Raw genomic sequence first — 70,536 nt, forward strand, 5'->3', positions numbered from 1 at the left:
GTTAGACGCGACTGCAAAGGGCTGGCCTGGATGCCCAAGGGCAGTTGCGGCTGTGATACTAAATATACAGGAAGCCCGAAAATTCACCCTGGGCCAGAAAATGACTGTTTTTGTGTCCCATGCAGTGTCGGCAGTATTGGAAGCAAAGGGTGGACACTGGCTATCTCCACAAAGATTCCTGCAATATCAAGCTGTAATAGTGGAACAGGATGATGTGGAAATCGTGGTTACTAACATTGTCAACCCAGCTTCTTTTCTCAGTGGAAACACAGGAGAACCAGTGCATCATGACTGCTTGGAAACTATTGAAGCGACATACGCAAGTCGCCCAGACTTAAAGGATAGCCCCATAGAAAACGGAGAAAACTGGTTCACAGACGGGAGCAGCTATGTCCTGAATGGCAATCGACACGCAGGATACGCCATCACCACCAGTCAAGAGGTAATAGAGTCAGGACCTTTGCCCATGAACACCTCTGCACAAAAGGCAGAAATAATTGCCCTAACTCGAGCCCTGGAGTTGGCTCAGAGCAAAACTGTAAACATTTACACAGACACAAAATATGCCTTTGGAGTTGTACACGCACATGGAGCAATGTGGAAAGAAAGACGTTTATTGAACTCCCAAGGAAAGAATATCAAACATGCAGAAGAACTTCTGAAGTTACTAGAAGCTGTCCAACTCCCTGAGAAAGTGGCAATTATGCATATTAAGGCACACCAGAAAGTGAGCTCAGATTTGGAAAAAGGGAATGAACTGGCGGACAGAGAGGCAAAACAAGTAGCCAAAACAAAAATAAAAGTAGCAGGGGCTTTAATCCCCGATAGGCATATTTCCCTACAAGATAAACCAAAATACACTAGGGAAGATCAGAAACTTATTTCAGACTTAGAAGGATCATATAATAAAGAGGGATGGGCTTATACCCCACAGGGAAAGTTAATTGTCCCCTCATATTTACTGTGGCACTTAATACGGGAAGAACATAGGAAGAGACATTGGGGAATGGAGGCTCTGTATAAACATCTGATAAAAGATATTGTAGCTAGAAACTTATATACCACAGTGAGACAGGTGACTCAACAGTGTGACCTTTGCCTCCAGACTAATCCAAAGAATACTCCCAAATTAGAAATGGGCCAGATTGGAAAGGGTAATGGGCCTGGACAACAATGGCAGGTTGATTTCACAGAACTTCCAAGAAAAGGGGGGTACCGATATTTGCTGGTATTAACTGATACCTTTTCAGGTTGGCCAGAAGCGTTCCCAACCAGAACTGCCAAGGCTCGGGAGGTAACTAAAATACTAATACAAGAAATAATACCGCGTTTTGGGGTTCCAGCAACCATATCCTCTGACAGAGGACCACACTTTGTTTCAAAAATAGTGCAACAAACCAGCCACCATTTAGTTATAGATTGGCAACTTCACACCCCATATCGCCCTCAGTCGAGTGGCCAAGTGGAGAAAATGAACCACTTAATCAAACAGCAAATTGTAAAGTTGGGACAAGAAGCAAACTTGCCATGGCCTCAGTCTCTCCCTTTAGCCCTTTTGCGTATAGGGACAAGACCGAGGGCGAGGGAAGGACTGAGCCCTTTTGAAATTCTGTATGGACGCCCCTATGGAATACAAAAGGGGACATCAATGCAAATTGGGGATGAAATTATGACTTCCTATATGGTGGCATTGAGCAAGCAGCTCAATAAAATTGGAAAACATGTAATTGGGACCCGAGGAAGGGGTCTGGATGGGCCTGTACATGATATCCAACCTGGAGATTATGTATATGTAAAGCCTCTTGCAGAAAAAACCTTGAAACCACAGTGGGAAGGACCATACCAAGTACTCCTCACCTCCTTCACAGCAGTCAAAATTAAAGAACAGAATGCCTGGATTCATCATACCCGTGTGAAGAAGTCGCCACAAAAGCTTTGGACATCAGAAATTCAAGGGCCGTTAAAGCTCAAGCTAAAAAGATAGGATGTGGGTTAAATTGAATATGATTCTGATAATTTCACAGGTGATAGACACAGCGGCCTGGCGAGAGAACTGGTATGTTCAGGCGATTCAAACCATCACCAAAATTTTAAATAAGACAGATTGTTGGATCTGTACCCAAATGCCAAGACATTCTGGTTATGAGATACCATTAATAGGCATCCCACTGCCAGTTCCCCTGACGAACCGCCAAGACGGCTCCTTTTGGGGAAATACAATCTGGAGCACAGACCCTCAGGTTAAGTGGGGACGAGAATTAAAAATCACTGTCGAAGAGACCAGCACACTGGGGAATAACTGCCTGGTAAGTTCGGGAAAAGGACTGTTCGTGGGAGAACACCCAAATTGTAACAGAAGTCATACATTAAATATGACAGGTAGAGATTTGGGATTTTAAAAATTGAACTATACCGGTCTCCCGACCCCACGAGGGACAGGGTGGTATTGGTTGTGCAGCACAATGGCTCGTAAAGTCTTGCCCATAGGATGGCGAGGAGCATGCACTCTGGGAGGTCTGGTCCCCAATATTACTATCATTGATGGGTCAACACGACCCCCCATAAGGAAAAAACAGAACATCGTAAATAACCCCCTCATAAACAGACCAACGAGTTTCCACAGTTTTGCGCGATGGTTCATTCCGTTTTTAGGGGTTAGTGAGTTGGAAAAGGCAATAATAAACATCTCAGCTATAATAGAAACAGTGGAAAACAGGACAGTTGATGCTCTCCTGGCACTTCAGAAGGAAGTTACTGACTTATCAAAAATAGTGTCACAGAATCGTATGGCTTTAGATTTGCTATTAGCCTTCCAAGGGGGGGTATGCACTGTGATCAATGTAGATTGTTGCATGTATGCAGATCAAAGCGGGCGAATTACAGAGGACCTCCAAGAAATTAGGAAACAAGTAAATATTCTACATAAAGTGACACAAGATAACACTTCTTGGGGCTTTTCTGAATTATGGGAGAAATTGACATCCTGGTTGCCCAATCTAACATGGTTAAAACAATTATTTGTAATGATCATTGTGATTGTCTTTCTACTTTTAATTATTGGTATAGCTATCCGTTGTGGATTTTGGTGGCTTAAGGGAACTGGAAATTCCTATAGTGAATGGAAGAGAAATCAACTGCGACAAAAATTAGAATCTAATCAATACTTCGAGTCTGAGTAAAAGAATTTACTAATTTCTTTGAAAAGGGGGGACTGAGAGAGAAGGGGTTAAGAGACAGAGTAAAGTTTAACGATTATTATGATAGTCTGCTTAGCTGTTTAGGGTAATGATAGTCTGCTTGGCCGTTTAGGGTAAAGTTTTAACGATTATAATAGTCTGCTTAGCTGTTTGCCAGATCTTACATGGTTTGTTTGGGTGTTGTGATAAGGTATACGGGAGTAAAGAGCCTTATGACCTTATAAGTCCAGCTTTATGACCATATAAGTCAAAAGAACAATTACAACCTTGCAAGAACAAGCTAAAGCCAGTTCTGCGGTTTGGACAAAAACCAGGACGCTACTGAGCCTGCGCCAGATGTGGGGGTAACTAGCAAGACTCGCCTGCCTTCATCCTCAGGACCCCTGACGACCACCACCAGGGGACACTGCGCAAACTCAGTCGAGAAAAAAATACGGAAATAGCTCGCAGAACTAATTTTAATACGAAGCGGGGATAGGTAATGCATATGTATAGGCGCATTACAACACATTATGAATATGTAATGAGATGCCTTATAAAAACAGAGCAAGTTTTCGTGTCAGGCGCACACGGTTTTGGCAGGACTAACCCACCCACCCCCACCCCACCCCCCGTGCTGCCCAGCGCTGAATAAACATACCTACTTTACAATCTTACAGGTTGTGGAGTCTGCTTTCCGCGCGTCAGTCTCAGAACAAATCTGAATACTTAAGGAATTAAAACAGATGAGTCGGCCAAAGGAAAGTTTAAACATACTTACTTTAACAATGCCAAGGTGTTATTACTAAAGTGCAAGCACTTTGACAGCGGGTATCTTACGAGTGCTGTGCAAAGTGACACAGAAAAGCCTCAAGAAAAATCTACTAGAGTTTGGGTCAATACACTAAATCCCAGCACAATGGTTCAAGGGTAAGGGCACTTTAAAACAGAGTGTGTCCTGAATCACGTTAGGAAGAAGACAAAGAACATATCCTGCTGGGAAGATCATTCATGATTAGGAAAACTCGATCAGGCTACTATAAATTTGTCCCGGGTTAGAAAAGGCCAAGAATCTTTCAAAGGACACTACAAAAAAATAACATTTAAGACAAAAGGCAGTGTAGCAGCAAACGGAATTAAAAGGAGTCCTAGAAAGTAAATCTTTCAGTAATAAGCAAGCAAGGCTAATAACAATCTAGGGCATAGAAAAGATTAGCTCAGCACCAGGATGCACAGCAGACAGGAGAGCAAATTAGTTCCCTCTTACCAAAATGTAAATGGAGGGGGGGGGGGGGGGGGGGAGGAATTCAGTACTTAGTGTTTCTCTTTATTTTTCCTGCATCTAATTTTTAACTGTTAAGAGAAATAACACAAAAGCTTTATTTTTGCTAATGCCAGGCAACCAGAATCTGGAATTTAAATTAATCCTTTACACACTGCCATCTGGGGATCATTTCTACCAGATCCAACAAGGATACAAGGGATAGGACAAGAGGAAATGGCCTCAGGTTGCCCCAGGGGAGGTTTAGATTGGACATTAGGAAAAAATTCTTCACTGAAAGGGTTGTCAAGGACTGGAACCAGCTGCCCAGGGAAGTTTCAGGGTGGCCTCACCATCCCTGGAGGCATTTCAAAGATGTGTAGATGTGGTGCTCAAGGACACAGTTTAGTGATGGACTTGGCAGTGTCAGGTTAATGGCTGGACTCAATGATCTTAAAGGACTTTTCCAACCTAAATGATTCTATGATTCTATGCTGTTCAAAACGACCTACAGTCTTCCTTCAAAAAAGAGGGGGTATACTGCTGTTTCAATTGTACTGGGTATCGGGTAATCCAGCCTCACAGCACTCTTTAAATTAAAGTTTACAAGCACCGAGATATTCCCCAGTGACTGCACTTTAGCTAGTTTGATATTAAGCTATACATTTTTCTTACCGTGATTAGCAGCATCTCTCAAGCTATGTTTGAACATATTCTTAGGTGAATGGGAGATACTACCAGCTTTTCATTAGACAGAACACATGAGTATTTTAAAAAGCCAAGCTCTAACAGAATACACAGCACAAGCATGTGTTTCTGCCAAGATATTTTCTATTAAGCAAATCAAATGCATATGTTCGTTCTCTCCCTCTTCTGTCCATACTTAAAATCCAGGCAAATTTGCAGAACAGCGCAAAGAGCAAGGTGTTAGAACTTACAGAGAAGTCCCACAACCGCTCTCGCACACGCAAAGCTACGTGCTTACCTTTGCACTCCCATTTGTTACACAACACACTTTGGTGCCTGGGAATTTGATTGATTTAGATTCGCCCTGACAGAAGGAAGCCTTTTTTTTTAACCGTTTGACCTTGTTTCACTTCTAACTGGAAGATCAGTCCGGCCAGGAAGGAGAGGTGAAACCTCACGACAGCTAGAGGGTGAATAATCTCTCTTCAAACTCTCAAACTCTGCGTATGAAGTTTCCTTTACAATTTGTACTCCACCGGGCTATTAAAGATGTACGAAAAGCACAGCAAGAAATCAAGCCACCCGTCAGTACAGAAGGTGCCAGCAGCTCCTCCTCGTTTCGCGAAAATCCAGCCCTCACACTGAGGCTGCGGGACCAAATCCTGTGCAGCTGGAAGCGGCAGCGAGCCCTGGCCCCGGGGAAGGGCAGCTCAGCACCCTGCAAAGACGAGGCGCATCGCTCCGCTCCCCGTCACCCCGGGATGCCACACAGCCCCGACGCTGGGCAGCGGCGGCAGCACGGGCTCGCTGACGGTAACGGCGACCCTCCTGCCTCCCCCGAACGCGTAACGAGAGGCGAAAGCACCGTCCGGGCTGGTGGGCAAAGCACCTGGAGCCGCATCTCCCACCCCGGCAGGCCCGCCACCCGCCAGGCCGCCACCCCCCTCGCACCCAGACGGGGGGCGAGCCCCGGGAAGGGACATGTCGCACCGGGACGTCGCGCAGCCCCGCCGAGCGCCGAGGCTGGCCGGGGCTGGCAGCGACCGTCTCCTCGGGACCTGATGCTGCCGTCGAACGGCCGGATCCCATCGCCCGCCGTGCAACGGATCGAGCACCCGCACGGCCGAGGGACCAGGCACGCGTCTCTGCGGGGATGGGAGCTGGGGGGCAAACCCACAAAGCTAGCACAGCTCGTCGCGACAGGAAAATACTTTATACACCTGGAAAAACCGTTTACGATGACCTTTAGTCACACTTAATCCTCACTGGGTCTTACGAGCCTCGTCCCCATTTAAAGGCACAGCGGTCTTAACTTTCACTCAAGTGTTCATGCACGGTTCAAGTCATTTCTGTTTGGTCCCATTAACCAACTGGTTCTCCTTGACCTTACCTTATGCCCCAGCTTGACCCATGGCGTCTGTTCCCCCTCCCGAGGCCGTGTGCTGCCAAGCGCCTGCAACACGCTCTGTCCTCCGGACCCTCTCCTGTGCTTCGCTGCAGACACATCTTTTCTCTACGTCGCCACTTAAGGCGCAGAGCTGCCTTCTGCTGACCACCGATGTGCAAGCCGTCGGTCCGCAGCGCCTCCCGGGGCGCCGGGGGCTGCCTGCGGCGCGGCGCGGCGCGGCGCGGGGCCGGGGGCGGCTCTGCGGGGGCTGCCTGCGGCTGAGGCGGAGCCGCGAGTGCGGAGCCGCAGCGCAGCCCCCGGGCTCGCCCCCTGCGGAGGGCTGCCCGCTCCCTTCCCTGCGCGCTCCCCGGCGCTCGCCGCCTCGCTCCGGCCTCTCCCGGAAAAGGGGTCCGGTCTCCGGCTGGCAAACGCCTGCCCCGAGCCGGGCACGGCCAGCGCCGCCGTCGCAGGAGCGTGCCGGGGCGAGGGGCGGCGGCGAAACGTCTCGAACCTCGGCAGCGACAGCCCCGACCGCGCGGAGACCCGGCAGCGATCCCGGGCCCCCCGCGGGAGGCGGCTCCGGCTGACCGGCACCTTCACGCCGCACTCGCGGCCTCTGCCGCGGCCGTTCCCGTCCTCCGCAACCGCTCGGGGGGCGCCCGTCACCCGCAGCTCCCCCGGCTCGTCCGCGCCGCTCCCGCAGCCGCCCCCGGGCAGGGCGGGGGGGGACGGCGGAGCCCTCCCCGGCTGCCGTGCGGGGTCTGCGGCCCGGGCACAGCGGCCCCGCCGGCGCACCCCGCAGCGAGCGCACCGCGGCGCGGGGGGGCGGGGGGCGACCACCGGGTTCCAGCCGCCGGCTGTCCCCGAGGGAGGGGCGGGCGGGGTCGCTCCAGCCCGCGGCACCACCTGCCAGACCGCCCGCCGGCCGGGAGGGGTGGCCCCCCGCCCCGGGTGGCCCCCCGCCCCCCGAGCCGCCCCCCTCTCGCAGCCCGGGCTGCTGCCGAGCTCCTCTGCCGAGAGCCCGAGGGAGATCGCTGCCCCCCGGGCCCCGCTGCCCACCCGGGGCTGGAAAAGCGCAGCCCCCTGCAGCGTGCTTACAGGCACCGGGGGCTGGGGGCTGCCTCTGCCTGCCTGTGTGGGTATGCACACCACATAACCTAGCGCTGACCCGAACTGCATGCACACGTGTGTGCGGTGGGCATGCCCGCTCGGCACGCGTGTGCCCACTGGAACACACTTCCTTGGCCGCAGCCGGGGCGGGGGCTGCAGCAGCCTCCCCTCTCTCCTGGGCTGGTACTGTAATAAGTAACTAAAGGTAATTTGCTGATCGACCAAGGCAAGCAAGAGGAACGAACCCGTCGTGGTGGTCTTAAGAACTTCCTGTTTAACAAGAAGAGACATGTCCACAATGTGATCTTGCTACACCAAACATGGGAATGTCCTGTCTGACAAGAAACCACCACAACAGAAGCAGCAGAGGGGCTACTGAGGGTGTCAGAAGTGACCTCGGGGAAGACAAAAAGAGCTGCTCAGCTTGCTTGAATTTGCGCGCTGTTGGTGGAGCAGGAGACTCCCCGGACGCCCAGCGCTGTTTTGCTTACTTGTCGCTTGCTTTAATAAATCACATTTTCTAATTGGCCAGTCTCTGTCATTTCATTGGACAGCTAAACTATAACAATTTTGGTGCCGTGACTCGGATAAGGGCAATCTGGCCTGAGGTCCGTGGCAGGGGAGGCGCCCCGCTGGATAAGCAGCCCTTGTCGGGGTGCTTCTACGCCAAATCCTTTACCGACGAACCTCAAATGTGACAGTGAGCAAATAAAACCGGTTACCCCGTAATCTTTGTGCACGAAGCCTGAGTGAAGACGCAGGACGCGTGAGTATAGGCCGGTTAACCGTTCGGTTGGGGTTGGGTATCCTGAAGCGTGCTCGTGTGAGACGCCCAGGGAGGGCGAAGTGAGTGCGGACCCTCAGCAGTGCGGTTTCCAGACCCCGCGAGGGGCTGCGCCACGAACCAGGGGAAGCGAGTGCGTGAGTGAAAGAAGGCGCCTCGGAAGACGGGACAGAGGAAAAGCAAAGCCCTGTGATCCCATGGGTGGTTCTGGGGTCCAGATTAGGCTCCCACAGATACCACCGGAGAGTCCGCTAGGACTAACGATAAAATTTTGGGATGCGTACCCTTCTAGGCAGGGTAAGAGTAAAGTAAGATTGATACACTACTGTATGGAAGTTTGGGGTGGGAAACAAATTAGGGGTGACCACCTCTACTGACCGGTCTTCGGGGCATCTGAAGACTGGATATCCCAGGCTTTGAATATATATGTGAATTCAAAAGACCCCTTTTGCCTGGAGGAAAGTGAGTATGCTTCCTTATGGGTAGGGTCTGAAACTAGGGCCCTCGTGTTCCCGTTAAAAGAAAACAAGGGGGGGAAAAGAAGAAGAATAGAAGTGAGGATGAGATCCCTACCTCTCCCCCTCCGTATACACCTCCACCGCCCTCCTCCCCCCCAGCTCTTACCACCTCCCTCACTCCCCTCCCGCTGCTATCTAGACCCTGTGAATGTGTTAAAGTATTGGGGTGAGTTTGTACAAAGCCCCGTATCCCCTCGAAGGTGCGGCTGAGTCACGCTGGACGCATGGCAGGGTGTTTGCTGTTTGCCTGCGAAGGCTGATATGTAATAACACAGACTTAAAGCAACAAGTAGCAGATTTGCATTCAGGGTAAGAAAGAGTTAAAATAGAAGTGCTGCTGCAGAGGCAGGCTTGTGTAACCTGCAGAGCAGGAAGAGCATCTCCTGCCCCGAATCCTCCTGATGGTGGGGAGGAGGGGGTTGCTGTTGCTGACGATTGAGCAGAAGGACCTGACAATGTCACCCCGATTGCTGCAGCATTTGCAGCACAACAGGACCGGTAACGGCCCCTCTAGGGCAGGCAGTGGGTCTGAGGAGAGTAAAGGTGAGTCTCTGATGGGGAAATTTAGATGTTTGAAAGTCAGTTGTGAATAGGACTGGATAAAGGTTCGAGTTGATTTTTACTAAGGTAATCGTGATGTAGAAAAGTTGGTGAATACAAAACCAACTTATTTGGTGTTAAACTTAAGTGAAAAGAATTTGTTACAGTTGTGGGAGCTGCTGGCCACCAGGAAAATATTCTGAAACCTTTAAAGTACAAACTAAGAAAACAAATAAGAATGCCAAATTCACCAAAATCTTTTTTGGGAAGAGATTTATTAGAACATCTAGACGTTTAAAGAAGAGGAAATGAAACCAAAAGTTAAAAATGATCAATTAACTAAGATGTTGAGCTTATCTTTATGATATGGAGAAATAGTGTGAAATGGGGACGCTTAACACCGACTGTGATTGTATATGTCTACTCAGAAATGTGGGTATGGTGACTAGTCATGGGTGCGGTGTCTGATCACATAGGCACACAGCTCTGAGGAGACAACTACAGTTTTTGAGGAGACGCCTGCCCTTCTTCCTCTAACAAAGGGGAGACGGGGAGACGGCTGCCCTTCTTCCTCTAACAAAAGGGGCTATTTAAAAGAGAATGAGAGAAGATGAGAGACATTCAAATGCTATCTAGAGGAAGGGAGTGCTAAGTCTCCTTGCTGGAGAAGATTGGATGGTCACAAGGACATGAATCACCTTTCCTTGCTGAAGAAGATTAGATGGTCACAAGAACATGAATCACCTACAAACCTGCAAGACCACCACATTCCAGGAAACGGACTGATAAGCTAATTAACATACGAAGCGGGGTTTAGGTAACAAATATGTATAGGCGCTAATTGAATATTCATTTGTTTCATTGTATAAATGTGGGATGGTTCGTCACTTCGGGTATGCACGCTTGTGGAGGAGCGATCCCCCGTGCATCTGCGCGCAATAAACATACCTACTTTATAACTTTCGAGTTATAGAGTCTAATTCCGCACGTCATTTAATTCAACAGAAAAGTGGAAGAGAGGACCTCCCTGAAGTAAAAGAAATCTTTAACCAGGTATATCTGAAAGTAAATTCCAAGTAAAGGGAAAAATGCTTTCCCTGTTACAGTAAAAATGATAAACAGGAGGCCTGCCTAGTTCAGGTAAAACAATATCCCTTGGTCAGCAAGGCTGTGGGGAATATTGCATAAAAACTAAAATAAAATACTGATATGGAGAAATAGTGTGAAATGGGGACGCTTAACACCGACTGTGATTGTATATGTCTACTCAGAAATGTGGGTATGGTGACTAGTCATGGGTGCGGTGTCTGGTCACATAGGCACACAGCTCTGAGGAGACAACTACAGTTTTTGAGGAGACGCCTGCCCTTCTTCCTCTAACAAAGGGGAGACGGGGAGACGGCTGCCCTTCTTCCTCTAACAAAAGGGGCTATTTAAAAGAGAATGAGAGAAGATGAGAGACATTCCAATGCTATCTAGAGGGAGGGAGTGCTAAGAAGATTGGATGGTCACAAGAACATGAATCACCTACAAACCTGCAAGACCACCACATTCCAGGAAACGGACTGATAAGCTAATTAACATGGACTGATAAGCTAATTAACATACGAAGCGGGGTTTAGGTAACAAATATGTATAGGCGCTAATTGAATATTCATTTGTTTCATTGTATAAATGTGGGATGGTTCGTCACTTCGGGTATGCACGCTTGTGGAGGAGCGATCCCCCGTGCATCTGCGCGCAATAAACATACCTACTTTATAACTTTCGAGTTATAGAGTCTAATTCCGCACGTCAGTTTTGGCGAGCCAGGCAGGAGGATTTCTGCTCGGCTGAGGGACCAGCTGCGGAGCGGACGCTCCTAGGCGCGCCCCGGGAGATTTCCTCGGAGGAGCCTCCTCTTCTCAGCTGTTCACCCGGAGCAGAAGAGAACCCCTGGATCCGCGGATAAAACGGTATGTTTAGTAACGGGGCGGCTGGTGAGACGCACGGAGACGTCCGCACGCAGCGTAGTCCCCAGGAGGAAAGGTACCTTGGGAGGGGGTTTGCTGACCAAGGGGTGGCCGCTAGCGATCTTGAGGGCAGATCGAGCAAACCCGAGGTTACTGCCATTCCTAAAAGCCCGGAGGCCTCGTGACGGAAAGCGGGGGGTGGGACGGAATAAGGCGGAATCTCACAGGAACAAGAGGGACCTCTTAGCAAAAGTAAAAGGGAAACTTTTGCGTAGGAAAAAGGGGGAAGCTAAAAACTTCCATTGGGTTGTCTTAAGAATTGGGGAATTCCTAGAATGTAACAACTGAAATAGCGCTCTGTGTCTTGTTTGTTCTGTGTGTTGTCTTGTTACATGTTCAAAACTTGGAGTTATGAAATGTATGTTGAAAAATAATAATATTCTGGTAATTCGTGGCAAATAGCGGAAAACTTAACACTCTGCTTAAGACCAGGAAAAATGTGGTTTTTTGTTTGTGGTTTGTTTTTTGGCAATTGTTCATTGAAATGCATACTTTGTGAACTGTCAGTGTTCCTAAAAGTTGTACATAAGTGCATGGTACCGTATAACATACTGCTTGTGTGACTGAGGGCTGCCCGGAGAGTGTGAATGGTGTGATTGAGATGCGCATTTTGATTTTCCGTGTATAGCTTAATTATTTTGACTGAGTGTGAGTGCAAGAGTGCTTGAGACACGCGTTTGAGTGCAATACGAGTAAGGAGCTCTATCCGCGTTTCCGACCTTGGGTGGCTAAGGTGGCCGGAGAAAAACAAAGTAATTAAAATTGTAAAATGGGAAATGGAAGGAGTAAGCCCTGTGGAAAATCGCCCTTGGGTTGTATATTAAAACATTGGAGTGATATCGTAGGACATGGTGGTACCGAAAATAGAAGGAATGGATTAAATATTGTAATCAGTGGTGGCCTTTGTATAAATTGGAGAGTGATGCGAAATGGCCTCAGGAAGGAGGAACGTTAGATTATAACACTCTCCTGCAATTAATGTTGTTTCTGAGGAGAGAGGGAAAATGGGACAAAGTATCATATGCAGACATGTTCTTCGTCCTCCAGGACAAACCCGAGTGGCAAAAGGACTGTGGATCCTATGGTACTAACACTAGAAAGAGTGCGGGATTAACATCACCTGATCTTTGACTATGGCTCTAGAAAAGGATGGGAAAAAACCCTAAGACCTAAACTAGAAAGATGTTCTTGTTGAAATTTTTGTGTTTAAAAGCTCAGGTTGCGGTTCCTTCTGTGGAGCAACCAGAATGAAACACGTTGTAAGATATAAAAACTTGTACTAATGTATGTAAAACCTGAGGGGGGTGGAGAATCAAAGACCTTGTGAAAGTGTTAAAGTATTGGGGTGAGTCTGTACAAACCCCCGTACCCCCTCGAAGGTGCGACTGAGTCATGCTGGATGCACGGCAGGGTGTTTGCTATTTGCCTGCAAAGGCTGATATGTAATAACACAGACTTAAAGCAACAAGTAGCAGATTTGCATTCAGGGTAAGAAAGAGTTAAAACAGAAGTGCTGCTGCAGAGGCAGGCCTGTGTAACCTGCAGAGCAGGAACAGCATCTCCTGCCCCGAATCCTCCTGATGGTGGGGAGGAGGGGTTGCTGTTGCTGACAATTGAGCAGAAGGACCTGACAATGTCACCCCAATTGCTGCAGCATTTGCAGTACAACAGGACCCATAACTGCCCTACTGAATATGAAACCAACTTATTTGTTGAACTTCAGTAAAAAATAATTATTTGTTACAGTTGTGGGAGCTGCTGGCCACCAGGAAAACATCCTGAAACCTTTAAAGTACAAACTAAGAAAACAAACAAGAATGCCAAATTCCCCAAAGGCCCTTCTTGGTAGGGACTTATTAGAACAATTGGAGGCAACAATCAAATTTAAAAAAAAGGGGAAATTACTCTGGAAGTAAATGATCACCAATACATACAGGTTATGAGCCTATCTTTGGCCAGTATTCCTATAAAAAGGGAAATTGATACCAGAATTATTGATCAGGTATATCCCGGAGTATGGGCAATTGACATGCCGGGACGTGCCAAGAATGCATCACCTGTTATAGTAAAATTAAAGGAAGGACAGGGTGCGATAAGAATTAAACAATACCCACTGAAAAGGGAAGATAGGGAAGGAATTCGTCCAAATATAGAGCGATTCATAGAATTAAAACTACTAAAAGAATGTGAGTCAGAATTTAACACACCTATCCTCCCAGTTAAAAAACCTGATGGGTCTTATAGGATAGTTCAAGATTTAAGGGCCATTAACAAAATAACAGAGGATCTGTATCCTGTAGTAGCTAACCCCTATACCTTACTAACCACCCTGACACCTGGCCTAGCTTGGTTCACAGTTTTAGACTTAAAAGATGCCTTCTTTTGCCTCCCTCTCCACGAAGCCAGCCAAAGAATTTTTGCTTTTGAATGGGAAAATCCCAGAAGCGGTCGAAAGACCCAGCTCACATGGACGGTGTTGCCACAGGGGTTTAAAATAGCCCCACAATTTTTGGAAACCAATTAGCAAAGGATTTGGAGTTATGGGAACCACCGTCAGGAGAAGGGAAAGTGTTACAATATGTAGACGATCTTCTTATTGCAACCAGAACCGAAGAATCTTGTATTATTTGGACTGTGAGCCTGCTGAACTTTCTGGGACTACAAGGATATCGGGTTTCTAAGAAGAAGGCACAGGTGGTGTTACAACAAGTCACATACCTAGGGTACGAGATCAGTGCCGGACAACGGGTCCTAGGGAAGGCCCGAAAAGAAGCCATATGCCAAGCCCCCCGACCACGAACTGTAAAGGAACTGCAGACATTTCTAGGAATGACAGGATGGTGCAGGCTTTGGATATGTAATTATGGCTTGCTTGTTAAACCATTATATTCCCTGATAGCAGCTAATCAGAAGGATCTTCAGTGGGATGCTGAATCAGACAGAGCTTTCCATGAACTGAAGAAAGCCTTAATGTCGGCACCAGCACTAGGACTTCCTGATGTGAGTAAGCCATTTTTCCTATTTTCCCATGAGAAACAGGGAATGGCATTAGGAATACTGGCACAAGATTTGGGACCATACAGACGGGCAGTGGCATACTTCTCTAAACAGCTGGATGCCACTGCAAAAGGGTGGCCTGGTTGCCTGAGAGCAGTAGCAGCTGTCATCCTAAACATCCAGGAGGCCCGGAAGTTTACCTTGGGCCAGAAAATGACTGTCTTAGTATCCCACACAGTGTCTGCAGTCCTTGAAACAAAAGGGGGGCATTGGCTCTCCCCACAGAGATTCCTAAAATACCAGGCCATAATGGTGGAACAAGATGATGTTGAGATCGTGACTACAAACATCGTCAATCCGGCCTCATTTCTTAATGGGAATGTTGGCGAATCAGTCGATCATGACTGTCTAGAAACAATCGAAGCCACTTATTCTAATAGGACAGATCTCAAGGATGTTCCTATTAATGGAGCTGAACATTGGTTCACAGATGGGAGCAGCTATATGCTGAATAGAAAGCGACATTCTGGATATGCTGTTACAACCTCTGAAGAAGTGATAGAATCGGGACCGCTACCAGCTGACACTTCGACACAGAAGGCTGAAATCATAACCCTTACTCGAGCTCTGGAGAGAGCTCAGGGAAAACCTATAAATATTTGGACTGATTCTAAATATGCCTTTGGAGTGGTACATGCTCATGGAGCAATATGGAAAGAAAGGGGACTGTTAAACTCCCAAGGAAAAATCATCAAACATGCGGAAGAAATTTTGAAACTCCTAAATGCGGTCCAGCTTCCTGAAAGGGTGGCAATTATGCACATCAAGGCACACCAGAAAGTGAGCACAGAATAAGAAAGAGGAAATGAACTGGCGGACAGGGAAGCAAAACAGGCAGCCAGAAAAGCAATCAAGGTAGAGGGTGCGCTAATACCCGATGGACAAATATCTCTAGAAGGTAAACCAGACTATACTAAAGAAGATCGCAAACTGATTTCTGACCTAGAGGGATCATATAATGAGGAAGGGTGGGCTGTAATCTCACATGGGAGAATAGTGATTCCTTCCTACATGGTATGGTCAGTAGTTTGGGAAGAACATAGAAAAAGGCACTGGGGGGCAGAAGCTCTATATAAGGATCTCACTAAAAACATAATAGCACGAAATTTGTATACTACTATTAGACAAGTAACCCAACAATGTGATCTTTGTCTCCAGACTAACTAACAGATACCTTTTCAGGTTGGCCAGAAGCCTTCCCGTGCAGAACTGCTAAAGCCCGGGAAGTGACCAAAATACTGCTCCAAGAGATAATACCTAGGTTTGGAATCCCAGCAGTAATGTCCTCGGATAGAGGACCACATTTTGTGTCCAGAATAATGCAACAGATCAGCCACCATCTAGGAATAGATTGGCAATTACATACCCCATACCGACCACAATCGAGTGGCCAGGTGGAAAAGATGAATCATCTAATCAGACAACAGATTGTCAAGCTAGGTCAAGAAACAAATCTAACTTGGCCCCAATATTTGCCATTAGCTCTTACACGAATTCGAACTAGACCAAGAGCAAAAGAGGGGCTTAGCCCATTTGAAATTTTATATGGACGACCCTATGGGGTACAAAAGGGGACGTCTTCACAGATTGGTGAAGAAACAATGACTTCCTATATGGTGGCACTAAACAAACAATTAATAAGAATTGAGAAGCATGTGATGGGAACACGCAGTAGGGGTCTGGATGGACCTGTTCACGATATACGACCAGGGGACTATGTATACGTTAAGTGTTTTGCAGATAAAACCCTGGAACCACAGTGGACCGGACCTTTTCAAGTCCTACTCACCACCTACACCGCAATCAAGGTTGAGGGACAGAATTCTTGGATTCACCATACCCGGATCAAGAAAGCCCCTGCAACTTCGTGGAGAGTAACCCCAGATAAAAAAGAACTGAAACTCAAATTTACTCGGACAAATGGGAACAATGTGGGTGGCAAGTAAGTGAACCTGAGCGGTTGTGGATCCACTATATGGGAAGGGCACCACAACAAACAATACAGAACAGAAGAGTCTGGGACTAAGCCAGTGGCCAGTCTTTCCCAACTTGTTATCGGTAAGCCCCAACTCAAACAAAGATATTTTTGATCAAAACAGATTTTATACGTTTAGATTCTTAAAATGATCAATAGTGGGTTTAAACCATTTGTGGTTTTTTTGTACCCTCTCTCTCGCCTACAACCAAGAGCCTGATAACTGGCCTTGGAATCATGCCCAGAAAAAACACACTGGAATAATGGGAAAGGTGGACTCAAAGACGAAACTAGCTATGGTGTTTTTTTCTGAAAATGAGGTGTACCAAAGGAATCAATGGGATCGGGAGGATGTACACAAAGTCGACCGATTATGGGGAAAATTAGGAGATAGGATAAAAGTAGGGTGTCAAACATATAATGAAAAAGATAACACCAAGATTTCAGGAGACACCCTGATTAATGTCAGAAAGGTAGATAAGGAATTTACCCTTCTAAATACAGCCATGTTCTTTAATTCACGGGAATGTTGGCACAATTTTACCTTAACCGAGCCCATCTTTATAATATGCCTAGGAAAATATCCTTTTGAGCATAGAACATGGGCCAGCAAGATAGGCGACAAGTGGCAAACAGTAGATTTAGAATCTTGTATTATGCGAGAACAGCAGGGCTTCCTCTGTGAAAGCAATACTATAATGTCCCAGGATACTTGTTTAGATACAGATCAGAAAATATGTCATTTCGAGGCCCAACCAAACGCAAACTTGAAAACAGTAATTATATATGCAAGGAAGGAATGTGCGTGTTTGAGAACTAAGTGTAACACAATAACTGTAGATGGGGAGGTAAAGGAGACTGCACAATATTCAAATTATTGTATTTGTAATTTTACTACTATCACAGGATGCAATTTTAGTTACTCAGCCCCAGTAGTGTCTCATCAATTCTTAAAATCCAACTTTACCCTATCACAGATGATAATTCCTACTAAATATAAGTAGTATAAAAGAACTATTAAAACATGCAGATTTACAACGTATACTGAAAGAAACCAAAGAAAAGGGACATGAAACTCTTCTTATGATCCATCATGATGTAGAGGGGATCAAGAAAGTTTTAAAAAAGGTAGAACAAGATGGAAACCATAATTGGTGAGATACTCTTTTTGGCTGGTCACCTTCTGCAACAGGAATTCTTAACACTATGGTACACCCCATTGTGATCTTATTGATCAGTTGAGGAATTTCCTTAATACTAACCATTATGTTATATTTGTGGGTTTGGAGAATGTTTAAAAGGGTAACACTTATGTATGATGCTTTATATCATTCCGGAAGACTGCTTAAGTAAAAGAATTTACTTAATTTAATAAAAAGGGGGGATTGATATGGAGAAATAGTGTGAAATGGGGACGCTTAACACCGACTGTGATTGTATATGTCTATTCAGAAATGTGGGTATGGTGACTAGTCATGGGTGCGGTGTCTGGTCACATAGGCACACAGCTCTGAGGAGACAACTACAGTTTTTGAGGAGACGCCTGCCCTTCTTCCTCTAACAAAGGGGAGACGGGGAGACGGCTGCCCTTCTTCCTCTAACAAAAGGGGCTATTTAAAAGAGAATGAGAGAAGATGAGAGACATTCCAATGCTATCTAGAGGGAGGGAGTGCTAAGAAGATTGGATGGTCACAAGAACATGAATCACCTACAAACCTGCAAGACCACCACATTCCAGGAAACGGACTGATAAGCTAATTAACATGGACTGATAAGCTAATTAACATACGAAGCGGGGTTTAGGTAACAAATATGTATAGGCGCTAATTGAATATTCATTTGTTTCATTGTATAAATGTGGGATGGTTCGTCACTTCGGGTATGCACGCTTGTGGAGGAGCGATCCCCCGTGCATCTGCGCGCAATAAACATACCTACTTTATAACTTTCGAGTTATAGAGTCTAATTCCGCACGTCAATACACTCTGTAGTAGTTCTACTAATGTAAATCTGTGTTTTACCATGACTGTGACTTGTTATGGGATGCGCAGATGAAACTCTGCATTGACAACAAAGTACAAGGAATAAGGTTGGTCAAGTGCCTCCTACCACAATCAAGGGCAAGACTGGGTTGGCCTCTGTGTTTGCCACCAAGAAGGATCTTGAGCTCTGCTGCTGGCTGCAACCCAGTAGGCGTTGAGCGGTGGGGACATATGCCATGCCAGACCTTGATGTGAGGAATGGCCCCCTCTGTTATAAGAGGGTCGTCCAGGAAGGAAGAACATAAGATGGCCCATTAAGGCACTGATTTGGAAATTGGAAACCGCCTGGCCGACCATGAAGCCATACAAGTAGCAGAAGAGGTAGGAAAGAAGGAATTATCCTTAATACCAGATGGTAAAATCCAAACTGTAAGTACAGATCAGGAGCCAAATTATTCTAAAGAAAACTTACAGGTCATTCAGGACATGAATGATAAAATAAATAAGTGGACTTATTTGAGGGATGGTCGTATAGTGGTACCATCCAATTTAATATGGACCACAGCCGTAATAGAACATAATAGGATGCATTGGGGAGCTGATAATTTATATAAAAGTCTAAATCAGAAATTGATAGGGCAGAACTTGTATACTGTAATAAAACAGGTGACTCAGCGATGTGAAATGTGTTTGAAAATTAGCCAGGGCAACAATGGCAAGTTGATTTTTCCAGACTCCCAAGAATTGAGGGGGTACCAATATTTATTAAATGAATGGACACCCCAACGTATCATACAGTATTATAAACCTGCAACTTGGAATCCTAATGAACTTATTAACGGTGCTCGAGAACCTATCTACAACCTGAATCATATCATTCGTCTACAGGCTGTCTTGGAAATTATTACTAATCAAACAGCTAAAGCTTTTGACGTGAAATGCAACTTATCAACACAGGATGGTTCTCGATTACCTGCTAGCCGAAGAAAGAGGTGTTTGTGGTAAAGTAAATGTTTCCAATTGTTGTTTGAAAAGTGATGACAATGGTGAGGTAGTTAAACAAATCATATCAGAGACAGGGAAGTTAGCCCATGTTCCCGTCGGAACTTGGAAAGACGAATATTGACTTGTTTTCCTGGCTTCTCGGGAGCCCCTGGGTAAAACGAATCCTATTTTATTTGTTATGTGGATTAGCCACCTTATTGTTTTTGCCATGTGCTGTTCCATGTTTTATAAGATTAATTCAACACGTTATAACTAACATGCAATTTGCTATTATGGTTTCACCCGATGGCGTTAAACAAATGCGAGTAGTATGACAAAATGTACACACAAAATAACATTTTAATAGCCAACAAGAATTTGGAAACAATTGACTCTTAACAATTCAGATAACAATGTAAGCTGAGTAAAAAAAAAAAATAGAATAGCAACAAAAACAAGCGCCAGGAACGCAAAGACGAGGATATGGAAACGCCTTTTATACTTTTTCACCTCCGCCATAAGTTCTTGACGTGAGACAACAGAAAAACGCACCCTCTGCCTAAACAGCAACAGGAAAAAAAAAAATATATATATATAAAATTTTGATCTTCTTTCTGATGAACCATATAGGTTAAACGTTTTGAGAACACTCACCTTACAGAATGTTCAGAGGGCGAAATGTCCACTCTAGACCCTTCTTCTCTGGCAGGTGACGTGGTGGTCTGGTGGTAAGAAAACCTTACATTGAAAACAGGGACCTGTCATTTGGCCATAGTGCCATAAATGTTACCATTAACAGACTTACCGGAGTGGTAAGCTCGGGAAATGGGTTTGGGACTTCATCTGGGCACGCAGTAGCCATTGTTGATCACGCGAATGGTCCGTGTATACCTTTGAACATGCGCATGCGCGATTTTAAAGCCCCACAGAATGTGTTGGAAAAATCTGGAAAGACCGCGCATGCGAAATCCCTATAGTCTAGCCATGATAGTGACGCATGTTAAAAAAAAAAAAAAAAAGGGAATGTGTTAAGAAAAAGTTTTATTTTTAAGTTTTGGTTTTGTATGTTATTATTATATGTATTACCCAACTATGCCTATTGTAATTGTGACGTATTACCTTGTGAGTGTTATGATAAATGTTGGGATTGTGGAAAAAGGTTTACTTGCAGTGCCGAGAATGAAAGTAGCGTCTAATAAACAATAGGATAAAAAGAAAAAGGGGGGATTGTGAGAAACTATGGACTAGGGTATTGTTTATTAAGATTTTTGTTAAGCTCAATAGGATAAAAAGAAAAAGGGGGGATTGTGAGAAACTATGGACTAGGGTATTGTTTATTAAGATTTATGTTAAGCTCAATGTAAAGTTTAGGCAACAAAATATATGAAAACGCTTATGCAAACAGCTACCAGACACTGCTTGTGAAAGATAAGATAACCGCCAGATGTCCAGGAACCGACAGAAACAAGACAGACAACCCCACATAAGGATATATGAGTGAAGGGTCAATACCTCCACTACTTCATGAACACGGGTAAAGATGTATAAAAAGGGACTGTTTGAACCGCTCAGGGCGGCAGTTGGTGGAGCGCAGACTCCCCTGCCGTCCAGCGCTGTTTTTGCTCATATTCTACTTGCTATAATTAATAAAATTTTAATTGGATTATGATCCGTTGTGGTCTCAATTTATAACAACGGGGGGGCTGCCGGGGTCTCCTGCGCCCAGCCTGCTGTGCTCCACAGGGGGCTGGGCGCTGGGTGCCCCATGGCGGGGCTGGGGGCTGTAATCCCCCGGTGCCTGGCCTGGGGCTGGCTCCTTGTGCTCCCGCTGGTGCCCGGGGGTCTCGAAAGGAGGGCTGGCGTTGCTCCTTGTTGGTGCCAATTAACAACAATTAAACACCAGGCCAGGGCGTTAAAGCCCCGCTTTGTGCCAGGGCACGTGCTGGGGGCGGCCGGGGGCACCGCAGCCGCTCTCAGCCCCTCGTGCGGGGGGTGCAGCGCTGGGGGCACCCCCAGCTCCGGGGGCCCGGCGGGGACTACACATCCCATCGTCCCGCGGCGGGGAGGGGCCGGGCCGGGCCGTGCCGTGCCGGGTGAGCCGCGGCCTTCCGGGGGCGGGTGTCCGGCGTGCTACCGGTGCGGGCTGGGGGGCTGCGGGCTCGGGGGGCTGGGGGTGAGGGGGCTGCGGGTTCGGGGGGCTGCGGGCTCGGCCCTGGGGGGCTGCGGGCTCGGGGTCTGGCGGGCGCTGGCGCGGGGCGCCGGGGTCAGGGGGCAGCGGGCGCCATGGCAACGGGATGCGCAGAGGCGGAGCCGGGGAGCGGTTGAGCGGTAAGTGGGGGGCTCCGCGCCTCCGGGCCGCGCACCCCTCGCCTCCAGCAGCGCTTTGCTTGTCCCAGGTCCCCGCGGGTGCCCCGGACCCAAGGGGGGGTGGGTGGGGGGGGTTTCCCTCCCTCTGCCCCTGGCTGCTCCGCAGGCTCTGGGCTAAGCGGGACCCCCCGGGCTGTGCTGGGGTCGGGGGCGGCCGGAACCTTCACCCTCCCTGGTTCCCTGGGGGGGGTGTGATGTCCCCCTCGGGCTGCAGGAGCACGAAGCCGGTTTGGGGAGCGGGGGGGGGGTGTTTTTCAGACTCAAATGGAGCCTTGTTGAGAGGGGCTCGGGGGGTGGGTGCGGCGTGGAGCCAGCCTGGCAGGCTGCAGCCCCCCGAGCCGGAGAGGGACATCTCTGTGGGAGAGGTGCCTCCGGCCGTGGTGGCACATCGGGGAACCCTCCTCTCCCTTCAGGCAGGAGGTGGGTGTGGATGTGACCAGTGGTGCCGGGTCCCCCTGCAACGTGGAAGAAGAATCCGTAAACGGACGCTGATGGTGAGCGTGGCCCTGCGGTGCGGGGCTGAGGCGGGGCTGGGAAATCCGGATCTGATGCTCTGGCAGCTCTGCCTGGAGGCAGAAGTGATCCCAAGGGCTGGAGGGTCCTGCCCAGCTGGCAGTCGGGAGGGGCTGTGCTCACCCGTGTCTCTGAAGTTGGAAATACCTTTGTAGTTCTGCATTTCACGTGTCATTTCCCAAACAGCACGGGCAGGAGGAGGGCCTCGCTGCTGTTTATGGGATGCTCTGGAGAAACCTGCCTCTGGCTTTAGTGTGTTTTGAGAAAGTCCAGGACAGACTTGCTTCATTTTCTAATGAGGGAATTTTTCTTTCTCCCCAGGCTACAAAACCCAAGAAAAGTTTAAGAGGTACGTACATATGCTGCAGGCTTTCCTTTTGCTGTCCGTAGGTGCTTCGATCTGCTGGGAATGCCTGGGGCAGGGGGGGGGGGACACACTCTCAGGTGGCAGTCCTGGCTACTGAAATGTTTCATGATCCTTGTCTGAAAGCTGCAGATGGTTGAGTGCATCATCATGTCGTTCCTGAACCAGAAATTTTCACCTGCCTCTCACATCAAGCGGATTTGTTTATTGAGGTCCCACATTCCTTTCTTGTGGGCTTTCCCAAATTCAGGGGAGAATATAAGCATTTGTTTCAGTTCTTCCCATCACCTTATCCCTGTTTGGAGGGATACTGTTTGGAGGCCTCTTGCAGCCCCTGATACTGAAGCAGTGCTTTTGGGGTTGCCCAGGGACTCGAGATCCTGCGGGGTGAGAGCTCACAGGTTAAGTGCTGCTTGTGGCCAGTGACTAACTGAATACAAAGCAGCTGGTTCATTTGATAAAGATACCCCATTTCTGGCTAAGTGAAGCTAAATTTTTTATCCACAAAATACTGATCAGGTCCTGGCAGTTCTCTCTAGACTGACAAGGAAGGCCTGACGCTGATGATGCTTAAGACCAAAACTTTATTCTAGCAGATTTCCAAAGAGCAAGCCATACTGAAACTGGGAGCTTTCCTATGCCTGCTTGGTGAGCTCACCTGCCTCAACAGCTTAATTTGTCTCATTTCAGGCTCCATCGATGATGTGCTTGGTGACCTCCTGGGCTATGATGGTAAAACGAACCTTCTTCTCAGCTGAAAGGGCAGCGTCCTTCTATTCTTACTCCCCTCCTGGGAGCAGGAGGTGCTGGTGCAACAGCCATTGATCTGCAAGGGGGCTCCAGCTGTGAGGAGGGGATGGAGCAGGGAGCAGGGCTTCTCGGAGTCAGAGGCCATTGAATAGGCTGGACATCAGCTTTTGGGGAGGCAAAGTGAAGTTCACCTCTGATTAAAAGCCTCTGTGGCCCCGGGGTAGACAGCAGATCCCCCTTTGGAGTGCCTAGGTCAGGAATATGCCCGTGTCCATCATCCTCATCTCTCCCTGTCTTGTTTCCAGATGAAACCTCTGTTAAATCTGCCAAAGCTTCCCAGCCGGCTGTGGGCAGCAGTAGGAGAGCCCAGGACACTGGCTTGCAGGCCAGAAAGAAGTGAGTGCCTTTCAGACACAGCCTCTCCTGTGAGAGATCTCACTTGAAGATCTCTTTGTCCTCCCCAAATCCTTCTGATCTGCCCCATCCTTGGCTTTTCCACCTCCCTCCCTGCCCCAACAGTGATTGCCTGGGAAGGCGAGTTATCTTCTGCGATGCCTTTGGGAACTGGGAGCCCAGAGCCCGAAGCTTTCCAGCAAGAGTTGGGTGTCCCCCAGCCTTGTACATCTTCTGTAAATCTGCTTTGTAACAGTTGCTTAAATAGAGCAGTCCCAGCACTGCCGTCCTTTATCCCAGTGCTATTTTAGCCTCATTTTCTGCGTTGTACGATGCGGCTGGTGTGGCAGCCCTGTGTGGTCTCCTCTGCCTCCCGCTGCCTGGCCTGGCTTGGCTGTCCCTGGACACACTGGCCGAGCTCACGTGTGGTGCTGCTAACCCCCGGGCTTGTGTCATAGGTCCATTTTAGAAGATGATTTCTTCGACAGACTCCCTGCGAAGGACATAAATTCTGCAGAGGTGAGTCCAAGGTTCAGGAAAGAGCCTGGGAGTCCCGAGGGCTGGGGCTGAGCCGGGCCAAGGTTGCGGCGGTATCACCCCGGCCAGGTCAGCAGTGGCGTGCCAGCGATGAGCTGTGATGTCTGGCTGAAGAGGTAACCCCTCTCCAGCATCCCAGTGGGGTGGGGAAGACAGGACAGGGCGGGGGTGGTGGTGGAAGAAGGGCTTCCTGGTGCCTTGGGTGAGATGGAGCAAAGCTGGGGGGCACGTGCTGCTGCAGCCCAGCCTTCCTGCGTGCACTTTGGGTAAAGTGTTGTAGGAAGGACCTTCACCCAGAGCAACGGCCTTGGGTTTTCCTGATGCTTCTCCTAGAGGCAGCAGGATCTCAGCAAAGGAATTGGGGCACAGGGGGTTTCCAGAGAGGAGGACACCAGGAGGAGTTGGGCATGTATTCTTCTATCTCATAAAACGGATATCAAGGGATATGGGGTAAGGGGTGAGGAGTTTCCAAAAATCTCTTCCCCTCAGATGTCTCCCCTCCCTGGCATGCAGGGATCCAGTGTCTCCGACACAGACCCACAAGCTGTGCTGCAGACCCTGAAGGCAAGTCCTTAAATCCCCTCCATCTCCATCCATCCCCTCCATCTCCATCCATCCCCTCCATCTCCATCCATCCCCTCCATCTCTGCCCCAGCGCGCTGCCATGGCCTCCAGCACCAGCCTCCGAAGGGAGAAGCAGCTCTCACCCTGCTCCCCATCCTTGTCCTCTTGCTTTCCAGGATATGGACGACATGGAAGCTGATCTCCTGGGAATCCCGAAACCCAGTTCTGGGCCAGGGAAGGCAACTGTGAAAGGTCCTGGGAAATGTGACTTCTTGGGAGGAGGAGTAAAAAACACAGGGAAGCTGGTAGCTCCTGAGGAAGGTAAAAAGGAGATTCTGCTATTCTTTTCACACCCTGATTGTAAACGAGCAGGGATATTTTCCTATCCTTATCTGGGATACGGAGCAAAAAGTGGATTTGTTCCCTAAAATGCTTTTCCTGGTTGCTTTTTGCAGGAGTGTTATTCTGGCCATGTGTTATCCCTTAGGAGATCCCTGGACGTCACTCACACCAGCAGCCGCTGCCACCTCCCACCAAACACCACTCGGCTGTTCCCTGGGGCGGTGCAAAGTGTTTCTGGTGGGGAGCCCCCTGCTCTGGGGGCAAGGAGAGCCAGAGGAGCTGCATTTCAGATCTGCCAGCCCCTAAAGTGCCCTGATCTTCCCCTGGCCCTTTTCTCCTCTGCTTGCAAGGAGACCCCTCCGGAGAGATGTGCACCTGGCAGGGCTGTGGGGGGGTCTGTCCATCACAGCGGGTGCTTTTAGGGGGCTGCCACCCAAAAAGCGACCCTTAGCTAGGGTGGGACCGGGGCATTTCTGCAGTACCTTGTCTCTGAGAGCCGTGGCCTCTCTTTCTAGGAGAGAAAGTGCCTGCGATGGAAAAGAAGGCGCTCTCATCCCCTGCCGCTCCCCGACACAACAAGAAATTTAACTTTGAAGGTGGGATCTCACTTCACGCGGCTGCGGGGGGGCACTGGGGGCTCTGCCCGTGCTCTTTGCCTCCTCGGTTAGCTGGAGGCTTGACTGGTTAATAAGATACGGAGTCCTTCACCCCTATGATGCTAGTGCAAATGTAATCCTTCAGAGGTGACCAAAGGGAAAAAAACCTCTGCATTCGAGGCCCTCCCCAGGACAGGACTGGGGGGTGATTCCTGGGGGCATTTGCATTTTTATATGTGCTTTGGTTTTTAATGATTGTAACGCTTGGGAGCCCCTGTGTCAGAGGAGATTCTGTCCAGCTTCTGAACAGGGGAGTGGTTTCCTGGCACAGCTGAAATCTGGTTCTCAAAGCCTGTGCTTTAACAAAGATCAGGATCTGTTAAAATCTGTTAAAAAAAAAAAACAAAACCAAAAACCCTAATGGGCTTTAGGTGATTTAGGTGGCCTTTCTCCCCTTTTTCTTTGCCTAAGCTGTGTTCAGGCATTAAAGCACCCAAATTTTTGAGTTATTTTCTTCTGGGAGGATGAAAACGTGGAAAAACTGAACGGAAATCTAAGTCTTTGAGTGTTTGAAGTTCAGGGAGACTCAAGGGTATCCCAGGTCCCTGCAGGACCCGCGCTCATGGCTTTGGGCAGATACACTCTGCTGTCCCCACGTGCACGTTGTGGGGAACAGTGGCTGGCGTAGTGCAGAGCTCTTCTTCTAAATAATGTTGCGTTTGTTTGTTTGTTTTGTTATTCTCTTTTCCTGTACCTGCTGGGTAATTCCCAGATTTAGATGATCCTTTGGCAGGACTTTTGTCTGATGAGGAGCAGGATGCTCCCAAGAAACCAGCTCCAACAGGTGCTAAAAGCAGCTCTGAGGAAAAACCAGAACAGAGCAAAGAGAAAGGTAAGTGGGGTTGCTCAGTGCATCCTCTTTGTATTACATAAATCAGCAGCATGGATTAGTCTGTGTGAGATCCAAAATGATTACATTGAAAGCCACCTAGTCCTACCTCTTATTAGCCAGTAACGTAATTTATAGAGCAGCTTGGTAACAGGGTTAATTGTGCCACAGCTCACCAAGTGCTTGATACTTGCAGTGCGCCGCAGATTATGGAGCTGAGCTTTCCTTTCCAGGAATGGAGGCTCTGATCTTACCTTTGACCTCATCCAGCCCGTTCTGCACGCATTGCCAAATGAGAACAAATTTTCTGGGTCAGGATTTGCGTGTCTGAGAGCAGCACCAGTCTGTGCCACACCACAACTGGGGCACCTCTGGGTGGGATCCAGCTGTGGCTGTGTTACAGGCACTTGTCCCTCTTGTTCCTGCAGCAGGGATGCTAATGGGTCTGAGGGTCCCCTAAAATCACCTTTCACCCTGATAAATCTACTCTGGATGCAAGTAGCAGCTGGTGGGTTAGGGCAAGGTCTAAGGTGTGTTGGTAGAGAGGGACTTTAGGCAAAAGGGGACAGGAATTATCTGACTGGAAACTTTCAAAGCTAAAGAAGCTCCTGGCGTTATCCAGAGCTGGAAACCCCAGTGTCAGTGGCACCCAGCAGTGTCCCAGCAGTGGATGCATGGCTGCAGACCAGGCAGTAGTGCATTGCCGCTCTGTTACTTGCTGTGAGATCTGTTCGCTGATCTTAAAAATTACTTTTTAAATGGTCCTGAGAGATAAGAGCAGGCAGGGATGCTTTGATCTCCTGTTTAAAAAAAAAAAAAGCCCTGATCAAACCTTTACCATGTGTGATCCCATCCACAGAGCCACCTCCACCCCAGACGCCCCTGCACACCGTGGCCCCGGTCCAGAGGAGGGCTGAGCTCACTTTTGAAGATACTGATGACGACCTGATGCATGCGCTGGGACTTGGCAGTGGCTCAAAAGGAGCTGAGAAGCAGGGAAAGAAGGCAGAAAAGTAAGGGCAATGAAGAGGCAGTGAGAGTAAAGCAGGGGATGGCTTGTGCGTTGGGATGGTGCCAGCATGCTGTGGGGGTGGGATGCTGGAGCTTCTGCCTGTGGGTCCCAGAAAGGGGCAAGAGCAGCTTCGTTTCACAGAGAAGAGCCAGAGCACCCTGGCAAGGCTGTGTGACAAGAAACAGCCCTGCCTCCCAGGGAAACCTATCTGCCACTGTGTCACCAACAGAGAGGTGCTCCGGCCAGCCCGCTCCAAGCTGGATGAGTTGCTGGGACAAAATTCCGTGGCCAAAATCCTGGAACAGCCAGGCACAGGAGAGCGCAGAGAGTTCAAACTGGATAAGAAGTACCAAAAGCAGCCAGGTGAGCGTGGCCAGGGATGCTGGGAAGGTCTGCAGAGGTGATGGCGTTGGCTTGGGAGGGCGAGATTGATTTCTAATGTCCTTGAAGGGGAAATACCCTTTCTGTAGTGGTCAGCAGGGTGGCTAATGGGCTCCCAGTCAGCTCTGGGGCAAAGGTGACTGATGCAAAAGTGTTGTACCCTGCCTTCGAGGCAGCCTGGGGGCATTTGCACAGCAGCTGTAACTCAGTTGCCTTTGGACATGGACTGATTCTCAGCAAAGCAACTTTTCCCAGCCACGTGGAGGAGACACGTTGCTTGCAGGTTTCCAGGGAAGATGTTTCCAGCTGTGTCTTCCCAGAGGCAGCAATCGCAGTGGGAATTGCAGGGGAGGAGGAGGAGGGCTGGTGTCTTTGCAAACAGCCGCTCCTCTAGGCGCTGACTCAAAGCTGCTTGTCTGAACAGAGAAGGAAGACGGCTGGGACAAGGAGGATTTTGTCTTTGGAGCGTACCAGCCGACGGTGGCCTCCATGCCCAAGGGCCAGCCGGCGAGGAGGCAGCCTGTGAGGTATTGTGCTCTGCGTGTGGAGCTCCAGCCAGCAGCCACGCTGCCCCCGCGGCAGAGCGGGCAGGGTCCCCGGGCAGGGTCCCCGGGCAGGGTCCCCGGGGTCCTCTCACAGGCACGTATGTGACTGCTTCTCCTTGCAGCAGGTTTCCAGCCGAGAACAGCGGCGAACCAAAACCAGAACCCCACTCCAAATCTCCTCCTTCAGCCAGGCACAGCCCTGTGCGGAGCAGCCGGACTCGAGGTGACTGGCTGGGCTTGAAAGATGAGGATTTTATGGATGCGAAGCCAACATCTGCAGCAAAAGCCAATCCTGCAGTGAGCTACCCCAGCCCTGGCACAGCCCAGCAGCCCGGCCCCACCAGCCAGCTCCCGGCTGCAGAGGCAGCGCTGGCTAAACCTGACCCGCTGGAGGAAGACAACTGGCTGAGCGCTGCCTTGTCTCGCAAGAAAGCCCAAGCACAGGCGAAGGCTCAGGAGCAAAGTGCCAAGCCCTTGGAGTCCCCAGAAGGAGGGCTGGATCCCCACGCTCCTGTCAGGTAAAAGCACAGCTGGTGGCCACAGGGCTCCCATCATGCAGCTGCTCCAACAGGACGTCTCAGAAATCCTCTGCTCGGATTTAAGAAATCCATTTTAAGTGCTCTCTTGCCTCGGGTTGGGTTAATAACGCAGAGGTTTCTCCCACTGGTGCAGCCTGCAGGGCCATCGCACCTCTGGGCTCTCCTTCTAGTCATGGCTGAGATTGCACGTGCTGCCCCAGGTCCTGTGGGATTGTCCTGGATCAGCATACCCCCACGAGCTCCACGCATGCTCCTCATTCCTGCCTTCTTTCCCCTTCGTTCCTCCTAGTTCCAGGAAAACCACCTCCTCCAGCTGAGTTGGCACAGACAGGTTCAGGCTTGTGCCATTGGGATGGGACTCAGAAGTGAATTGCAGAGAAGCAGCCGCGTGTGTCGTGGGCAGGGGCATGTTGCCCAGGGGAAGGGGGTGGATGCAGCAAGGAGGAACTGGTGTTCCTCCAGAGATGGAGGTTCTGAGGTGTCTTTGCTCCCTCTGAAGCCAACAGGTTGAATCCTGCCGCAGCTGAGTGGGATAGGTTTTCACCTGCAAGGCAGGAACTGGTGTTGAGGGAAAGGATCTTGTCTTTCCTTGCCTCCTGGGCTCTCCCCCATGGGGTGTTTTTTGCTTGCAGCCAGCCAGCCAGCCCCACAGGAGCACCGCAGCAGGCAGCTGTCCCGCAGGACCAGGCAGCGAGTGCAGATGGCTCCAGGTGAGGCCTCCTTCACCTTTCAGACACCTCCACAAGGGAGAATTCCTGTGGGAAGCGGCTGCATGTGTAGGTGGGGGAGCGGGGAGGGCTGGTAGCCAGCCGTGACCACTTTGGTCTGGGACCTGTGTAACCGGGAAGGAAGGCAGCGCTGAAGGATCGTCGGGCCCTTGCCTGTTCGATCGCAGTGCGACAGCCAAGCTTTAAACTTGCAAAAATGCCAAGCGGGATAATGTCTGCGTGCCTCTCCCTGCGCTGTGACACTGCTGTGCGTCACTTGTGTCTCTGTGCCCACGCAGGCAGCCGGTCCCCTGGCTCAGCACCACGAAACAAGCCTCGGTTCAACCATCGGATCCTGCGAAGGGGCATCCCTCCAGAAATGCCGGTGCCTTGGGTGCGTTTCCTGTGGTTGTACGGTTCGGGCAGCAGAGATTTGTACAGTTTGGTATGCGGAGAAGGGTCTCCCTGCCCTGAAAAAAAACCAAAACCAACCCCCCAAAAAAAGGCAGGAACCACAGCACTTCCCTTGGCCACATGAATGCTGCCCAGGCTTTGACCAGCCATTGTCGGAGCAGGTTGCTGAGCTGCAGGATCCCACCATCCCCATGTCAGCTGGTGTGCTGGGGCACACTGAGCTCCGCAGTGCTGCCTTTGGGGTTTTGGAAGGCTGTGAGGGACTCGCTTTGCCGGAGCAATGGGTGTGCATAAGTTCACGCTGCCCCATCTGTCTTCCCTTTGCTGCCCCCACACTTGTCCCACCAGTGCTATGTGCTGGAAAGACCCCCTTCTGCTCTGGGCTGTGGCTGTGCGCCGGTTCAGAGGCCGCTGAAAGTGGCTTAGGGGACCCAGTCTCCTCCCTAGGTGATGGAGATGGAGGAGGAGCTGTGCTTTGTCCCTTGATTTACTCTGCAGAGCAGAGTCCCACCGTTGTGTGTGGAGTGGGGATGCAGACACGGACAAGCCTGTCTGACCCTCTGCCCTCATTGCCAGCTCCCAGAGCGGAGCGCGACCCTCATCGCTGTGCCCAGGAGACCCAGGCCCTCATCCTGCTGGGAGGGAATGGTTCCCATTGCTATATTCAAATCATGGACTTGTCCAATTTTCAGCCTCTACAGGCTCATTCCCAGGAAAGCAGGAGGCACCAGGCCCTGCCCCGCTCACTCAGGTAGGTGTGCTGGGTCCGTGCCCCGAGCGGTGCAGGATCAGGGCAGCGATCGCAAGCCCTCCGCTGCCGACTCGCCGCCATCCCACTCTGTCCGTGCTCCCTCGGCCTGAGGAAGGATGTGCCCCACTTTGCATCTCTGGGAAGCCGTGTCCATGGAGGCAAAGAGTTTGGAGCTCCCCGAGGTGCCACAAGTTGCGTTTATCAGGCCAAAGCATGGGTGCTATGGATGCTTTGTAAATCATGTGTGTTTATAGCCCTGCATGGCCTGAGCAGCATTTACACAGTTCCCCAGGCATATATACATATTATATTAACTAGACAACAGAGGCTCCAGGTGATAAAGGACTTTTTCTTCAGTTGATTTTCCCCAGTATAGTGTTGAAGATGCTCTGAGATTATTTCTAGACAACTGAAGGAGAATTGAAGCCTTTCACAGAGAAGGCAGCTCTTGCTTGGTCTTTGAAGCCTCTCCTTCTCATCCAGCTGGGCTCCTCGCCCTGCCCTGGTGGTGGGACACATGTTGTCTCCCAGAGGGCTTGTGGTCTCAGCCTTGATTCTGCCCCCAGAGAAGGAAGAGCGCAGCATGCTTGTGTCTGGGGTGGGGGCTGCCGAGTGTCACCTGGGGAGAAGGGACCCACGCCAGCACGGGGATTGGGCTGGGGAGGGGGTGGGGGTGGTACTGCAGTAGGCTGGAGATGGATCGCCGTTTCCAGGCTAGGAGGAGATGTTCTCCCCAGGGCTTTACCTCCCTGAGAGCATCCCTGTGTCTCCGCAGGTTCCTGCACCCAGGGCACATGTCCAGGCTGCCCCGCAGCTGCAGGTAAGGCAGGTGCCTTCTTTTGGAGGCTGATGGCCGCACCACAAAGCCACTGATCCTGAAGGGCCTCGATCTTCTCTCTCCATCCTTGTAGGCAGAGTTCTCAGCCCCGGGCTTGCAGCATGAGACGAGGCAGGGGGCTCCCGCAGCCCAGCTCCATGAGGATGCATCAGGCTGCCAGGCAGCGCTGCTGAGCGCCCAGGCCCGTGTGGCAGAGCTGGAGAGCCAGGTGAGCCCCATTGCCTGCTGAATGGGGGACCACGGGTGACCCAGAGGGAGGAGAAGGAGCCATATCCTGTCCCAATAGCATCAGGGTGACAGGGGAGAGAGGTGAAACCTCCCTGTCCAGAGACGCCTATGGCCACCAAGTGCTGCTGTGGGAGTTCTGTCCCCAGGGCAGCACAAGGACTTTCTCTCCGGGTGCCTGGCAGGTCCGAATGCTGGAGCTGGAGCGGACACAGCACAAACTGTTGCTGGAAAATCTCCAGCAGCGGCACCAGGAGGAACTGAATCTCCTTGAGAGCACCCACAGGTACCAGCCTCTCACCTGTGCTTCCCTCCTCGCCTACAGCTCTGTCTCTCCTGGGGTGGGAGTGCTGGGATGCTTCCCAAATCTGCCCCTGGGGCAGGTGGGCGCAGAGCCATGTCGATGTGGACGTGGTGGGGGCAGAGAGCAGCCCCACAGGTGAGCCAACATGGGAGTCCACTCTCACCACCACTGTCCCCTGGGTGACAAGGAGGAGGGGCTGGTCCCATTGCCAGCGCACCCCCAACCAGGCAGCACAGTGGGCAGTAGCAGGAGGGTTCAAGGCTCAGGTCTGCGTGTTTCGCCATGCACACAGCAACACTGATCTGCTCGCAAACCCCTGTGTGCGCTCTGCGGGGGGGGGGGGGGGGAGTGCTGGGTACTGCTGTGGAAGCAACACTTCTTCCTGGCTGTGACCTCTCGGGGCAGGAACCAGGTGAAGGTGGTGGAGGACACCTATGGGCAGCGGGAGGAGAGGCTGCGGCTGGAGAAGGAGCAGCTGATGGCTCAGCTCCTGCTGCAGAGCCAGGATGCGGAGCGGGCACGGGCAGAGCTGCTGGCGCAGCACCAGCAGCGCCTGGCCACGCTGGAGCAGCAGAACAAGCTGGAGATGGAGCGTCTGCAAGAGCTGCAGAGGTGAGAGTGGCACGAGTGGCACACACGTGTGGCTGGTACCCACAGTCTCAGCGAAGGAACCAGGGAGTGGTTTGGGGACATGGTGAAAGGAGAAACCAGACTCCAGAAGCACTGGGTTGTGGGCAGCTTGGTGCCTTTTGGAACGGGGATTTGCTTTGTAGGTGGACACAGGGAGATCTGACTGGAGACGTGGTTTCAGAGTGAATGCATTGTATTTTGAAAGATGCTGAACCCAATGTTTTATCTTCCCCCAAATCTCTTTTATTCAGGTCAGTGAGTTCAGTGAGTCACTGATGTCCACATAGTTTGGGTCAATGACAAATCAGTTTTTGGTAGAGGAGCTCATAACCCCAAAATTGGGCCCATCCCAAATCTGGATGCCTGTCGGTGGAATGCCCCAGGACAGACCCCCATGCCAGCTCAGCTCCTGGCACCTGATTCTCAGCCCCACAACCAAGCCTCTCCCACAATGCCTATCATGGGGAGCACTGGTTTGTGCCAGCCTGTGGCAGGCTCCTTCCCCGTGTCCCGCAGGGTGTCTGTCCAGGAGATGCGCAAAGACCACGAAGAGCAGCTCCAGCGGCTGAAGCGGCTGAAAGACCAGGAGATCGATGCAGTGACCAGCGCCACATCGTACACCAGGTACTGACAGTTGTGTTCCCACATTGGTCCCTGGCCACAGCATTCCCTGTCCTACACGAACCAGGCTTGGACCATGGCAACAGGGGCCATCCCCTCTCCCACCCACTGCCTGCGGGGATGCTGAGCTGTGTAATACCCGTCAGTGCCCCCCGGAAGCAGGAGCTGCATCTTCCTACTGCTCTGCTGTGACCCAGAGAGGTTCAGGGCAGGGCTGCCCGGCCTTTGGGCCACCAAATATCCCCCTCTCCATTGCGGTGAGATGAAGTGTGTCCCACAGGGGTGACCCTCCCCTCACTTCTCTCTGCAGGTCTCTGAATGGCATCATCGAGCGGATGGAGAAGTTCTCCAGCAACTTGCATGACCTCTCGCGAAAGGTGGAGGCCACACACCACCCCACCTCCCAGGAGCTGGCCATGGGGGTACGGCAGCGGGACGAGCAGCTCAAGGGTATGTCTGCTGTTCCTCTGTGCCGGAACGGCTGCGGGGTCTCCACCGGAGCTGGGGGTACCCAGAAAACAAGGAGAAGTTGCTCTGAGTCAGCCAGAGGCTGGGAGCTGAGGCTGGCAAAGCCTTGCCTGCCTTGGTCACTGGACATCTCGGGGTCTTCCCTTTACAAAGCAGTGTCCTGGGGATGTGCCAGGGGTGATGAGCACAAACACACACAGTTTTTCTGTGAACATGGTGTGGATAGAAGGGAAGAACTTCCCGCCTCATGCTGCTCGTGCCTCTCCCCAAGTGCTCCAGGACAGGCTATCGCAGCAGCAGAGGGACATGGAGGAGGAGCGGAGCCGACTCCAGGAGGTGATCGCTAAAATGGAGGCCAGGCTGAGTGAGCAGACTCGGCTGCTGGAGCAGGTGAGCCCACACTGTGTCCTCTGCCCGGGTCGGCCCTCCTGTCTGGGTATGGGGTATGTGTCTCACCAACTGGAGGTTCCTGGCCTGGAGGTTGTGAATAGCATCTGTCACCTCTGTGTCTGAACGCAGGAGCGATGGAGGGCAACGGCAGAGCAATCCAAAGTGGAATTACTGCAGCACTCACTGGAGGAGCAGCGGCGAGTCATGACCCAGCAGCTGTCCATGGAGCGAGCAGAGCTGGAGAGGGCGAAGGTGAGGTGGGGCAGACATCTCCAGGGCTGCACTGCATTGTGTGGTGGAGGCAAGAGCTGGGTGCTGGGCTGCAGCATTCTTCTGCAGCTCTCTGCCTCCTCAGCCTCACACAGGGGGAATCGCAGTCAGGCCAGCCCTCTGGCTCACGGATGCAGGAGGCCGCGGTGTGTGCGCATGGCACGTGCTGGTTCTTGAGGAACACGGGACCAGAGCTCACGGTGACAGGGTTCACACCAGGCACCGTGGGCTTGAACCAGCCCCTAGATGTTGCACGGCAGAGATGGGTTAAAGGAGAAAAATCCTGTGGCGAATGGGACTTAGTGCTTCTTCTCTCCCTCTCTGGCAACGCTCCCCAGAGTGCTCTGCTGGAAGAGCAGAAGTCCGTGATGCAGAAGTGCTCGCAGGAGCAACGGAAGCTGGCAGCCGAGTGGGCTGAATTTCACACCCAGCAGCAGCTGAGGAAGGAGCAGATGGAGCGCAACATGGACCGAGCCCTGAAGATGGACTCACAGAGAGAGGGCACCATCATGAGCCTGGCCAAGGTACCACAGTAGAGCCCCTCTCCATGGCCTCCAGCACCACCTGGCAGCTCACGGATGGGTCCTGCCCACCGGGGAGATGTTCAGCCCTGCCTTCAGGTGTTTAAAACAAGTTTTAAGAGACATCACTGCCGTGGTGAGAATCGGGCTGTTCCAGGAGCAGCCTCCACCAGCCTGTTTTAGATGTTGACTGAAGCATCAGTCACCTCTGTCTCTCCCCTTTGCCTGTGAGGAGTTTGGGCAGCCAGACCAGGCACAGCCGCCTCCATTGTAAGTCTGGTGAGAGGAAACCCCCATGGTGGGTTAAACAGAACCTCCCCATGCCATGGGGACATGTTTGGAGCCAGTTCTCCCCCCTGGAGCTGTCCAGAGGAGATATGTGGCACAGACTGTGGCAGGGCTGCATTTCTGAGGGCTACCAGGGTGGAAAATAACCATTCAGGCTGGGTGTTTCCACTGCTGACAAACTGCCAAGCCTTGAGCATGTTTTAGAGTGTGTAGCATGGGTGAGGGGCTCCGTCCTTTCTGGGGAAGGAGTGTGTGTGTGTGTGTGTGCCTGTACAATCCCAGCTCTGCCAACCCTGGTGCCCAAGGGTGGGTGGATGAGAGCATTGGTTGGGTACCTGGTGGTGTTGCTCTGCACCCCAAACTGGCAAACACAAGAAGGAAAACAGGGGCAGATCTCTCCCATCACTTGGGGGGACATGAGATAGTGTCCAGGATAGGGCAGGTAGTGCATTGATTTTCCCCATGCCCATCCTAGGAGCAGGCAGAGCTGAAGATCTGGAGCCATGAGCTGAAAACCAGGGAGGAGCAGCTGGTGAGGGACAGGGAGCTGCTGGACAAGTCCTGGCAGGAGCTGAGGCTGGAGAAGGAGAAGGTGGACAGGGCCACACTGCGCATCCAGCAGCAGGAGGAGCAGATTAAAAGCACGACCAAGGTAAGTGAAGCATCTGCGCTGCAATTCACAGCTGGGGTTTCACATCCCTCCTTGAGTGCTGAATCCCAGCGCTGTCCTGGGAGGGGAACAGGGGGTGCACAAAGGAGCCCTGCCCCAGGGCAGCGAGGGTCCGTGTCCCCAGCCTCCTCAGCTGCTCTGCCTTGCAGCTCTCATCCCAGAAGTACAAGGAAGGGGAGCAAGCCCTGCAAGAGGCGTGCAGGATAGAGTCCGAGCACCAGAGGAGGCTGCAGGTCATGGAGCAGCAGCTGGAGCAGCTGAAGCAGCAGGAACAGCGTCTTCACGAGGCAAAGACTCCCTTGCCTTTCCTTCTTGGCCTGGGGCCGCTGTGCCAAGGGCCTGAACCTTTGCCAACAGTTTCTCTCTCTTTCTCCCGGGGATGGGGCAGGAGCGGCTGAGCATGGCTCGCCAGAGGAGACAGCTCGAACAGATACGTGAGGAACTGCCCACCAACTCTGCGATGCTGCTGAACACAAACCAGGGCCTCAGTGCCCCTAGGAGAGGCCTCTCCAGCACACCGTGTAAGGCTTCCTGCACGCTGCTGGGGGAGGGGGGGGACGGGACATGCTGGGGGCCAGTTGCACTTGTATTCCACTTCTCAGGAGGCTTGGGATGTTCCTGGGGGCTCATCACACACTCAGATGTGAGTTGGCCTCCTCACATCCTCTGAAGGAGCTCAGCAGAGACCTCTGAGCCAGGGCAGTGCCAGGAGGGGGCAGAGGGGGCAGGAAGGGAGAGGCAGGTGGATTAAAGGCCGTTTGCAGTGGGAGGTTGGGGAGGACCCTGCTGCAGGGACATGCAGGCAGCAAAAAAAGGGACACTTGTCCGTCTGCTGTTCCTCTAACGGCAGCGGTACCACACGGTTGGGCTCTTGTTCCAGGTTTTCCACTTCCCACCAGCGCGCTCCCTTGGCATAGCCCAGGGGGTAGCAGGGACACTGGGGCTGGCCCCACCGAGCTCTACGCCGCATTGTTGCTGCTGAAGCACAGGGCCCAGCAGGTGAGGTGGTGGGAAACCAGGGCTGGAAAGGGCTTCAGACCAGCTGGGTGGGAGCAGGGCTGGGTGAAGCCTGGGTTGAGCCTGACGGCCACAGGGTGGGTGTGAGATCGTTGCTGGGCTGGGTGGGCTCGCAGAAGCCGTGGGCACCTAGAAGAGTGATACCAGCAGCAAGGGTTGGTGCGTCCTCACAGCTTGTTTCAGGCTGGTTGATAACATCCTTGGCTTGATGGCGTTGCCCCATCCCTGGGTGGCAGAAGCCAGCTCTGCTGGGCTCTGGCTTCATGATGTCCCCATCCTCAGCCCCCTCCTTCCCTGCTGGGTCCTTCCCCAGGCAGGGATGCTCTTTGAGCCTTCCTCTGTGGGCCTCACTCGGTGTGAGGTTATGGGCTCTGTGGGGAGCCCATACACCCCGGGGGCTACCACAGATGGGTACCTGCCCGCTGCTCGCCGCACGGAGGAGGGTTTGGGATACTCCCATCACTCGTGAGCAGCACCCTGGCCTGTGACCCCATTTCTGTGGCACTCTGATATCCGTGCCATCTATCCCTCTCTTAGGACCATGATTTCTTAGAGAAGGAGCAGTTCTTCCTGGACACCCTGAAGAAAGCAACCTACAACACTTCATCTCTGTCAGGCTGAGGAGGTGGCATCCCCACGCACCCCAAGGGATGGCTGTGCCTGTCCCCGCAGGAGGCTGCTGTGGAGGAAAACAAACAATAAATAATCCCAGTTCTCTGCTGAGGAAGTGTCCTCTTTAAAAGCAACCTCGGAGTGTTCAGAGCGTGAAATCCATCCCTGGGCTGGGAAGTCTGGCCTCCATCCCTCAGGGCCAGTGTCCCTGGCCACCTGGCAGGCACTGCTGGGAGGCAGTGGCCACCGTGGGTGTGAGAAACTATGGACTAGGGTATTGTTTATTAAGATTTATGTTAAGCTCAATGTAAAGTTTAGGCAACAAAATATATGAAAACGCTTATGCAAACAGCTACCAGACACTGCTTGTGAAAGATAAGATAACCGCCAGATGTCCAGGAACCGACAGAAACAAGACAGACAACCCCACATAAGGATATATGAGTGAAGGGTCAATACCTCCACTACTTCATGAACACGGGTAAAGATGTATAAAAAGGGACTGTTTGAACCGCTCAGGGCGGCAGTTGGTGGAGCGCAGACTCCCCTGCCGTCCAGCGCTGTTTTTGCTCATATTCTACTTGCTATAATTAATAAAATTTTAATTGGATTATGATCCGTTGTGGTCTCAATTTATAACAATTTCTGGTGCCGTGACTCGGATAAGGAACAGTGGGCTTTGGTCCTCCGGGGAGGCGCCCCGCGACATTTCGCGGCCCCGCGACCAACAGCTTACTCCAACCTTACCGACGAACCTAAATTCTAGAATAATGAGCAAAGGAGAAACCGGTAAAATCCCATAAAAATTCTGTGCACGGGAGTCCGGACGAAGACGCAGGACGCGTAAGTATATTGCGAAGTTGTTCGCGGGTTTGCCGTTCGGGCAGGATTGGGTTTCCTGGAATATAACGAGTGAGAGGTTCGATATACTGAACCAAGCGAGTGCGGACTCTTAAGTACTGCGTCTCCCATCTCCCGCGAGGGACTGGGCCAGGAACAAGGGGAGCGAGTGAGTGTATGTTTGTGGATATTCCAGAAGATGGGGGCGAAGGGCAGCAAGCCTTCGAATCCCATGGGAAGGGTACCCACTGTACCTAAGAATACCCCTCTGGCATATATCTTGGACAATTGGAGATATTTCCCTGGAACCCTAGGGAAAGATAAGCAGAAAGTGATAGAATATTGTACTAAGATATGGGGAGGGAAGAGGATTTCTAAAAATGTCTTTTGGCCAGTCTATGGGTCAGAAGAAGATTGGGTAAGACAGCAATTAAACCTCTGGGTTAATAATAAAAAAAACCCCTTAACCCGGAGGAGAGTCAATATGCGGAGGTGTGGCTAAAAAACCGGGAGCTAGACTTTACCCGCTGAATGAAATAAAAAAACTAAACAAAAGAAAAAGAAGGGAGAGTTAGACGAAACCCTTCTAACCCCCCCTCCTTACATTTCTCCTCCTGCTCCTGCAGAGGTCCCCAGAGCGCCCACTCCCCCACCAGAGTCGGAACAAGGGTCTCCCCCTCTTCCTAAACGCGTAACTAGAAGTCAAAAAGGGGCAGCTCAAATATACCCCCTAAGAGAAAAGCCCATGGGGGGACCTCAACCTGTGATCGGATATATTTCTGTGCCTCTAAATTCGGCTGACCTATGAGATTTTAAAAGGACCGAGATGGGACACTTAATTGAGGACCCACTCGGAGTGGCAGAAAGATTAGATCAATTTCTGGGACCAAATCTTTATACTTGGGATAAGATGCAATCTATCCTTTGTCAATTATTTACTACCGAGGAAACCCAGGGACCCCAAGCAGATATTAAATGGCCACTCCAAAGACCTAATTGGGATAATCAGGATCCGGCGCATAGAACTCATATGCAGGACCTGAGAACTATAGTAATTCAGGGGATTAGAGAAGCAGTACCCCGTGGCCAGAATATCAATAAAGCATTTAATAAAATGCAAAAGAAAGATGAGAGCCCCACTGAGTGGCTGGAACGACTGAGGAAAGCCCTTCAGCTGTACTCTGGGGTAAATCCAGACAACCCTTTAGGGCAAGCGCTCCTCAAAACTCAGTTTGTGGCAAAATCATGGGAAAAACTTTAGCGGAACACTTCAGCAGGAGAGGACAGATAAGGGTGAAAGAAATAATTAAGCAAGAAAAGCAGATGGCCAGCAAGGGCATAAATTACCTTAGACTGATAAGAACACTGCAAATGAGCAAAAGGTGAAAAGTACACCATGAGGAAGACCTACAGCCTTCCTCCCATAGACCACTGCCCACATTCTAAAGACCCCGGCCCACAATTTTTGGAAGAATCTGCGCAAGCGTGAAAGACTGATAAGCTAATTAGCATACGAAGAGAGGGTAGGCGGGTTCAGGTAATGAATATGTATAGGCGTTAATGGAATATTCATTGTTTCAAGCTTATTTGCTGCAGTGTTGCTTATTTTGGTTACCGGATTTATGGAATGTGGAATTTGACTTTGATAATTGTTACTGTGATTTTGGCTATATTTTTGATAATAATAGTGAGCTCTTGGTGTTGCTGTAGAAAGATACCTGTGTGTTGCATTTTGTAAGTAGTAATTCTGTAAGTGATAAGTGTGTTCTGTGAGTGTAAGCTGGGAAAAATGGGAGGAAAGCAGAGTGGTGGGATTTTAAAGAAAAATCCGCTAGGGTGTGGTTTGAGTCATTGGAAGGATATTGGAGGATCCGCTGGTGGAAATGTGAATAGGAAAACATTGATAAAATATTGTAATCAATGGTGGCCGCTTTATAAGCTGGAATGTGGAGAAAAGTGGCCTTTTAATTAATAATTACAAGGTTATTAATAATTGTTATACTCATTTATGCTGGAAATGTGAGAACATTTCTGTATTCAGTATATTACAAATGTTGGTATGTGGTTATTGTCTTGAACATCCGAGGGGTGAATGTGAACCTCTGTATGTTTTAAAGTGTATATGGTGTAAAGAATTATTATATGTATGGTGGCGACAAGAAATTGAATGCCCTGACTGTAAGGTTTGGACGCCTTGGGATAAGAGAGAGAGCTGTAAGTGAAATTAGAGTCTCTGTGGCTGGGATAGCGATTGAGATAATAGTAAGAAAGGTCACTGGAAGGAAATGGGGGGGGCAGCTGGGGGAAGCGTGAATAAGAGAACTTTGGCTAAGTACTGCAATCAGTGGTGGCCCCTGTATAAGTTAGGGGACAGAGAAAATGGCCCTTAAACGGCACACTGAATTATAATGTTTTGCTAAAATTAATGTTATTTTTAAGGCGAGAGGAAAAATGGGATGAAGTGATGTATGCTGGTATGTTTTTCACTCTGAGGAATCACCCAGAGTGGCAAAAGAGTGTGGTATTAACCTAGCTCCACAAGATCCCTTAATATTAGCAATGGAAAAGGATCAGAGGGGAGGTTGTGGTTCCTTCTATGGAGCAACCAGAATGAAACACGTTGTAAGATAAAAAACTTGTGCTAATGTATGTAAGATCTGAAGCCGGGGGGGTGGAGAGTCAAAAAACCCTGTGAAAGTGTTAAAGTATTGGGGTGAGTTTGTACAAAGCCCCGTATCCCCTCGAAGGTGCGGCTGAGTCACGCTGGACGCATGGCAGGGTGTTTGCTGTTTGCCTGCGAAGGCTGATATGTAATAACACAGACTTAAAGCAACAAGTAGCAGATGTGCATTCAGGGTAAGAAAGAGTTAAAATAGAAGTGCTGCTGCAGAGACAGGCTTGTGTAACCTGCAGAGCAGGAAGAGCATCTCCTGCCCCGAATCCTCCTGATGGTGGGGAGGAGGGGGTTGCTGTTGCTGACGATTGAGCAGAAGGACCTGACAATGTCACCCCGATTGCTGCAGCATTTGCAGCACAACAGGACCGGTAACGGCCCCTCTAGGGCAGGCAGCGGGTCTGAGGAGAGTAAAGGTGAATCTCTGATGGGGAAATTTAGATGTTTGAAAGTCAGTTGTGAATAGGACTGGATAAAGGTTCGAGTTGATTTTTACTAAGGTAATCGTGATGTAGAAAAGTTGGTGAATACAAAACCAACTTATTTGGTGTTAAACTTCAGTGAAAAGAATTTGTTACAGTTGTGGGAGCTGCTGGCCACCAGGAAAACATCCTGAAACCTTTAAAGTACAAACTAAGAAAACAAGTAAGAATGCCAAATTCACCAAAATCTTTAAGTGGAAAAGAAATCTTTAACCAGGCATATCTGGAAATAAATTCCAGGTAAGGAAAAAATGCTTTCCCTGTTACAGTAAAAATGATAAGGGGAAGGTCTGCCTAGTTCAGGTAAAACAATATCCCTTGCTCAGCAAGGCTATGGGGAATATTGGCAGAAAAACTGAAATAAAATACACTCTGTAGCAGTTCTACTAATGTAAATCTGTGTGTTTTACCATGACGGTGACTTGTTATGGGATGTGCAGATGACACTCTGCAGCAGCAGAGGAGGTAGGAAAGGAGGAATTATCCTTAATACCAGATGGTAAAATCCAAACTGTAAGTACAGATCAGGAGCCAAACTATTCTAATGATTCTGGATTACCTGCTAGCCGAAGAAGGAAGTGTTTGTGGTAAATGAAATGTTTCCAATTGTTATTTGAAAATTGATGGCAATGGTGAGGGAGTTAAACAAATCACATCAGAGACAGGGAAGTTAGCCCATGTTCCGTCCGAACTCGGAAAGACTGGAATATTGACTTGTTTTCCTGGCTTCTCGGGAGCCCCTGGGTAAAACGAATCCTATTTTGTTATGTGGTTTAGCCACCTTATTGTTTTTGCCATGTGCTGTTCCATGTTTTATAAGATTAATTCAACACGTTGTAACTAACATGCAATTTGCTATTATGATTTCACCCAATGGCATTAAACAAATTCGAGTAGTACGCCGAAATGTACAGTCGACAATACAGATTATATAGTTAACACAATAACAATTTAACAGCAAACAGGAATCTGGGAATAATTAACTATTAACAATTCATACAACAATGTAGGCTGATGAAGAATACAAGTAGAATAGCAGAGAAAACAACCATCAGGAACGCACAGACGGGGATGTGGTAACATTTTTTATACTTTTCCACCTCCGCCATAAGTTCTTGACGTGTGACAGCAGAAAAACGCATCCTCTGCCTAAACAACGAGGAAAAAAAAAAAAGGGGGGGGTTTGATTCCCCTTTATAATGAACCATACAGGTTAGACGTTTAAGAAACACTCACCTTACGGGATGTTCAGAGGGGGAAATGCGCACTCCAGACCCTTCCTCCCTGGCAGGTGACATGGCGGTCTGATGGTGAGAAAACATTGCATTGAAAGCAAGGACCTGTCATTTGGCCATAGTGCCATAAATGTTACCATTAACAAACTTACCGGAGTGGTAAGCTCGGGAAATGGGTCCAAGACTTCATCTGGACACTCAGCAGCCATCTTTTATCGTGTATGCCTTTGAACATGCGCATGCGCAATTTTAAACCCCACAGAATGTACTGGAACAATCTGGAAAGACCGCGCATGCGAAATCCCTGTAGTCTAGCCATGGTAGTGACGCATATATGTATATATATATATATATATATAAAAAATGCTTAAAGAAACTATAGTATTTATAGTTCATTTATTACTTAAGTGGAATGTATAGTTATAAGTGTTGTTTTTAGGTTTTGTTTTTGTAGGTTATTATTATATGTATTACCCAACCCTTTTGATTTATTTTGAAAACCGTGTGTTAGATGTAAAGTAAATTCAATGAATCATTTGACAACCAGTAAACAACAAATAACAATTTCTTAACAAACATGAACTAGAAGTTGAATAACAGAATAACAGTCCAGCAAAGTCTCATGTGAGGTGGAAAACAGGCTTCTTCACTCGTGAGTCCAGCACGGTCCTGAATAATGTCGGGGTGGTAACTCCATTTGTTCCCTCCACGATAGTCTGTCTCTGGTCCTTGGTATTTTTCTTCACGAGGTAACGAAAATGAACAGAAACAAATAACAAGTCACATGGTAACTGCTGGAGGTCAACAGTTTTCTTTTGTTTATATAACAGTCTCTCGCACTCTGCTTTGGTATCCCACGGGTTCCACTTCTCGGGGCGGATTGCGAGGAAGAGATCGCACTCTTCTGTACCGGCGTGACCAAAAACACTCACAAAAGCACATACTGATGGGTACTGTAGTCACGATGGGACAAAGGCTGAACAGCAAAACCGTACAGACTGTGTCGTCTCCTGCTCCCATCTTTTCCAAAATGATAAGGATTGTTTGTGGCGAGACAAACGAATTGGTCCGTGACCCTCCTGGTCAAGATTCAGGCTAACGCCCTGACCAAAACTGCACAATGAAAATGCACGCGCAGCCTAACCTTAAAGGGGCATGAAAATTTACCCCTTTAAATGCCCACCTCTTGGCTCTTGATTCTTAACCCCCACAAACAAACCTTATATATGCTAAGAAATGTTTTATTGTGCTTTGTTATGTCATCCTGTTATGATAATGTTTTGAAATTAGCTTATGACATGTTTGAGTTTTGAGTTGTTAGCTAACGTTTGTTAGGGATTTATAGTTCTTGTTAGTCATTTGTAGTTATTGCCTGTTATTGTTTATTGATAATGGTAAATGGGTTTAATGCTTAGATAAAGATTGTTAACCTCCTTTGTATAGTTGGCAGAATCTTTTCTCTCTCTCTATCTATGCCACCCACGGAGCAGCAATGTTGAGCCACGGGACGGTGTGAAGGACGTTATTGGGACATCGCTATCTGTCTCACCATTGCTGGCTGACCGCAAAACAACACAGAGACAGAGATACCCAAATCACCCAGAATAGGAGATGTCCGGGGAATACCCTGCTTAAAACACCCCACTTCCAGACATTTATGTTGGGTTGTTTGCCGATGTCTAAATTGTAATAGAGATTGGTCCTGTGTTTCATTTAAGAGACAACCTTACTGTATGAAATGTCACAATGATTCGATACGTACCAGGGGACCAGAGGATCAAGTGGAAATTCGTAAATTATTTTGTGGATGGGAACTGTCAGTACCTGAACTTTGGGAAGTACATGAAACAGACTGGTACAGAGTTTTAAGAAGTGTACTATAAGATTCGCCTGGAAACGGACACAACAACCAAACAGGTGGAAATATATTTAAGAGATAACTAACTCTTTAGACCTTGGAAATTATTGACAGGATAACAGCAAAATTCCCCTCAAGACTACCTGCTGCTGCCGAGAAGATATTGATGTCCTGTTGCTCTCTGCAAAAGAGTAGACGAGGAAGGCAGAGATGTACTGAACAGTGGGGAAATGAAAGCTAGTATCCTATTAATGGTATTGATTACCATGACTTTAAAAAAAAACAAAAAAAATGAGCATTACTCTTCAATTGGACCTTAGGTTGATGGGAAGATTCAATAGAAGTTCGGTACAACGTGACAGCCGGATCCCCAAAATTCCAAGTTAAATTGGAAGATTTAGTCTTTTATGAACTAGACCCACCCGGTCGATGAGAAAGAACAATAAAACCTTTTTATCTCTGCCCCAGTTCGAATCCAGGGAAAAGCTATTGCAATTTCCCTAATCACTATTACTGTGCATACTGGGGATGTGAAACCATAGCTTCAAACTGGGACGTAGCCATTAAAAATAGATTCTTAACTATAACATGGGGACCCGGAGGATGCAATCCGCCAGCTCCTAGCTGGGATAGACACGTAGAGGACCCCCATCTTGGCAACTGTAAGCTTGTTATGTACTAGAAATCCTGCAGCCTAATGACCACGGATGGCTATTAGGACGAACCTGGGGAATAAGATATTGGGAACCTGGAGCTGCTAGAGGGGTCTCTTCTATCTAGTTCCCCCAGTCTCTCCCCAAAAGGCAAGTAGTCCTGCTCCTGGCAAAGTTTGATGGCCCTCCACTGAACTTGCTCACGGATGAAAGACCACTCTCTCTTGCACTGGGGCCTCAAAATTATACCCAGGGAGCTGGACACAACCCAGGGACTGCCAGGTAGCAGCGTACAATCCCCTTCCTCAGTCCCCTGGCTATGCTGCTCTTCATACAGCCCAGGACACCGTTAACCTTCTCAGCCGGCAGGGCACCCTGCTGGCTCATTCTCAGCTCACTTTCTGCCAAGACCCTCTGGCTATTCCCAGCAAAGCAGCTCTCCAGCCAGGCAGCTCCAGCACGTGCTGTAGCAAACGGTTGTTCCTCCTACTCTCCTTCCATGAAGGTACGCTTACCAGACTTCTTCTGTCACTTCACCAATGTTCACTCAGGTGACAAACAGAAAAATGCAGGCAGCTTCCTACCATGCAATTTGATATGCGCCATCACTCCCATCATGTAACATGGACACCACAATTTTGCTTAGAAGATAAGACTTAGATGTGGATGCAGGAGAGCTGTGACACCTCCCCTGTGCACAGCACAGGCTGAATGACCAGCTTTTCTGGTCAACTGTATCTGCCTGAAAACTGGATATTTACTGCAGGTCGATACTTGAGCGTATTCAGGCGAGGGAACAGCTGGGGAAATGGTAGGTGAAGAACTAATTGCTTAGTGAAAAGGCTGCTTATTCCGTCTGACGTGCGGAATTAAACTCTGTAACTCGGGGTAAGTTATAAAGCGGGGTGTTTATTGCGGTGCCGGGTGCAAGGGGGGTCGCTCCTCCTAACTTGCACACGTAGTTTTACTCACGATACTTATTTACACAGTGAAGTTGGTTAGTTCTGCCCAAAGCCTACACCTACGAGATAATTATGGGTTAGTTGCCTTCTCGCTGCAGTTTAAAGGTAGAGTTCATTTTAAATTTCCTCCCCATGCTCCCCGGGCGGGGGGGTTCACTCTCTTCGGGGGGCCATTTGAGTAGGAGGTCGGGATCTCCCCCACCACAGTGATTGTACCCCGGTGTCCTTGAGCCTTACCCCTTCAGCAGCCCGTTTTCTTCCAGCAGCTCGCAGGCCCCTGCCAGAGGCTCCGTATTCACAGGCCGGTGGGGCTCAGCTCCCCCTGCCCTGGCTGCCCCCCGAAGCGCTGAGCGGGCGAGCCTCAGCCCCTCTCTGCAGGCAGGGAGGCTCCTTCCCGCCTGCCGGTGGCTGCTGGCCCCGGGGAGGCTCCTGCCTGCAGCCCGGCTTTCGGGGGGCACCGCGCTGTCTGGGGTCGGGGGGGCACAGCCCTGAGCGCTACAGCTTGCCTACCGGCAGGCAGAGCCGCTCGGCGTTAAGGCCAGCGTAGTTTTTGCGTGTGTTTGGTCGTGATTTGGCTTCCGGAGAATAATGCTTTTGAGGTATGATGGCATGAAATCATGATTGAAACAGAGCAGGCATCTGCAGGAGAAATACCAGCTTGGGTGTAAGTCGGTGAACTGTATTGCCTCTCCCCAGCATTACCGTTGTTCGTTGTTGGAGGGAAATCGGTCGTGACAGAGGTATTGTTAGAGTTTACCTGTCCAATGAAATGCCAGAGACTGGCCAGTTAGAAAATGTGATTTATTAAAGCAAGCGACAAGTAAGCAAAACAGCGCTGGGCGGCCGGGGAGTCTCCTGCTCCACCAAGGGCGCGCAAATTCAAGCAAGCTGAGCAAATTCAAGCAAGCTCTTTCACTCACTCTTTGTTGCGGATGTCTTCAGTGAGCTGAAGGCTCTCCCTGTCATGGGCACTGTTGTTATGCTCCAAGGACACCGTGATTGTGGTGTTGATTGGTTCCGGCCCAAGCTCAACTATAAAGTGCCAACTCGAGGGAGGAAACTAGCTGTTAACTTGTCCTGCGATGGAGACATCAACAGAAGTGCCTCGGCTCCTCAGCATGTGACCTCTACTTGGGAGGACTATGTCTGGTTTCAAGCACCAGCGGCGCTCAAAGGCTTTCACGAATGACCCACACTCTGTAGAACTTCAATGGAATATCGAATAACCTTTGGTGCCGCTTTAAGTGATAACTTTATCAAATACAACTGTGTATTCTTGTCTGTCTGGATCCTTTATTCAGGGTGTCTACTACCTTCCTGTAGTTCAACCGTGTCCATCTGTTTTCATCTCCTGAATGGCTGTTGAAAGCAATTACCCTTTAAGGCACAGCTGCACAAAGATACAGTGATTCTTTGGGGACCTGAGTTATGGTACAGGAGACTAATTGGCGCATTGGGAGTAAAACTTTCCTGCTGTGTACTTGCTGAACTGGCAAATACTGGATAAACCTTTTCCCTCCCGAGTTTTAATGCGGCCATTACTAAATTAGCTGATTGCTTGGGACTCTCTCTGGGTAATGTACATGACTATTAATACACTTGGCCTTTACTAAAAAGGCTATAGCCATTCTTACCCGTAAAAGGAGACCTTTGTAGTCTGATCAGGCTTGAGTGAGTACTCGAGTGTTTGCCTATCTATTTGATAAAATTAGACTTCTCTATAACTCAATTTCAGTTACTTAATAATCCAAACAAAGAGTGGGACTTCTGAGTAATTGGGAGGTCTTGTACTGGTGACAAAAAGAGATTGATTGGCCCTGTGGAAGTGGGGAAGCACGTCTTCCTATTTTTTTACTAACCTTTAGCCCAACAGCCTTGACGGTCAGTTAGATATACAGTTAGAACTAAAAGCAAGCGGTTTCTGCTCTAACCCTCTTCAGAGGAAGTTAGGACTGCGGCGAATGAAGAGACGGGACGCAGCTTGATGCAAGCAAATGTCAATTTATTGTACAGAAGCACGAGGTTTTATACACTTTCAGAAGCTGCGCGTTTGAAACAGATTGGTTCTTGAAGCTAAGCCTTGCATACTAGGCAATCCCCGATTGGTGGTTAGCTGCCATCAATTAACAGCAAGGGGTTACCTTTCCTTGGCGCCATCCGTCTCCCACTCCCCTGTGCTCTGCAAACATGCCTCATCATGTTAATCCTTGTCCAGACAAGCTCGAGCACATTCCCCTCAGCAAATGGATTGCCACGCATGGTCCTAGTTTCCAGCCCGCTCCTGGATCTCCCCCTTCCTGTTGCACAAAAAGAACCTTTGAAACCGAACGAGTAAAAACAAGGTATAAGTAATAGAACAAATAAAAAACCAACTGAGACATATTATCAGTGTCAAAATAACCCGCTGTCTCTGTTCCGTACAATTTGACAATTGCCCCTTTTTGTTTTTGAACAGCTAGGACCAGGTTTGCCATGTTCTGCAGGGCCCTTGCAAACATGACAGCAACCAAGGTAATAGCAAACAAACAATACTGCTAGTTGAGTGAATGGATGCCAAAAAAGACTGAAATTTTCTCAGATTTTGATACCATGTTGCTGCAATGGGGCGCCTAAAATCCTCGCAGCACATACCATCCAAATCCTCACAGCCATGTCCTTGAACCAACAACAAAAAGCAGTGGCAATTTTGACTCACATGCTTAACTGCCTACCAAACAAGGTGATTTAACTCTTTAATGCTTTCCCTGCTGTTACTCCGGATAAGAGAAGAACCGCTGCGACACGTTCCCATCATAGCCTCCTACTACATATAGCATCTACAGAAAGACAATGATCGACATTCAAAGTGTAAACAGTATCATCTTCTTTTGGATTAACATTATACATAGGTGGAAGGGCACACCAAAAAAGAACTGGTTCAGTCAAAAAGTTCGAAACATAGTGTGCCTTCTCTGAACATACCTCTGGGGTCATTCCCTTCGTTCCCTCTTTTTTTATGCAAAGAGAAACACTTCCACCAAAACAGAGAAGCCCCTATTTACATCTCTGAGCCCGGACACAAACCGCAGCTGTATGCGCCACCAGGCTCAGGGCAGGAATCATTCATGCCGTTGCACAGCTATATATCTCTACAAGCATGCAGACACCTATTAAACACTAGATAACCATGTTTATCTTTCCTATTCTCCTTCACAATACCTAGCTGTTTCTCCCATTAGTTTCCAGCCCGCTCCTGCATAGGACTCCTGCCCCAATATGCTAGCTTGTTCTCACTTAAGACAGCAACAATAAAAGTTAGTTTCTTGCTTGCTTTTACTTCTAAGTCTTAGACTCTTCAATGTTTATGAAATGTGAAGAGGCGGTGAGGCGAGTGTGATCAAGTTCAGCACTATCTTTACTTGTCAAACTCCTGTTCAAAGTCAGAAGGTATTACTTGGGAGCAGAACTTGAGCCCTTTCTTCTGGCCTGGTGTCTAGTGCAGAATGGGAGAAGGAGGGAGGGTGAGAAACACTTGAGAGCTTTGAACAGTGTGTCAAAACTAGGTGTCTGCTGGACTTAACCTTCAGTCAGCTACTTAGAAGTGTCTGTAATGTAGTGAGCTTAACAGCTCCAAACAGCTCTATCCCATTTGAAGAGAAACTCGAGCCTACTGGTAGCAAGGTTGCTTGCAGCTTCTTGCTAGCAAAAATTGCACGATGGTGTGATAAGAATCGTTTGAAATGAGGGTAAAGGTTGAAGTAACCTGCTACGCTTGGTGCATATTTTAACTTTACCATTTGGAATGGAATGATAAAGAACGAAGAGGAAATTAAGTTGGTATTTTTGAGCTTGGAGCACACTAGGAACGCTGTCTCTGCCTTGTTATCCATTAAACATCTGTTTACATAGTGTAGTAGCTGCTAAAGCTAGCCGTAGGGGGAAAACCTGTTAGAATGAAGAAAGCTGCCTTGTGTGCAGCTGCCCACTTGAATATGTAATTCCTGGTCTCTTGAATGAAACATAACTTGAACGTAGGAGTGTTTGTGCTCAGGAGATCAAAACCCTTTACACTTCCACCAAAGCTGCTTGTGATGCATATTTCAGACGCTAGCACTCGAGTGTTTAAAGAAGCTTTTAAACAGAAGCCTTCGTTCTAAGGATCAAGGGGCTGGTTTCTTTCTACTCTCTTCCCCAGATGAGTGCAGTGTTTCTGCAGTAAACCGTTCATGTATTCTGTTACACTTGAACTATGAGTGCAGCAATGATACGGTGCCGGGAGTGAAAGAAGACAAGTTGCTTATTTTGGGGTTTTTTCTTTTATTCTTTAGAAAAGCTTTAGAGCTTCATTAACAATTTTAGTACTGTAATGATTATCAAAATGAAATGTTGTTTTCTCTATGTGATTACATTGGATTTATTTGATCCCTCAAAGTAAAGGTTCTGCTGGTGGCAGAACAACTTGCTTCTGTTCTATATATGTATCTAAAGTGCATGTTCACAGCTGTTCCACCTTTCTGACAAAGTGCATGATGTCTTGTGCCAGAAGCTTTGGTTCCTCAAAGGCAGCAAAATGCCCTCCACGTGGCATGTAAGAGTAAGTGATGATGTTCTTGAAGACCTCCTTTGCCCAGACCCGTGGTGTATGTACTAGCTCCTGAGGAAAAAGCTGCAGTCCCTGTGGGAACATACACTGCAAACCTAGAGGACATTAACTAAGTGCCTTTTTGAAAAAAGTCCTGGGGAAATTCTATAAAAACCTCCTGACTCTAGTAATTGCCACAGTCAGCTGGCAGAGCTTCACCGCAGCGACACATTTTGTGGTTTGTACTCTGCTGAAAAGCTTTGCTTGTATTTGAGTCTCCTTGAGTATGAGAATATTATACCCAAAAACGTAAAGTAGAGCCAACTTCGCACACGGTTCAATCTTGAAACGTTTCCTATTTTTAAACTTACCTTGTTTTACAGTTTTGCGATAAATGGCAAGACGCATCACCTCTTTGTGACAGTCAGAAATGAGCCTGCTCAAGTTTACTTTAGAATTTATAGTACCAGCGTAACGAATGAGTTGAGGAAAGGTAAGCTGGCTCGGTCTACAAAGGAAAAGACTCTTCTATTTGTTTGTGTGATCAATCACATGGAATTCCGTTCTGCAGCATTTTCTGGTCAGCCTCTCTTATAGTCATCTTAAAGTCAGTGGCTGTTAGAAGGTGCTTGGTTTGTTAGAAGGTACTGCTCTCCAAATTGCTTCCCCAAGTTTGTGCTTAACACTTGTAGTCGTTAGTTTTATCCACCACTAAGCCGTATGCTTCCTAATTCAGTTTAAACGTCTCTCTTGGAAATGCTCCTGATTTTCTGTTTTGTTTTAACTGAACTGAGCCAGAGATCACATTTGTTTGGTGACTAAGTATATAGACCTGTAGTTTGAACACAAGACTGAATATAGTTTGATATGTCCGCTGCATTGTCTTGGCTACAAGTTACTTTGTGTGAATTACAGGTTCAAAAGAAAAATGACTCAACTATTTTTATCAAAAGAAAATAAGAACTTAGATTATTTTTTTTAACAACTTAAGTTTGCTGTTTTAAAGTAATCTAAATGTTTATACAGGCAAACGTGGTTCAATCTCATTTGCAAATCTTTCTTACACCTACCACTTCATTACCTGGCATCACCTGTTAGACCAGGGTCCTTGGAGATGTTCTCCTTGTAGAATCGCATTGAGGACACAATGGAGGATGTCACGCAATAAATCATCACATTGGCCAAAAGCTCATCAAGAGTGTATTTGTTATTGATAGAAAAAGATGAAGACGTTTCATTGGAAGCTGTTTCTCAATACGCTATATTGGGCTCATGCCCTGAAGAACAGTTGTTCTTGTTCTCCACTTGTTTTCAAGCAGCAAATTAATTGGCACCCATGTGCCCAGAGCAAAACTGCCCGGTGCTGAAGCAGTAGTTTGCAGGCGGTCTGCTGTAAGTTTACACTACTACTTGTCATGTGTAACCTTTCATGCTCAAAATTCAGCTTTGGCCAGTCTTTTACCTATCTCCTCATTAGTTACCATTGCTCATTCTTTTAATGAGTCCTCTCATGGAAGAGCACCTGTTTTCTTACCTTTCCAAGCCTCCATCATCTTTATGCAGAAATGATTTATCTCTCCAGGTAGAGAATTTTTCCAATATATATGCAGCAAGCCCCCCAGGGGAGTCATTCAGTCCACAACCTAATTCAAGAGAAGAAGAGAACCATTGCAGTTGCCTGGCATTGCAAATACTTCAGTGGGAGTTAAACTGGACTTACATCAATTCTTCAGAGTTTTCTATGAGAATTCAGTAAAGAGTGCGTTTTACCAGCCCTGGTAGTACTTTATTCTTGAAAAGTTCACCCCAATGGAATTTTGGCTATAACTGACAGCACTATAAAGTTGAGCAATTCCTATACAAAAGAAAATAGGAGTTAAGAAAATCCTCTGGGCTTCTTGGTAATGTGTGGCAGAAAGAGCAAATTCAGATGTAAAGGGATTACACTCTGAAAAGAAATTTCAGATAAACTGTTTGGGAGCACTGTCCTGCTTAGGATGGCTAACTGGGACCCTGAGTGCTGTTCACTTTCTATGTAATTTAAACAACAGTGGAGTGTTGTGTATCTGCTATCTGCTCCTGCCTTTGGGGAATGCTAACAAACATTATAAACACAGCATATTATATCTGTGTTTTAACCTGTAAAACGGGTGGGGATTACTTCAGCAGTGGTAGAGCTTGCCTTGGGAAAATTCCTGTACCACACTCCAGGCTGTAGTTTTACAGTATCCTTAGAATTGCCTACTCTCAAGTGTATTTTAGTGTGACTTTAGCACTGAATGACTGCGTAGAAGATGATGCACAATGTGATTTCAATTTAATAGTGGACATAGTTAATGCAAAGTAAGTTTGTGCATTGGCACAACAGTTTCCCTGTGCTGTCAGGCCTAAAGTGATTTGCTACACATCAAAGTCATGTAAATGCTTTGACCAGCAAAGGTAGGGCAGGCTAAAATGTGCCAGCTAACATATGACCCGTCTGGAGGTGAGCATTTTCTGAGCTGAAAGCTGTCTCCGAATCACTGTATTCAACTTTCATGGACTGGATGCTCAGAAATACCAGTCTTGTTTGCAGCTTACTAATGATTCAACCTGTACACATCTTAGGTACCACAGCTTCTGGTGAGTGAAAATACTGTAGCTTTGCTTTAAACCTGCCTAATGAGAACTAAACTGATAATATAGATATTTTTTGAGACTAAGCAGGGAATATGTATTTTTTCCCCCTATTTATTTTCTGCCTTTCACAGTGTGCTACAAAATCCCTGCTCTTCTTTTTTTCTAGGTTAAAGAGTCCTAGACTATGTACAGTGCTTGTAGGGAAGCTGCTTGGTCACTTTAGGGTTCTTTTTCTCCCCTTCTTGTATTCTTTTGATTATAAAATATATTAATGAAACAGGGGTGGAACAGATTCTAAATATCATGGATTTAGTGTTTTGTCTTACTCTCTTTTTGCTTTCTTTAAGAGTTTGTAAGATTCTCTTAAAGTCTGAGCTGGCTGACGTTTCAAAGCACTGTCCTTGACTCTTGGATTCTCTCACATAGCAGCAACCAAACTAGAGCCCATTGTGATTTTCTTCCTCTGCTTAAATTGCTTTGGACTTTGTTGACATCAGTTTTTATTGGCCAGTTTAATCAACCAGTCACTTAACTGCAGAGAGTTACAAAACCATTTATCTTTAGATTAAACCAAACCCTGGATAGGTGTCAGATTTTCACTTAACCATTCACTTTTATCTGTAGAGAAATTAAGATCATATTGAAAGGTACGGGTGCCAGCACAGATTTTTGTGATACTGTCTCTCCCCTGGAACTTGCTTACTTATTTATATTCATGAATTCTCATGTTAACTAGTTATTAACCCATGAACTTAATCTTTTTCTTAAGGCAGTTTAATGTCTTTAAGAACACTGGGGGAAGGAACCTCAACAAAACTTTTCTTGGAAATTAAATATGTTCCATTACTAGATCCACAGCTTCTTGATCCTGCCAGAGCTCTGATATTTGAAGCATGATTTCCCTGTGATATTATCACCTGTAAATGAATTCTCCTTTTAAAAACATTTCTGCTAGTTTTCTGATCAGACACTAGACATACTGGTCTTTGTTTTTCTGGGGGCTGTCTTCATTGTTTGGCTTTTGAAAAGAAAACCCAAAAAACCCCAACCTGGTATCTGGTTTGTCTCCTTTTATTTCTCTGATATTGCAATCAGTTCAAGCAACAGACTAGGCATTAGCTGACGTTTCACTTTGAGTTTCCTCTTTTCCAGTTAAATGCCAGGATGGGGTGCTATTCCTTCTATGGTCTCCGTACCTGATGCCAGTCTGAGACAGCTCTGCTGTCTTTCCTGATGAGGGTTTATTTCAATAAAGGAATACCCCATAATCTTTGATAATATTATACAAATAAATCATGTAACTTTTCTGAGATGGCCATACCTTTCTTCAGACTCCTTATCTACTGGTCCCACTACATCATGCTTCTGGCTTCAGGTATTATGGCTGTGTCTACCTTTCTGCAAGTTTCACATTGCACTTGCTTATGGTATTTTTCTTGTTTTCACCCACATTTATTTCTAGAAGCTTCAATGTCAGGGTCCCGTGCTTTACTTTAAGAGGCTTTTTGCAAAGGGGTTCTTTGCCATAGAGAAGTGGTATGCCATTTAACAGACCTTGAAAAGTGATATTTGTAGTCTCCGTCTTTTTTTAAGCGGTTCCTTTTCACTTCCTTTTACACAGCTCTTGTCCCCATGTCTTGCATTCAGTCACCAGAATTCATTGCTTCTCAAACATGGTTGGCTTTTGTTCAACTATGTGTTTATACGCCTTAAGCAGTCAGTATACAAAGTTCATAGTGATATAGAGAAGGTTCATAACCTGCAGTGTCTGGTTTGGTGGCTTGGATGTGTATCCAGACTCTCGCAATAGTTCATGTATATTCTTCTGGATGAAAGGATACATACGTCGAACATCTTCCCTAGTAAAGCCTATGAGCCATGGTATATAAGCCCCAAGCATCACGGAAATCATCCTTCTCAAACCTTCTCTGCCAGCGAAGATAAGATTCACAGATCTGAAATCAGGTTAATGAATAGAAGGTTAAATCAAGCCATTTTCTGTTTCCAAATTTTCTAGAAAATAAGTCTGATGGGAGCTGTAATAGAAGCATTTCACTAAGCCAAATACATAAGCCCTTCACATTTATCGTGATTTCCAAAAAAATTTGGGAGAGTTAAAAATGGTACAGCTGGTGCCATCTCCATCCAGGAAAGTCCTATACTTCGTGGTACTGATCAGCTGCTGAAAGGCTGAGCTCCTTCCTTTTCTCCCTGCCAATTTTAAATTTATCTCCTTCCTGATTTAGAATGATGATCCTTGAGGTCTCAAATCAAAATGCAGCAGAGCTTACTTCCATGCCTAGTGAAAGAGAAGCCAAACAGCACTCCATTTTTCTCTGTACAACTCTTCCCTAGATAAGGGAGGCCAACAGCATCCTGGCTTGTGTCAGAAATTGCGTGGCCAGCAGGACAAGGGCAGTGATGCTGTACCCAGCACTGGTGTGGCTGCACCTCGAATACTGTGTTCGGTTTTGGGCCTCTCACTACAAGAAAGATGTGTCCAAAGAAGAGCAACAGAGCTGGTGAAGGGTCTAGAGAACAAGTCCTATGAGAAACAGCTGAGGCAACTGGGCTTGTTTAGTCTGGAGGAAAGGGGGCTTGGGGGAGACCTTCTTGCTCTCTAAAACTACAGGAAAGGAGGTTGTAACAAGGTGGGTGTTGGTCACTTTTTCCCAGGTAACAAGTGAGAGGATGAGAGGAAATGGCCTCAAGTCGTGCCAGGGGAGGTTCAGATGGGATATCAGGAAAAATTTCTTCACTAAAAGGTTTGTCAAGCATTGGAACAGGCTGCCCAGGGAAGTGGTAGAGGTATTTAAAAGGTGTGTAGATGTGGCACTTAGGGACCTGGTTTAGCAGTGGACTTGGCAGTGTTAGGTTTATGGTTGGACTCAATGATCTTCAAGGTCTTTTCCAACCTAAATGCTTCTATGATTCTATGAAATTTAGAAAGCGTGAGAATGCAAATACCACTGTCAATGCAAAGCACGTGAATATGACTGAATGCACAGGGGTGGGGATACCCCTGGAGAAAACAAAGCAGAAGGCGATGAGAGGCAGGGCAAACAGAAGGCAGGACCCGGACCGTGGAGCCAGAAGGTAGGGTAAGAACTGGAGAAACCTTCTCTGCACTGATTCCCTTTGCTACTCACTGTGGCAGCATCTGGGCCATGTTTGTGGTAATAAGAGATCCCCAGTCTTCTCCCTGTAGGTAGTATTCTTTGGAGCCCAATCTATTCATCAGCTTATGACATTTCCGAGCAGTTGCTTTGCTGTCAAAGCCTGTAGGTAAAGAGAAACAGAGGAAACCTGTTTGTCTTGGTGTATCATCCCCTGGCCAAAGATCATGGTCTGACAGAGGCACATGTTTATGCTGCTGTGTAAAGGCACAGTGTGCTATGCTGCTCTGCCTTGCTCCTTGGCAATACAGTGAACACAAGATGGAAATTCAGTGGAAAGTGGATAAAGTGGATAAAGTGGAAAGCAGACCTGGTTTCCAGCTACCATTACTTTCCAGATCTCCACAGCCAGCCCCAGAGCCTCAGCCACATGGGTGTTAGTGCAGAGCCAAGCATCTGCATTCACAAACTGCATTCCCTGGTGAGGGCCAGGGATGACTGAGGCTCCAAGAACCTGGCAATTCCAACAGCGCCTTTTCATCGCTCACCTTTCTGGTGTGGTGCCTCAGAGAAGCCATATCCTGGGATGGATGGGCAGATGACCTCAAACACCATGTCACCCTCATTCAGGCCATGCTCAGCTGGCTCTGTGAGTAGAGCGATGGTCTTGTAGAACTCGTAGAAGGAGCCAGGCCAGCCGTGGACCATCAGCAGAGGTTGAACAGCTCAACTGTGAGGGACATAGGAGGGCTTCACGTGGATAAAATGGATATCAATCCCTGCCACACATCCAGACAGATAAATTAAAGCCTTAGTTCCATCACAGTTTCTGTTCCAAACTCTGAAGAAGGAGGGTGGCAAAACTGTGATTAGCATTCACAGCAGAAGGTACACAATCAACCCATGGCAAGAAGATGCCTAGCTGAAAGGACATGCCTGGTATTTTACCTGTGTCTCATCTTTTACTTACAGACAGAGGTATTGATCCCAGTCCCAGTTACTGGGGTCACAGGAGACTGAGCATCCACCTCCTGAGAAATTGGTCTTACAGTATATAAGTACAGCTGCACTTCAATGAATAGCATAATGCAACTAAGACACGTGCAAAAACATGACTAAATTACAAAATGTGTGGGTGATAAAAAGAGAAACATGGAAAAAGTAAGCGCAGGATATAAGTTTAACCTGCAGATCACTTATCTAAAGTCTGGCTAACCTCACCTGGCTAAACTGGGTGGTGGTGGTGGATATTCCAACCTCAGGGCCTGGGTAAATTTTACAGTTTTCAAAGGTGGCTTCAAGGCAATAGCAGAAGAAAACCTCGTTGTTATTTAGTGCAGGTTCAGAGCCAGATGAAGCCCATCTTCAAGCAGATCTAATCTTATCACCACTGTGCAATGATCTTAATCTATAGAGGGTTACTAATAACATAGCCTCCACTACTGATCCTTCATTAAGCTGTTATGCACACTGTTGTCTTAATAGAGTAACCTCTTAAAGCCCCCCATTCTCTCTGTGCATTTCAGAGTGAGACCTGCTCAAGCCACAGAGACCCCCTCACCTTCAATGGTGGTTCGGAAATGGGGATATTTGTTCAGGATTTCCACTTGCTTGCGTCGGTCAAACGGGTTCCTCCAGTAGGCCACCACCTTCTGCAGGTAGTTGGAGGTGAAGCCGTAGCGGAAGGCAGCCCCTTCCAGCTGCGGTGTGTAGCGGGCCTGCTCCAGGCGGCGATGCAGGTCCTGCGGACAGGAGCTCTTGCAAGGCTGGCCAGATGCCTGCATGTGCCCTATGCTAAGGCAGGCATGAACAGGCTCTCCTGGCTCCACCGGCTTCTGTGTCTCTCTCTGGGACACCACAAGCCCTCCTGAAGCAGTGCCATACTCTGTATAACTTCCTGAATCATTTATATGGAGAATATATTTCTCTACAGGTTAGCAGTTCCCCTAGGGCACCCAGGAGTAGTGGGTTCTACGCTTGCCTTACTGCTAACTCGCTTTAGGGTTTTGGGCACTAGGAACTTGCCAGCACTGCCAGCTGAGAGAAGAATAAGCAGCTCAGCCTGTGCTACCGACTGCTAGTTGGCCAGATAATTAGTGACAGGCTTGTAGGGACAGAAGGAAGGACCCCATCCTTCTTCACCCTTCCAACCCTGTCCTCTGCGGAAGCCCCTCAGTCCTGCCCTACTGGTGCCTTTGCTATCCCGGTGCCCTCCCACCCCATTCCACCACTGCAGACCTGCTGTCAAATTCTGCTGCTCAAAGCATGGCCTTTCTGCAGGAGCAGCCCCAGGTTGCATTGAGAGTCTGTGGTCTCAGAAAGCGTAAAGACATTGCAGTGAATCTGAGCTCAAATCCCATTCATAAAGGGCAGTGAGCCAGAGCATCATCTAACGGACCTGCGCTGGCTATTGCCCCCAAGGCATCACCTCAAAGCAGTAAGGTGGGTGATGAACTGGCTCCACCTCGCAGCTTTCTGCCCCTCCTTACCTCCCAGGCACGGGCACCTCAATTTCTTTGTCAGATGTTTCAGTCTTGAAGGGACAGATACTTTCATCTTCTTTCCCTTTTAGAGGTCTTTCATCTGAGCCCCACCGTCCATTGCCCATTTCAATAGTCTTGATCTTGTGTCTAGACCTCAGCCAGTAAACCAGCATCCCTCCAACGCCCAGAGCGGCCACAGGGACCAGGACTGCATTCCTCTGAGAACATTCGAATGACCTGGGGAGGCATAAAATTGTTTGCGCCCAACAGAAGTGTCAAGGGTAAAGGGACTATGCTGAGGCTTGTAGTCACATTGGTTGGACGTGAGTAACAAACCCCATGCAGTCAGCAGGGGCTGGGTGTTTCTGTTATTTTTGAAGATCGCAGGCAGGATTTGTGGCAGGGTTACATCTACCAGTGTTTCTTAGGGACCTTAAGCCTTTGCTGATCAGGACTTGTTAATCACAAGGCTTCTCTGTCCCTCTCCTTATGAACCAGGTGTGCCCTGGGAGACAAGGATCAGTAGGATCTGGATCTATCTGTTTTAAGGCAGGTACTGAAGTGAATGGGATAGTAGCACCTGGACAGCTTCAGGAATAAAAACTGCACAGAGTGGCTGAGGAGCAGAGACAAGAGTTTTCAGCTGCTGGAGACAGCTGGATGTGCTAGACATGCCCCTTGACTGTGCTACATACATAGCTCCCCTACAGATTCAGTCATCTTTTAGGGCAACGCTAGCCCTCCACCATAGCTGTCCATAGGTAAAGGTCTCAACTTGTCTGTCTGGTGCCTCTTTTTCTTACCTAGACAGCAAAGTTTCAGACTTTCTTGAGGTGTAGGAGCTAAGGCGCCAGAGCTGGATTTAACAGACAGACAGCAATGTTTTAAAACCGTTCAAACCCTTCAGCAATCAGTCCTAAATGTAGTGTCCCTTCCCGTCCCCCTGACCTGTGCCTCAAGCTCTCCAGCTTCCCTTGGGGATTAGCAGAGCTGTCTGGGGCTATTGCAGGGGGCTCAAAGAAGACTGTGAATGAAGATTTTTTGTCATACAGGGTATGGAAGGGACTATGCTGTGCCCCAGCCCAGGTGCTAATAAAAAGTGAACTCCTCAGCACAGAGCAGCTATTTCACTTACCTGATCCAGGACAAGGTGCCATCCCTAGAAAATGGGGGTGGGGGTGGGGTGGGAAAGATTCTTGGTCTGATAGTGTTGTCTGAATGGTACCATCCCTTGGGGATGGTGTAAGGAACATCCCCTGCCAGCACCATTTACCGCGCAGCCATGAGATCACAAGCTGTTCAGCTGGCTGGCAACAGAGACAGTGTTTCTGGGCTGTGTTTTAGCTAGATAGTTTGTCACCATAATATTCCCGCCTTCAGCACAATTTAGATAAAAGGCACTGAACAACTGGGTAGGTGTCCTTGCGGTGTTTCATCCTACAGAGGGCTGTGTTACTTCAGCCAAGTAAATAGTTTATTTTGGCAGCTGTGTAGCGATAGGTGCCCAGCCTTGGCAGGGGACTTCCAAGCTCAAGGGTTACTCTGCTGCCAGCCACGTGGTACTCATCCTCCCCAGGGCTGGCATGAGGAGCAGCTTGTGGGACCCTTCCCTGTTCAGGTTCAGTGAGCTGCTGTACCTTTGCTACTTCCAGCTACTCCTGACTGGATACCAAGCTTTTAGGTCTCATCTGCCCGCAAGAAAAAGGAAACATCCTCGTTGGTTCTCTTTTAGCCTGGTAGATTCTCTTGCAAGAAAAGCAGAATCTAAAATCTACCAAAAAGTTAGAAGCAACAGAGAAAGTCTTGTTACTCTGCAGCTAGATGAGGGAGCTGTTTGGTGTCATAATTACGATGCCTTGAGACAAAAAAAAATTAAAAAGGACAGGAAACTCCATGAAAAACCAAGTCCACTGGGTGTTTCCTGTTGCCTAGTACCCTTTCCCACTGCTACCTGTGATGCAGAACACAGTGCCTGTACTGGACACCCCAGCAGTAGTGAAGGCAATTGGGTAATTGATCTCTGAGACAGTCTATGTGATTTTTAAGGAAGTATCTCCTGAAACCACTCCCAGACAAAGAAGACCAAGAGCTCCTAAGAGCAAACAGTGTCAGCCTCCACCTCCCTGGAGGCTGAGTAGCTTATGCAACAAGTAATAACAACCCCCTGCACTTACATCCTGGAGTTTAGTGAGTCAGAGGCACGAAACCAGTTATCACGGCAACAGCACAAACTCGGCACTGCTAACAAAGCAAGCATGTCCCAGAAACAGCTCTCTGAGTGGCACAGAACAAGGCTCAGTCTTATAAAACCTCCTCCCTACCCATGCTCAGGAAAGCTCAGCTGCATGCTCCCACCCACCGATGGCCTGGTGGACCCCACCGGGCCTTTCTCCTGCCCCAACCCTGGGGACCCCTGTTTAGAGTCCCTCCTCCCTGTGCCAAAGAGATCTCACCAGGCGTTTGGAAGCATCTCCTGCCACATGTCCGCTCCTCCTCGCCTAGCCACAGCTCCCAGCGAAACAACCCAGGTGTCTCCTCTGCTGGCTTTCTCTTCCGCAGCGACACTCTCCTGGTGACAATGCAAGCTACATCAACTGTCAGTGCCACCTATTGCCTAAACGTGCGCTTGCAAATTAAGTTCAGCAAGAGACAAATGCCAGGTCCTGCACGGGGAGGGAACAGCTCCGTGCATCAGCACAGGCTGGACGCCAGATGCATAGAAAGCAGCTCTGCAGAGCCTGGCCTGAGGTCCTCAGCTGAGCCTGAGTCAACAAGGTGCAGCAAAGGCCGGTGCGTACAGGGCTAGATAGCAAGCGTGTTAGCCAGCAGGCTGGGCGAGGTGATCCTTCGCTCTCTTCAGCACTTGTGGGGCCACATCTGGAGTGCCATGTCCAGTGCTGGCCTTGCTGGCAGAGGAAGGGCTGGAGTGAGGCTGCCCACCCTCGGTGGTCAGGGCCACCAGGCTGCTGGGGGGCTGGAGCCATGTGGTGTACCAGGAGAGACAGAGAGACCTGGGCTTGTTCAGCCTGGAGGAGAGAAGGCAAAGGGTGGGGTCTTACTGCTGTCTGCATCTACCTAGTGGAGAGTGTAGGAAAAATGGGCCAAGAACAAAAGGCAATGGACGCAAATTGCAAGAAGGGAAATTCTGGTTAGATGTGAGGAAAAATTAGTTCACCATGGAGGTATTCAGACACTGGGACAGGGGCCCAGAGAGGATGTGGGATCTCCATCCTTAGAGGCAATCAAAATTTGACAGGAACAAGGCACTGAGCAACCTGATCTACCTGAACCTGCTCTGAGCAGAAGCTGCGATGAGCTGACCTCCATGTGTCCCTTCTGACCTGTGCATCGTGTGGCTCTATTCCATGTGCACCTGTGATCTGCAGCAGCCCAAACAAAAAAGGAAAAGTTGCTTTTCATTTTCCACAGAAATCAATGCTTTGTTTTAGCTCATTTTTAGACTTCATTTCCTTCATGGTTAGTAAAATCTTACTAGGTAAAGGCTTCTCTTTCCTAAATTGTGTCCTTGCTGTGCTTCAGTCCAGGAATAACTACATCTTACTGTGAGAGAAAATGATTCCTATCTCCATGCAACGCTCTAAGCGAAGTACCATCACCAGTGAGCTCTGTGATGGTTAGGTCTCATACCGTGACTTCATATGCAGCCACTGTGCCATCAAAAAAGAGTCATCAGGAAGAAAAGCTTGTAAATCCTTCATTTGGTCAAAGTTCAGTTTATTGCTACACCACAGCTATTTCTGGTTACATCCGTCTGGGATTACTTAGCTTTAAGGTTCTATTTCCCAAACAAAACCAGCTCTTTTGAGGCCTCTTGGAAGATGATATCCCTGACTGCAGAGGGACTATAGTCAGCAGACAAGAGAATTATTACCAACAAGGGGAAAGAACTACAACCCATGTGGAAGGTAGCTGAGGACCCTGTAAAGAGCCAGGTTGAGGTACTGCAGGCTGTGATGTCGTCAGTAGACAAAAGAGACCTCGAGGAAATTCTGTTTCTTACTTAGCACTGGGAAAAAGCATAAAGGCTGGTGGAGGAAGGACTGGCTTAAACAGCTGTGAGTGAATTCATCTATACCAGGAATGTGGGAGAAGAGCCAGCAGAGCTAGTTACAGCTACAAAGAAAAGACAGAAGTTGCTGCTTTCTGTATAAAAAGCTTGGGAAAGTCAGAATGGCTTTTACTTAAGATACAAGGTGACACACCAAGGCCACTAATACCCTGGGGCTAAAAGGCAACACCTCACCACCACCTTCACCCCCGATAAATCTGGAACAGCTGGGATGCCAGGATCCCATCTACTGAAATGCAGGGGATGTGCAGGAGTTTTGTGTGAGTGCTGGTGAGCAGAGATCAAAGGGTTCCCAGAGGAAATTCCGTCCTGGGATGCAGCAGCAGTGGAAAGCAAGGGGTTTTTCCCCTCCTCTCTTACAACCTCTCGAGGCCAAAATGCACAAATTCAGGCAGAAACTGCTTGCTGGAGACAGCAAGGCTGCCTCCCACGAGATTTTGATGCATGTCTCATAAATGGAAAGGGGAATCCCACAGGAAAGGACCTGCAAAAATGTCTCAGAGCATCTCCCTGCATTGGGGCAGGATCCCTTATTCTTAATGACAGACGTCTTAGCAAACCCATTTTTAAAAAGCCCCCTTCGGAGCACTATTAGAAAAAATTCTGCCTCTGTCCCAGTGCTGTGCTTTTGCTGGTTCAGCTGCTACTCTGGCATGGGAAAAAAAAAAAACCAAACCAACCCAAAAGGAGAGAGAATAAAATTTGATACACTGAATCTCACTATTGCACCTCTGTCTAAACTTCCAAATGTCTAAACTTCCCACAGTCCCTGTGCGACAGGCATCATTTTATAAAGGGATTTCATATGTTCCCATTGCACAAATCACATACTAACAGAAAGCTTGTTTCCTATGCTTTTCTCTTGCTCTTGTCACTGATCTGCAGGATCACCCCTGCAGCAATGATAGAAAATACAGACATGGAAATGTTACCGTAATGTATTTTTTCAGCTGGTTTAACAGCTGGATACAAGCAGGAGGAGCCAAACACAACACAACCTGCCAGCTCTCCCAGACCCGTTCGCTACTGCTGGTACAGTGTGACCTGCTGCTGGAGAAAGCACCCAAAGGCCAAGCAGTAGTTCTGCAAACACTGGGTGCCCTCTTGTGGGAAAGAGGAGCTCGCAGCACCAGTAATAACACTTTTTTTGTGTGTATTTGGGCTTTTTTCTATTTTGGACTTTATGTGTTTCTCGTTGCCAGTTTCACGTAATCACAATCCAAGCCTCATCAATGCCATTAATACTGAAACCTGAAACACAGGGAGGAAAGCTGGTGACTTCTCATTATGAAATGGGCTATTGAACAGGGGTAAGAATGGAGCACAAAACCTTTGAACGCAGCTCTTTTATAGCTTGAGATGCTGTGGCAACTTGGAAATGATTATTCTGACCTTTGGAGCCGTTGCAAGGCCCTTGCTGGGATTTATGGCCCCAACTGTAATGCACTGCCCTTCACAGAATCATAGATTCATGGAATTGTTGAGGTTGGAAAAGACCTTTTAAGATCATCAAGCCATCATCTTACAGCATGAAGGCATTGCTGCGTAATTTTCCTTTTGCATGCACAAGATCAGGTTCACTGTCTTAAGCATTACTAGAAAGCAAATGGTGCTCATTAACAGGGGATCTTTGTGAATATGGTCTCCTGACTTATACCAGGGACCAGCTCTCTTCTTTTTTTCTGGTCGGTGGCCACTACCAGTGAGCTGCTGGCCAGTGATGTTGCAGGGCAGGACAACTGGAAGCTTCAGATCTCTCCTGTGCTCTTCCAGGTTCCCGAAACCCTGCTTGCCCCATGGCATCACTCTGTCTTTGCACGTTATGTTCTTCCTTTGCTTTTAAGGAAGGTCCTAAGGCTAACAAGGATTTCATGTGTTATGCCGGATCTTTGCTCCTACAGGCCAAAGACACTGAATGCTGTATTTCCCTGCATGACTTCTGAAGGAAAATGGTCCCCGTGGTCCAACAGGTCCAAGCTGGGACTGTCCATGCACATGCAACTCTTTCCAACTGGTATTGTATGAAAAAAGCCATGCCCAGAGATGGGATTAGATGGGGAAAACTGGAGACCTTACCACGTGTGGCTGTGTCCTTGGGGTTAAGGGAAAGCCCCCAGCACATCACCCTACTTGCAATGGACAAGCAAAGTTTTCACCTTTCCAGTGAGGTCTCAGGACATTCAGCTGGTTGGTGGGAGATTTGTTTGGTACCAAAGTCTACTCTGGCACTGAATGGCAGGCTCTGTGCTCAGCCTCAGTGATCACGTCCCTGGAGGAAACACTGAGCTCCTAAGCACCTCCAAGCTGTTAGTTCCTCAATCTTACTAACAAGAGCCAGCTCAAACATCTGAGAGCAGACGGCAGCAACACCTTGCTCCTGCCCTCACCGGTAGCCAGTCCATGAGGCCTCTGTGCTGCTCCATGGTATATTACATAAAAGTCGGATTGCAGGAGCAATGAACAGCTTGGGAGAGCCCAGGACAATCTCTCCAACCTCTTCCTCCCCCTCCACAAATGCTCCTTTCTTGCGCAGAAAGCCCATTCTCATTGCTGAATATACCTTCCCCCTAACATCTCTTTAGTCCTCTGCTCTGCACTGTATGCTGAAGAGAAGTTACTGTTTTCCCAGCTGGAAATGTCCCCTTCTCTGTCTCCCTTATTGTCGGAAGACCTCACAAATGTTTCACTGCTACCTCCGGCAAGGACTGGCCCCTTCTGTTGCTAATTAGGGAGCTAAGAGGTTCCTCCAGGCACTTCCTAGTGAAACTGAGCCCATTAAATGAATGGCAGGCAACATCTCTGGGGGTGGGGAGCAAAATTACACAACCGCTGCTTGGAAATAGGCAGTTTGTTACGCGTGCTGGTTTTAGAGACTCAGCGACATTAAAAACAAAAGCAACTTTCAAATCCAAACCAGTGTATTTAGGTCACTGATACCCCAGGGATAATCTTGGGGATATTGGTGATGGGAGGCAGGCAGCAGGCTCTGGAAGCTTGTGCTCAGAGCCTGGATGCACAAAATGTGATAGCTCCTGCATGTGTGCCAGGCCATGGACTGAAAGTCGGGTGTACAAGACCTTTCTGTGCTCTAGGATATGGGTACTGCTGTACTGCGTGCTAGGAGTGTTAATCCTGGAACGTAATGTGAAGGATAGCCCTTTTGGGCTTGGACACACTGTGGAGTTTTGGTAGGTGAGTGTGGTGGAGGCTTGCAGGCTTGGCTTAGCTAACCCAGGTGCCCAGCAGACGTGAGGAATTTCTTATACAGAAGGGAACTGCATACAATCAGTACAGATAGAACTTTCAACTCTGCTCAGTTATCCCATTTTTGTTGTTTTACAATCTTAGGATTGCATTGCATATCTCCTGCAACCATTGCTCCAAGCCATGTAAAATTATCATCTTGCAAAGAAAGCAAGAATCATTTTTTTTAAAAAAGGATGCAGCTGACCAAAGGTACTTGAGAGAGGGACTAGTCTTAAGATTTGTAGGACAATATAGATATAAATGTCTTATGGAAAAGAATATGCTGGGTGATTTGTCATTAATGTAGTGAAGAAGCATTGGTGGCAGAAACAAAGGCCTTATCTTCAACAAAGGGCTGCATATAAATTAGTATGTGTAGAGGGTCTATACTCAATGATTTATTTAGTTTAACAAAAAATCTCTAAAAAAGCAGTTAACAGCAAGTATTTGGCTGAGGCAGAAAGAAATGCTAGAGAACGATCTCCATCCTTCTCAATAACAACGATTGCTGCTGAGGATCCTGTAACAGCAGCTATTACGACAGGCCAGATCCCAAGCTGCTTTTCTCCATCCTTACCCTGGAAAACTCCTGTTCTTGCTTTCAGTGGGCATGAGTGCTCAGTGGCTGCGAGGGGTAGCTGTGTTGCAGAGTGGGGCGGGTTGTCTCTGTCCCACCGCTCTGCTGGAGCTCTGCACAGCCACCTTCCTGAAACTAGCTCTTACAACGAAGGGCTTCGGAGGGAAAAGGAGAAGCCCAAATCTAAGCATGGGTTTTGCAGTGCCATCAGCTGAGCATTAGGCGCTCACGGAGCTCCCACAGTCGGTATGGCAGGCAGCTGAAGGGCTGCTGGAGTGTGTGAGCTCCCCTTTGCAGGCCTGAAGAAACATGCAAGAAGAGATCTGTTTTTGAGACGTTGGTCTCACGATGTATTCAGTTCACTGGAAATTTTGGAGAGTTTTCTGCAATGATCTTGTGCGTTATTACCTCCCTTTTGGGGAACTGTGTTAGCTGTTTGGAAGTATTTGTGGCCTTCTTCCCAAATTATTTATTTCTCTATGGTTTTTCCTACTGTCCATAATTAGTTGTTATGCCTACATTGTATAACAACAACAACAACAGTAATATGAGGAGACTCATCAGGTCCAGAGGCATTAAGAGAATGAAGACTGAATCAGCTGAACTTCTGACATAAGGATATGATTTTCATTTTTCATTAAAAACATCTAGTCTGGAAAACGAGGGACGTTTGAGTATAATGTAATAACAGCACTGCAGATATCTCACCTAAAGAAAGCAGCACTATGGACCTTGAGCATTATATCAGGACCCACAAATACAATTGGGAAAATAATTAGGTATTGTATTTTAAGATATTGGTCTGAATATGGTAAACAAGATTCTATCAACAAATCTGTAAGTGTAATTTTTTTTTCTCCTCCAGCTTTTCAGCATTCTTGGAAAGACTTCTCTAAGCAAAATCCCAGATACGTAACTGACTGGCCCTTCCCAAAGGTACAAGGATAAAGCCCTTTGCAAGTGGCTGTTAAGAAAACTGGGCAGCAACAGCTGCAGGATTAATCCTTGCCTAAGATTAATAAGCAGTTCCACAAGCAGTGTAACTAATGAAGCCTTGTTTCCTACATGTATTTGCAAAATACAGCTACTATTTGCAAATACAAAGAATTTGTATTTTGCAAGTACAAACACAAAAACTTTCTAACAATTGAATTGTTCTAAGATTTTGTTTCCTTTAGGTATGTTTATAAAATCACTCCTGCACTTCCAAAGAAATCACTTTTCATGAAATGTGTAGAAACACCTTTCAGAACTAATTTTGAAATGTCTGCTTGCCGAAGTTGGTGAAATCAGCAAACAGATCAAAAAGTTACCGAGAGGACACATCTATAGACATACCCAGTGATTGCACCAGCACTGGTTCTGCAGGAAGCAAGGAACAAAAATGAAGTTGTGAAAGAAAACATAGGAGAAAGCACCTATTTTTTAGCAGTGTTGCAGTGAGAGGAGTTGCAAGGCTCACAGAAGGAACATCCCCCATGATCAGTGCTGAGACATATGGTAGCCCAGAATGATCGAATCCAGCTCATTTGGTTTTAATGGTGAAATCTTCAGCGCCATTGACGAGACCACCGCTTGCTTTTGCACCACATCCAGAGGATGAAGTGTTTAGTGAGGCAGCCAAATCTATGTAAGATAGAGAACGACTGGGAAAAACTTCAAAAGCCCCTAGTAAAGGCTGCTGCTCTGAAATCTAATTCATGTTTTGGCATTTGCCTTCAGTGGGAGCAGGAATGAACCAAAAGTTGGGTAAGTGGCACAAAGTGATTGCAGATGGAGCTCTCTGTGTGCCAATATAAGTTAAGGGAAGCTGGAAAAAATATTTCACTGACCTAATATTTAAATGAAATATTCTGAGTTAGAGCTGATTTCAGGGAAAAACTCCAGGCACCTCTGTGGACAGCACAGTGCTGAGAGAGAAAACTCAGTGCAGAGCAAAGCAAAGCCAAAATAAGATGTCGTGTATTAAATAGGTCAGGAATGTATATATCACCGTAACAATTCCAAAATAAATCAGCTATGCATCCCCACTTTGAAATCAGTGTTAAGTAGGGTCACTTCCATAACAAAAGGGCAGAGAGGAATAGAAAAGGCAGAAAAAAACCTGGCACCATAATCACTGGGACAGTGGAGGCTGTAACAGGAGAAAGGAATGAGTGAGCAGGACAGTTTAGCTTTATGAAGAGTTGAGTCAGGGGAGAGACTAACATAATGAATATCTAATTTGACCTTTAATAAAGTCTCTTGTCACCTGCTGAACACCCTTCATGACTTGACATGGATTATAATCTGGGAGTTACACAACACCTGATGTAATAAAGAAAGGAAATGTAATTTTATGATGCATAGAATTCTGAGATAAAAAGAATTGCTGAAAAATGTCACCAAGGCAAGTAGCTGTAATCATAAAATTAGTATTAATAAAGTTGGTGATGGTGAAAATCCGTCAGTTCTTGTGCCTCTTGTTTTAGGATTTCCATTCAGGTTTGTGTGGCTCACTGAAGCTGAGATTATTCCTGCTGCTCTTTAAGCACAGCAGCATCCACATGGTGAAATACACTCTAAACACGGAGAGTTAGAGCTCAGGATGGAGAGCCAGAAAAAGCCAGTGTAATCCTGGTTTCTGGCACAAAGGCATCACTTAAAAGAGTGCAGAGTTATCCATTCCACAGCTCTCATGCGGTTGCAAATCTCTGTCCTGAAGACACTGGATGGTTTCTTTAAAGCTGCATCTTCTCTCTGGAGTAACCACCTGAGGGCAACATCACAGACGCAACGGGACACACAGGGTTCCTGTGCCTGGAATATTGCGCTCACTTTGAGTGACCCCATTACCAGAAAAATTGTGATGACTGGGAAACAGCTCAAAGAACAGCAACAAAGATGATTAGGAGGCTGGAGCTACTATGCAGAAAAAACGTTACAAAAGCAAAATCTAGTTTGCCTAAGGGATGACTGACTAGGAGCAGGATCCTGGCCTTCAAATGTTTGAAGAGTGAAGAGAAATTATGTAGCGTAATAAAGGGAGATAGAACTACCAGTAACTGGTGGAAATGAGGCAAGGAAAATGTGCCTGCTCTTCCTCTTACATTTTTCCTACGGGTGAGATACTGGGTTGTGAATTGGAAGTATTCATATTCTGACTCTCT

The 70,536-nt window shown here is 48.1% G+C and overlaps 2 protein-coding genes across 4 annotated transcripts; both read left to right on the plus strand.

Annotated features, from left to right (window-relative positions):
* Positions 1-21,736: 21,736 nt before the first annotated feature.
* LOC308057568 (fas-binding factor 1 homolog) lies at positions 21,737-25,007 on the plus strand. Its single transcript, XM_080411648.1, has 7 exons — positions 21,737-21,801; positions 22,254-22,334; positions 22,675-22,702; positions 23,408-23,449; positions 23,773-23,863; positions 24,319-24,379; positions 24,911-25,007. The coding sequence occupies exons 2-7, from the start codon at positions 22,332-22,334 to the stop codon at positions 24,971-24,973; spliced, it is 288 nt and encodes a 95-aa protein (XP_080267774.1). The 5' UTR covers positions 21,737-21,801; positions 22,254-22,331; the 3' UTR covers positions 24,974-25,007.
* A 102-nt stretch (positions 25,008-25,109) lies between these two features.
* On the plus strand, positions 25,110-38,100 carry LOC308057567 (fas-binding factor 1 homolog). 3 transcript variants are annotated; one of them, XM_080411647.1, is made up of 24 exons: positions 25,110-25,282; positions 25,819-25,899; positions 26,672-26,791; positions 27,648-27,801; positions 28,030-28,163; positions 28,606-28,708; positions 28,849-29,244; positions 29,898-29,975; positions 30,272-30,366; positions 31,079-31,137; positions 31,913-31,957; positions 32,049-32,183; positions 32,386-32,486; positions 32,910-33,116; positions 33,651-33,758; positions 34,066-34,205; positions 34,495-34,613; positions 34,743-34,865; positions 35,222-35,407; positions 36,168-36,344; positions 36,512-36,649; positions 36,751-36,883; positions 37,243-37,366; positions 37,917-38,100. In XM_080411647.1, the coding sequence occupies exons 1-24, from the start codon at positions 25,141-25,143 to the stop codon at positions 37,930-37,932; spliced, it is 3,114 nt and encodes a 1,037-aa protein (XP_080267773.1). In that variant the 5' UTR covers positions 25,110-25,140; the 3' UTR covers positions 37,933-38,100. The 3 variants fall into 3 exon arrangements, with proteins under 3 accessions (XP_080267773.1, XP_080267771.1, XP_080267772.1); XM_080411645.1 differs by having other exon boundaries at positions 37,243-37,361; XM_080411646.1 differs by having other exon boundaries at positions 28,852-29,244; positions 37,243-37,361.
* Positions 38,101-70,536: the final 32,436 nt, after the last annotated feature.

The sequence above is a fragment of the Falco punctatus genome, assembly GCF_963210335.1.
Source record: "Falco punctatus genome assembly, contig: scaffold_52, whole genome shotgun sequence".
NCBI lineage: Eukaryota > Metazoa > Chordata > Aves > Falconiformes > Falconidae > Falco > Falco punctatus.

Excerpts from the sequence above, each read along its gene's own strand:
- LOC308057568 (XM_080411648.1), top strand. Across the intron at positions 23,450-23,772 it reads TGACCTCCTGGGCTATGATG|ATGAAACCTCTGTTAAATCT; the intron begins GTAAAACGAACC and ends TCTTGTTTCCAG. Across the intron at positions 24,380-24,910 it reads AGGACATAAATTCTGCAGAG|GGATCCAGTGTCTCCGACAC; the intron begins GTGAGTCCAAGG and ends CCTGGCATGCAG.
- LOC308057567 (XM_080411645.1), top strand. The coding sequence starts at position 25,141 with ATGGACGACATGGAAGCTGATCTCCTGGGAATCCCGAAACCCAGTTCT. Across the intron at positions 32,487-32,909 it reads CTCCTTGAGAGCACCCACAG|GAACCAGGTGAAGGTGGTGG; the intron begins GTACCAGCCTCT and ends CTCTCGGGGCAG. Across the intron at positions 36,650-36,750 it reads AGGAACAGCGTCTTCACGAG|GAGCGGCTGAGCATGGCTCG; the intron begins GCAAAGACTCCC and ends GGGATGGGGCAG.